Genomic DNA, 72089 nt, shown 5'->3' on the forward strand with positions numbered 1-72089 from the left:
AATATAGTACAGAGAGCATAGACATTATGCTAAAATTGGGAAAATGAAGTCATAATAAAAACACTAAGAATTCTTTCAGATTCTACAGAAAACTAAAGCCAGTGGGAATTACAAAGAGTACTAGATGCTGTGCTACCCTGGAAGTTAAGCGTTTAACCTTCTGAATTTCATATTTAGTCTCCTTCTAGAATTTTCATAGCAATCATTATATCATTGTCTACCCCTTTGTGAATCTATCTCTTTTTATTGGTAACAGTACATTTCCTTTGACTGTTTCAAGGAAAATATTCCAACTTAGCAATTGAAATTTTAGGTAATTTTTTAGGTAATTTATCAGAAAAATGACACCAGTAAAACTTTATAACAATATCTTCCCCCCCAAAAAATCTTTATCATCCAATAATTTTCCGAGTGTAACAGTATTACTGTGTAATTCTGCAGTAAAAAGATATTGTTAGTATTTCCAGTTTACATTTTTCCCCTTTCTTCTTGTAAATTATAGTAATGAGTCAAAGCGCAGATGGAAAAAAGACCTGTAAAATCCAATATAAAGACATCAGATATGATAGGATTCAGCGGATATATAATAGCAATCATAGTAACTTTCCTGAGCTTTATTGCCAATTTTGTACAGAAAAAAAAACATTAAAAATATAAACCCAAGAAATTTGTAGTAAAATGGATTCCTTAATGTATACCCAAAGGTTTAGTAGTGATATATTTTACTTGTGAATAAAATGGTATTTTATGTATATGTGTGAAAAAAAAAAAAAAAGGTGCTTAGAATTTTTCAAAGTGAAATGAGAGGCCATTAGAGAGTTTTAAGCAGGGGGTGGGATAACATAATTTGATTTATGCTTTTAAAAAATCAATCTGGCTGCTATATAATCAAAGGATATGAATATAGAAATAAGAAAAACAGCTAGAAAGTTATTACACTAGTCCAGATTTTTAAAAATATATCTGGTGGCTTGGATTGGGGTGGTAACGATGGAGTAGAAAACAAACAGACATATTTGGGATAAGATGTTTAGAAACAGAGTAGGGCAAACTTGCTGATGCATTGGACGAGGAAGGTTAAAGAGAAGGGTCAAGGACAATATCTGGGTGTTTGACTTAAGCTAGATGGATGGTGATGCTGTTGACTGAGATTGGAAAGATTTGGGGAAGAAAAGAAATGAAGGCAGATGACATTAAGAGCTCAGTTGTGGACCTTATGAGTTTGGGATTCCAATTAGACATATGAATAGACACATCAATTTGGCAGTTGGAATTTGAGCTTGGACTTCTGGGTTTAAGAAATTATGAATTTTAGGAGTAAAATTATGAATTTTAGAATCACCTAGGTATATTATTTTGAAGCTCTCAAACAAGATTTCCTAGGGAAAGAGTTGACGAAAAAGTGAAGGGAACCCTGAAGATGTCAAAGATTCGAGACTGAGCAAGGGAAGATCCAGCAAAAGCATCTACGAGGGAGTGCCCAGTAGAGCAGGATAAGGATCAGAAGAGTGTGACACCATGGAGTTAAAAGAAAAAAAGTGATGCAAGAGGAACAGTGATCAGTTGTGTCAAATTCTGCTGAGAGTGTGCCTAAGATGACACAGAATTGACTCTTGGCTTTGACAATATGGATGTCACTGGTGATGTGGGTAAGAGCACCCTCAGTGGAGTGGTAGGGATAAGTGATAGGGTAGTTCCTGGAGTGGGCCTGAGAAAAGCTGTGAGGAGAGAAAGTGGACTCAGAAAATATAGACAAATCCATGAAGATGTGTTGCTGTAAAGGTGAACAGTGACATGCAATAGTAGATGGAGTGATGCAGAGAAAGACAGAAATGGATATTGCAGGAGAGGAGAGGGAGGATAAATTGCAGGAAAATGGTTCAGGTACACTTACTTTTTCCACAAAATAAAAGAGATTTCATAGACTATGATATAAATTCAACGAAGTCAGTTTGTATTAATTAACAATTAATTAGTATTGGAAGGCAGAAACAGCTTCAGTCAGCTTCTGTTTCCTATGAGGAATGTGTCAAGCCCATCATTGAGAGTGTGGGAAGAGGAGGACAGATAGGAGGCTGGAGAAGAGACAGTGTAAAATAGTTGTTTTAGAGATAGAAAATATGTAAATGCTATGAAATCACTGTAGGAAAGCTTTAAAATTATTTTGGTGTCTCCCTGTGAAATTAAAATGACAAATTCTAAACCATATGTGAGGAAGTTCAACAATATTCTACAAAATAGTCAATGACAATTTTGAAATTTTTTGAAAAATCAAATATCAAATTATTTAATAGCCAAAACTTTATTGGGTGTCCCTACATTGCTTATGTTCTAAGCATTTTATTGTATCTTTATATAGGCCTTTCTAAAATAGAGAGACTGGAGAGAGCGTAACATGGTCAACCATATTGAAGGAAGAGGGTCATACAGGACAAGAGAGGGTATCGAAACAGAAGCCTGGGATTTTAAAGAATACCTTCTCCCACTCCTCATTTTGCTTAGGATCAATTTAGAGAATGCAGCTACAGCCATGCCATGTTTAACAGGCAAAAAGGAAGAAATGTTTGCTGCCATTCAATTAAAATAGAATAGATAGTACCCCTACAGCCAATGATTCCAGACACTGCCGTCAGCTGATTTGGGTGCCTCTTATGCAAGTACAGAGCAAGAGAGATAACTAGTAGGAAAAAATACAAGCAACTTATTTCTTTTAAAACAGAATTTTAACTATCAACAAATTCAATACATTGTAAAAGGAAAGTATGTTTAAAAATACAAGAAGACATTTTATTGAAACCATAGTTAGGTAAAGATTGGAGCTGTCTATCTAATTTATTTATGTCTGCATATGTATTACATACCTATTATGTGTCTAGCGCTGTGCTAGATACTAGGTTCATATGAAGCAGTACATTCAATTTTCTGGAACAAAGTTGTGCTTTCTCAATGCTAAAGTGAAAACGGACTATAAAATATGTTCTTTATGGTCAGAAGCAATCCAGGTGTATTAGCCTGTTTTCACATTGCTATGAAGACACTCTCCGAGACTGGGTAATTTATAAACGAAAGAGGTTTAATTGACTCACAGTTCCACATGGTTGGGGAGGCTTGAGGAAAGTTACAATCATGGCACAAGGGGATGTCTTACATAGCAGCAGGTGAGAGAGAGTGTATGAAGGAGGAACTTCCAAATGCTTACAAAACCATCAGATCTCAGGAGAACTCACTATCATGAGAACAGCATGGGGAAAACTGCCCCCCTGCCATGATCCAATCACCTACCACCAGGTCTCTCCTTCAGCACCTGGGGATTACAATTCAATATGAGATTTGGGTGGGGACACAAAGCCTATCCATATCTCCAGGGCATCTATACCACATGTGTCTGCTCAAAGAGACAGCTTACCTAATTAGTGGTTTGCCACCATTAGTGAGATTCAGGAAGCATGGAGGTCTGGGTCCCAGTTTTTCACATACAGACTGAGAGCTTTGAATGAGATAATCTTGAAAACTTCTAGACATTCTAGTGCAAAAAGGATGTATGGTTTTGGTCAGCTTCATTGAAGACCTCACCTGCAGCTCTGATACGATGGTAAGTCTCCCAAAGCCAGCCACTGCTCAGCTCTAATTATGGGTATATTCTAATTGTTATGTATATATACTATAACAGAGGTTAAGAATAGCAAGTACCATTTCACTGGAACTATTAATAATGTTTTCAGTTGTGTTTCTTCAAGATAACTTTGCAAGTTAAATTTTGTTAGCATTTCTATCTTAAAGGTAAAGGAAACTCAGCCTCACAGATACGACACAACCTGCTGAGTAAGAAGCACAGCCACAGTACAGACCCAGATCTTCTGGGTCAAAGTCCAGTGCTCTCAACTAAACCCAGTGTAGCAGGCTACATTATTCTGTTTAAACTATGTGAAACCATTGAGAAAAATCACTAACCTAGTCATGTGCTTTTAAAAAAAGTATTTATTTATTTGGCCCTGTAATTGTAAAAATTTATAAGGTACAATTTGATTTTTCAATACATAGCTATGGTGTGTAATGATCCAATCAATGTAGTTTGTCCATTACATCATGCATTTATCATTTTTTGTGTGGTGAGAACATTCAAAAGCCTCTCTTATAGCTGTTTTGCAATATGCAATGTTTTACTGTTAACCACCGTCTTCCTAGTGTGCAACAGAACACCAGAATTCATTGGTCCAATCTAACTGGGACTTTGAACCTGTTGACCAACCACTCCTCACCTTCCTACCCCTTTCTCCCCCTCAATCTCTGTTGACCACTGTTCTACTCTCTGCTCCTATTATGTCGACCTTTTTTTGAGATTCCACATATGAATGAGATCACATGGTATTTGTCTTTCTGTGTCTGGTTTATTTCATTTAACATGATGTCCTCCAGGTTCATCCATGTGGTCACTAATAGCAGGATTGCATTTTTTATGGCTGAATAATATTCCATTCTGTATATATACCACATTTTCTCTCTCCACTTGTTGTTAGACAGTTAGCTTGATTCTCTATCTTGACTTATGACAGCTATACAATAAACATGGGAGTGCAGATATTTGAAATACTGATTTCATTTCCTTAGGATATATACTCACAAGTGGAATTACTGGATCCTATGGTAGTTTTTTTTTTTTTTTAATTTTTTGAGGAATCTCCATACATTTTTCTATAGTAGCTATACCTAGTCAAGTGCTTTTGAAGCATTTTTAAATTAGAAATCCCAATTATGTGTAAGGGATAAAAAAAGAAAGATATTAAATTGTGCATTAGTAATTCTCTACCCTACCCAATCCCCACATTGGCCTTCTAAGAAGAATGGATTACTGCTCACCTCATAAGCCACAGAGATGTAGTTCTGCTTATTGCAGGAGAATGTAGATAGGTTAATTGAAAGATGCCAAAAGAATATCAATTGCTCTATATAAAAAAGGCGGCCTAAGGAAAATGAATTTTCAGAAAATTAAGAGATTTGGACAGGCTATGGAATAAAAAGGATTTTAAATCAACAGATATTATGATTTGGAGGATTTTGAGGAGAGAGATGAGTTATGAAGAATTTTAATAAATTTTTGCCAAAACTGGCCACAAAGCAGCTTCATTTTACGTAAAACAAATAAGAGTCAAGCTTTTTGACTGAGGTGTCCAAAGATATAGCCTGGCCTGACCAAATACACTTAAAGCAAACTGCTTCCATGGGAAACTATTTCCTTTTCATCTTTGCAGATAGATTAATTCTTTTAAAGTAAAGCAATTGGAATCAGGCTTAGCGCTGAGCACAGGCAGGTGCCTGCTTGAGGTGGTAATTGGGAAGTTAGGCGATGGCCTTCCCGCTGATGCCTTCTCCAACACTTTCTATGAGTTAAGACATCATCAACAGAGAATATAATCCTTTCTTTCACAGTTAAGGTAAAGAATTTAGTCTTCTACAATGAATTACCACCTCTACCAATATGTGTACTCAATCATAATATTTAAATACAGTTATATATGACAGTATAATGAAGGCAAACCATCTCCCTACCCCACTTAATTTTTAGCAGGGCTACAAATTTCATAATATTGGATTTAGGCTAAGTTTACAAAAAATTGGGTGTTTCTCTTAATATTGGAAACAGCAAAACATAAAAATAATTAAACAATATGCATCAACTTGCATCCTAAATGTCTACAAATACGAATTTATGTGTATATGTTTTACATATCTATATGTTTGAATATTCATTTATATACACATGTACTGTATATATATAAAACAATGCACTAAATAATTGAGATGTAACTAAACAAAAAAGGTAAATGTAATTACAACAGTAAAATATATTTAAAGGAAAATAATATAGGGATACCACAGAAAGATACCCATGCTATCAATTTGGCAAGTGAGTTAGTTACTCAGTAATTTGATTAAACCTAAATTCTGATGGGAAAATAATTTCAAATTTATTTGATGTTTTCAAAGGGCAGTGAAAACTGAAGACCCACAGCTCCCCAAAATGACGAGGAAAAGAAGAAAAGCCTGTAAAAAATGGGAAATCTTGAATATCACAGTATGTAAGTCTAATTCAGTGATTTTCTAAGTACGTATAAAATGAACTGCTTAGTTTATGTACTTTCTTCTTTATCACAGGACTGTCTATAAAACTAGGAAGATAAAAACATACAAAATGCTTTTGAAACTTGGCCTATAGTTATTATTTATATACTTCTGCATTATTAATGATATGTATTATAACTAATAAAAATCTAAATAAAAATATTTATCCAGATATAGATTATTAGGACCCATTATTCTTAGAATCTGTTACCAATGCATAATTACATAACTTTCTCTGCTCTATATCCCTTTTTGCAGAAATTAAAATGTAGTCAATTAAAAGCGTCTATAAAATTTAAAATTATAAAATTGAAAGGGGGTATAAACATAATGGCTCCTGGCATGAAGATGTTATTTTAAGAAGAAAGAATAAAGTCCCGTTCTGGAAGGCAGTCCATCAGTCTATAAACTGTTATTGTGTCCATGGTCTATTGTAAATGGCCTTTAGAGAGATAGGTCTCCATGTCTTTTCTCTTATGACCTCCACATTACAGATCTCAGATTGTGACCAAGCCCATTGGAAACTATTTCAGTACCTGCCAAGAGAGAAGACCTTCCTTCAGGCCAGAAGAGAGGCAAATGGGAATGGTTAGACTCCTCAAGTGACCTTAGTATGCTCGATGCTGTTCTTTTTCCTGTTGAAGAGAATTTTTTTCTCTATATATTTATATAATTATAAGCATTTTATGTAAAAATTTATAAGTACAAATAAAAATCATGTTTAAATTAAAAACATTTAAAATAAAGGTATAAATAATCCATTCCAATTTTAAACTTATTTAAAATGTCCTTTTTGATACCTTGTTCATCAATTTTTATGATATAAGTATTCACTTGTTGCCCATTCTTCTTTCTTAACAAATAATCTCAGATGTAGTTTAAAATAGAATTTGAGATATTTTTGTCCACTGTTTTTCACAAAAGCTCTGGTGCCTCATGTTCAGGTTCACAAGCTTCTCATAATAATATATTTTAATATTATAAAACAGAGGAGTGCAGGTTGCAAGCTGGGAGTTCTTGGGCAAAATCTGGTCCCTAAGTATGCTGGCCTCCACCTATAGAGGGTCATTTAAAAAAAAAAATTGAACTAATCCTTAGAAATTAAGAGATTTTACAGTATAGAAAAAAATCCAGATTCTAGTTCTCTTCTGGAAAAAAACGAGAGGATCCGGTAACACTAGGACACCTTTTCACATGGCTGGAGCTGACTAGCAGAGAATATGTACACCCAGCCTGCTTCATCTGCTTATGTTACTTGTTTAAATGCCACAGACTTTGAGTTTGTGAACCTAGTCTATAAAAAGCCCAGGGCAAAGGATACTACTGGACATGTTTGAAAGTCTGTCTAAAAGCATACTTATGTTTCTTCCATTCTTTTTACCCACATCTTCATTTGTTGTACCATCTCAAATTATATTGAGCTTGACTTAGCCTGTAGTATAATGCCATGTTCAAATACCTTATCATAGCAAGCTGTTGTTTATCAAGAGTTGCACTTAAAATTTAGTTGCATAGGTTTCTTGCGAAATTTTCATTTCACCCACTTTTGGAAGTTGCTGTTTTAGAGCAAAGCTTAATTAAATTCTTACTTTGTAAAACTACCAGGTGATATTGCTACACTCTAAGAGAATTGGTTGATTTAAAATGATGTATTTATTATAAATGAACTTTTGTGAAAAACATTTTGACATGCTATAAATGAATGAAAACTGATACCCAAAATACTTACAAAGGATTTGCATTGCATTTTATTCTGGAAATTGGAACATCTGTTCTCTAAGTGGACACGTAAACCTTTTTAATTTTTATTTTTTTGCTTCCTCTTTAGGTGTATCTCAGCCTGCTGGCTGAACATGCCAAGAAAATATAAAAGCTCTTGAAAAGGAAGTCAAAGGAGACACCTTGGAGCCTGTGTTTCATCAGCCTGGGGCATTAGGGAAATCTAAGGAAAATGGAGATGAGGGTATGTCTGCTTCTGTGAATGAAAAGCAGAATTCTTCTTTTCTCCCTAAAGATAAGAAACAGCATCCATCTGACAGCAAAATAGGTAGGAAGAAGGGAAATGATGATCCTCCTTTGGCTGTCTCTCATCAACTGGAAAAAGTCTTACCTATGATTGTATTTAATGACTATGGAGAATCATTATCAGAAAACATTATATTACAGAATCTCCCAGGCACAGTAGAAGCCTTTAAGCCAGCAAAAGGCAAATTTATTACAGAAGTGAAACTTGGGGCTTTCAATGTGCAAATAGAAATCAAGAAAAACTTTTTCTGTAAACCAGGAATACAGTTCCCAACAAAAAAGACACATCCAAAATGTTGACAGCATTTCTCTCTCAGACCCATTCAGAGATGCTACAGTTCTAGGAGCTGCTTTCCTAAATGTAAGAATATATTGGTGGAAGAACTAAAACCTGAGGTGCCATCTAAACAAGAAGGAGAAATCGCCAGAACTGACAGCCCATTGCTGAAAGTAACCATTGAAAGAAAAGAAATTAAAGTCAACTACATGAGTAAGACACAGAATATACTAATTAATATAACTCATCCTAAAAGAAAGGAAAACAGTAACTAAATACAGAAACATGTCCTCCAATCGCACTACTAAAGAACCTTTCACGTCTCCATCACAGTCTGGTATTAGGCACCCTGAAATGCGGTAGCTTGAAAACAAGCATCGGAGTTGAGATTGTTTGTGTGTCTCTCCTCCTGGCGTGTGTGGTGTCCAGAAGGAGAATAATTTTGATGCAGTGGTGATTTCTCTAACCTCAACTCTGGAGAGAAAGAAAAATAAGCCTGACACACTATCTACGGTCTTAGATGATTGTGAGGTAGAATCTGCTATCTCTCAGCAGAAGGTCTTTAAAATTAGTCAGAACACCCCCAGAAAGAAACATTTCTCTGAGTCTAAGACTCTTCTCAAAAAAATTCTTCCTACTTCACATAATACCCAAAAGACCACAAGTTTAAGTAATGCAGATTTAAGTAAAATGCCTTTTGAGGACTCTAAAGATGTGGAAAAAGAGAGAAAAATCAACTTTGATATCCCAGGAAATATCACATCAGACTCACACATACAGCAAAGCACAGAAGGAATAAATTGTTTGCCAAATACCATTACTGACATCTTTCCAGTTCAAGATGGCAAAGACTTCAACTTTAGTTCTTCATCTTCTGTGAGCATGCAGCTCATAGAAGCAAAGGCAGCCAACGTCTACTGCAAAGGAAGCAAGACTCCACCTGCAGAATGCTGTGAGAACTCAAATTCTGTATCTTTCCCTTCTAGTCAAACTTCTCTGCAGTCTTGCACCTCATTCAGTGCACCTCACTGGGCCACCAGACATTCAAAACCTAAGGAAAACCCAGAGAGTACATTTTCTTTTAATCATTGTGCTGACTGTGTGATAGATTCTGAGAAGGAGCAGATTAATGTGACTGACAGAGACTTTAACAAAGCTATTTTACATAGTGACTCTCATGCAAAAGCACAGAAACTACTGGAAAGGAAGATTACGCCGTGTCTTAATCTCAGGCCTGCCTCTGGCAGCAGCCTAGCAGCTAAGAGTCTGCTCAATGGTGTTAGCCACAGCACTGTGGAATGGAACCAGAGTCACAGCAAGTCATCCAGAGATAGCAGCCCTGAGCAAAACAAAAGTTCTAGTTATGACCTTCATAACTGATGAGTTAGAGCAAAAATTAGTTAAGATAAAGAAACTATAGTTTTTTTTCTAATTGTCCCATGGGAATGAAAAACCCTAAAGAGTGACCCAGCTCTCTGGAAAATGTTAAAAAAGACAAAAGCCAGACATTACCAGTGGTGAAGAATGTGTGCTACAGAGATTTTGAAGACCTTTCAAATGAAAATGATGACAAAGTCTGTTTTCAAATGCATTTTTCAGCAAACAGTGCTGAGTCCAACTGTGCAGTGTGTGCTTCAGATAATCTGTTTCTTATTGAGAAAACACCGACACAATGATGTCGACCTACATGGTAACCAAGATAAAGAAAACCTTGGACTAACCAGTTTTAAACAGGAGCCAGCATAGTGCTAAAGGATTGCATCAATGGGGCCAAATTCTAAAGAAGATGAGAACAAAAATGACTCAAAGGAAAATTACTGTCACCAAATACACATGTTGATGCCACCTCAGAAGCAAGCTTTGAAAGGTATGGTGGGCTATACAGAATTATTAACTTTCATTATTTTTACATATTTTAGCTTTGGAAAGTCTTAAGATGAGGGCTTTTTTAAAATTGCTTGGGATGTTTTCTTTATTGCTAAAGATATATATTTTAGAGTTAGATGAACACAGGCAAGCATATATCAGTCTGTTTCTTTACATTATCACCCACTCCACCCATAAATAGTGCATCTCCAAGCCTGCAGTTTAATGTAAAAAAAAAAAAATCAATTTCTCTTTAAAAGGTTGATATATTGCCAAATCAATTTTATAGGAAATGTTAGCCTTTGCCATTCTTAAATAATCCACCATTTCTTTCCCTCTTGCAAGCTAAGCATGTTCAGAAGAATAGGAAGAATATGTTTGTAATAAAATATATTTTTAAACCTTGCTGTGGTGTTACAGAGGCATTGTATGTATGTCTTGGGAGGCCATGTGGATTAGTAATTAAAACAAAGGACAAAAAACAGAAACGACCATGCCTAATCCTCACTGAGCCACCATGGGGCCTCTGACCTCCAGCAGACCTCTGACCTTCCTTGTGCATTACTTGGACCAAACTATTGATAGAACCCAGAAGCTCTCCAGACCTCAAGAAGGGCTAAGATGGAAGTTCGTTCCTAAGTACGTAATTCTGCCTGTCTGCTTTCAATCTCGAATCAGCACTATATCATTTTGGTCACTTCATAGAAAGCCCTTGTTTTTTCACATGAGTCCAAATTATTTTACATTTAATGTTTGCATTATTCCATATTGTAAATTAAAATACATTTTGAATGAGTAAAAACTCCTTCCAAACTGCTGGTAATAATCCTAATAGCCTCAGAAATTATATTTGGAATGATGAAACTTAAAGGAGAAGGTATATTTTCTTTGTAGTTCTGTCTGTAGATTTTTGAATGCAATTAGTAAAATTTAGAAGTAGAAATAAAATACAAAAAGCGTAATCAATTACGTAACTGTTAGAATAAAATGTGAATTTTGCTTTGTAGACAGTAAGTGCCCTAGAACAGTATGAAAACTCTATGGTCATCTGCTTGATATGAACACCCTAAAGCAAGGACCATTAGTCATGGGGACTGCTTCCTGGTGCCAATATCCAGAAATCAGGATCAATGACATTAATCCCAACACTGGCTTCAGTCTATAGTTATTTGGAACTGCAAGGGAACCTGCAGTAAGAACAATTGTGCCTCCCAAAGGAAACACATGCTCACCTGGATGAATATATCTCCCAAGTTGACTCTCCTTCTCCCAGAGGCATGTTCCTCCCTGTCCTGCCTCTCCCAGTGAGAAATATTTCTTATGAAAATCAATAATTCAAGTCAGAATTCTCTCAAAGCTGATATTATACATAGATTTTGAAACTGCCCCATTTGGTAAACAATTCCAGCTACTGGTTCCCTGTGTTACTGATTCATTAAAAGGCTGTTCCTACAACTCCCTCCCTTTACCCTTCTCCTTGATCACTCTTCCAGCCATATTGACTTACTTCCTGGAGTCTTCCAGCCCAGATCCACATCAGGCCCTCTGCATGGACTGCTCCCACTACTTGGACCAGTCTTCCCCTGTATGTCTACATAGTTCATTCTCATCTCCTCATCTCCTTTAGATTTTTGCTCGCACAGCATGTTCTCAGGAAGGTCTTCTCAGACCACTCCATTTAAAATTGCAATCTGAACCATCTTCATTACAGCCCAGGCAAACACTATCCTTTTTCCATTTATAAATAGCACTTTTTGCCTTCTAATCTGCTATATGTTTTACTGGTTTATTTTGGTTTTGTTCTGTCTTCTTTCACTAAGATATAAGTTCCAGGAGGGCATGGATTTTTCCTGTTTTGGTCATTGCTATATTCATAAAATTAGATAGTACTTGTCCTGTAGTATAGGTGCTCCAATATTTATTGAATAAAAAATCAAATGCAGGGAAGTCACATCAGGTTTCTTTGAATAGTTCACATACCAAAACAAATAACAACAACAACAAAAAAAAAAAACCAGGAAAATAGTTTAACAGTTATATTTATATATATACCCAAATATTTGAATCTATAAATGTTTGCATAGATTGAACTCTCCCAGAACTATGGATATCTTTAAACTTTATTCAACATTATTGTCTTTATACTACTGGCATCTCAGGCTAAACCTGGGTAATTTTTTCAGGGAGTATATTGCTTTGAGAAACTGGGACACTTTTGGGCTGTTTTACCAGAAAATTATAAAATTGATATAGGCATAAACTTATGCTTACATTTTGAAAAGGGGTCCTCTAACCGCTTAACATCTATGCATGTGCCTCAGATTCAGAGTCCCTGACATGAGTGTTCACTGTAATATTTGTGTAGTTTCTTCCACCGTGTGTGTGTGCTTAGAAATCAATTAGATTAGAAGTCACAATGTGAACTGTCTACAGGGGCCAGGCAGGTGATGTAAATGAGTAAAGCAGGCTGTATGTGAGCAAGTCTGGAGTGTTGGTGAACTAGCGTGTCCTTAGGGAAGGAAAACGCAGGTCCAGTACAGACAGGCCTTCTGACTTTTCCAAATAGCAGGAGACCTGCATTCTTTAAGGTATGAGTCTGCAGATCATGAGATTTGGGAGACACAGTACAAAGTAAACAATCTGTGACCTCTGAACTAGATAAACAAGAGAAGGTGGGTGTGGTATGGGGGTGTGGCTGGAAGTAACAGCCATCGTGTTATAAAAGAAAGATACCAGTCAAACCTTTAATAACTAAACACTGAGTTCTTCCTCTACCAGGTAAGGGCTATACATTGTTGGGTAAAAGAGTAGTTGCTCAAGCTTCATTTATTCAGCTGTTAATGGAGTGAATATATCTTTAAGAGCTCTGCCAAAGAACCAGAAATTCTATATCATAAAAAAATGTAATGAGGAAACCAAAAGTAGGCTAGCCTGAGAAAATTACAATGAGAAGGATTAGATATTTTATATGGCATAGAAATAGCCATAAACAGCCCTTTGTATGTAATGTAACACAAAACTTACATACAATGTGTAAAATGTTTTATTTCTCCTAAAGTAGGAGTGATTCTAAGAGTTCATATCAAGGCACAAAGGTATAGAGGACTGCAAATCTGAGAAAGTTTGTGGTCCCATGCTCTGCACCAAATACTGGGAATAAAAAGATGAATAAAAAATTATTTCATTTCTCATAGAATACAACTGTTGGGATAGTTTCCAGCAAACTGACTTCTGGTGAAATTAGGAGCTTTCAACACCCGTGCTCACTTCAACATATCTCAGCACACGCACATTCCAAGATCCCTGTTTCAGTGGCAATGCCTTTTCTCCAGCAGGGCTCCTCCCAGATCTGCTGCTTTTCTGTGGTCTTCCCATTCACTTCCTAGGCCCTGCCCTGGCTTTCAAGGTGGTAGTTTTCCACTTTCACACACTCAGGTTGGTATCTCAGTCCATTTGCGCTGTTGTAGCAACATACCAGAGACTGGGTAATTTATAAAGAACATAAATTTGTTTTTTACAGTTCTAGAGGCTGAGAAGTCGAAGGTCAAGGTGCCGGTGTTAAGGGTCTGGTGAGGTATTAAGTGTCTTGCTGCTACCAAGATGGCTCCCTGTTGCTGTGGTAGACATAGAAGGGCAAAAAGCCCTAACTAGTTAATTCTAGCCCTTCTAAAGAATACTGAGCCGGCCGGGCGCGGTGGCTCAAGCCTGTAATCCCAGCACTTTGGGAGGCCGAGACGGGTGGATCACGAGGTCAGGAGATCGAGACCATCCTGGCTAATACGGCAAAACCCCGTCTCTACTAAAAATACAAAAAACTAGCCGGGCGAGGTGGCGGGCGCCTGTAGTCCCAGCTACTCGGGAGGCTGAGGCAGGAGAATGGCGTGAACCCAGGAGGCGGAGCTTGCAGTGAGCTGAGATCTGGCCACTGCACTCCAGCCTGGGCGACAGAGCAAGACTCCATCTCAAAAAAAAAAAAAAAAAAAAAAAAAAAAAAAAAAAAAAAAAAAAAAAAGAATACTGAGCCAATTCATGAGAGCAGAGCCCTGAAGACTTAATCACCTCTAAAGGCCCCACCTCTTAATATCACATTGGATCTTAGGTTGCAACATACAAATTTTGGGGGGACACATATATTCAAACCATAGCAATTGGTAAAACATTTGTGTTTTTTAGTGGATTAATATATTGTTGCTACAAAGTGATAGTGTGTATTTTAACAGAGTCCCTCAAGAGATTTGAATGTCTTCATTTCAGTACAAATTGCCTGACTCCTTGAAAGGCTTGATAAATATCTACTGGGTATTCATGGAATAAAGGGGAGGCTCACATGTGAAGGAAGATTACTGAGCTATAGATTCAATGCATCACGTAAAAACTTTCTATCATATTGTAGTATACAAGGATTAGACTGACTCAATAGGGAATAAATTTGAGTCTGGGGTGTGTTCAAGCTTATACTGAATGATTACTTGGTAAAAATCACCTTCTATATTCTTTGCAAACCTAAGAGTTCACAAACACCAAACAGGACAGTGGAAATGATACTTTGTAGTTGGTGGGCATTTCAATGGTTTTCAGATCACATTTTAAAACACACTGTATCCTTTCCCCTACTTTGAAAAGATCAAAAGTATATGAAAAGATCCTGGAGGAAAAGTCTTACCACCATATCCCAGCGCCATACTATCACACATAGTTTCCTAGGTCCATACGATTTCTTTTGTACTCCACACTTTCAAAAAAGAATTGCTATTACATGTAAAATATTTGATATCAGAAAATTATCTTCCTGATGAATGCCTTCATAGTTAACCTAGACTGTCAATCTCAAAAAATAGTGGAAGTAGAACAAGCATTGGAGAAATGGCCAGAGATCAGTTCTATATTAGTTTTAAAAGTTCCACCACTCTGTTACATTCCAGCGAGCAAAAGTTATCTTGCTCATTGTGGCCACTCCAATAAACATTAGAAATTAGTATGTAGAAAGTGAACACTGAATATTATAGAACAAATGTTGTTTTCCTGTCACCTTCATAAGAGTAGGAGTCCACCGTAAAGTAATGGAAAATGAATTAGGCAATGATTCTTCCTCCTCACCTGTTTAACCTCAACAAGTGAATTGTATCTTATTTTTTTAGAAACCGGGTCTCACTGTGTCACACAGGCTGGAGTACACTGGTGTGATCATAGCTCACTGAAGCTTCAAACTCCTGGGCTCAAGCGATTCTCCCACCTCAGCCTCTCAAGTAGCTCAACAACACGTGCATGCCACCACACCCAGCTAATTTTAAAATTTATGGATAAGTCTTGCTATCTTGCCCAGGCTGTTCTCAAACCTCTGGCTTCAAGCAGTCCTCCCTCCTCAGCCTCCCAAAGTGCTGGGATTACAGGTGTGAGCCACCTTGCCAGTCCTCTGACAAGTGAATTTTAAGTTGTTACATAAATGGATATTAATAATTATATATATATATTAATAAATACACTTATTTCTTCATAGATATATCCCATTTGTTAAATAGTTCTGAAAATAAATTTTGATATTGATAAATTCGATTTTAATTTGCAAAAATCCAATTGTAAGTACTCATTTGCTGCTGGGAATAGAATAAAAGTAAAGGTCAAGAGTTGGCCTCTTTTAAAATGTATATTTCCTGCTTTTCATACAGTATCAAAAGGTAACAGCAAATAAAATATTAACTTTAACCCATTACATTACTTTCCAGGAATTATATGTTCTCCTGTTTTTGTTTTTTTACTTTTTCAGTTACTTTTTTTAAAGTTTGATTGTACTGCAGTAGTTTGGGGTTTCTTTCTTCTAATACACAGTTTCATGATGTCATGGTTTGTGATGACAGAAAGCAGCAGTTTGGAATGATATAAAGTATTTCAAGCTGTTATTGATTTAAATATGAAATTAACAAAGCCTTCATGCATTTTGGCATTTTTTGACTTTTCTTCATTTTTAGCCAGCATATGCAGCAAAAGTATTATGAAATGTGTATACTCCTGATTAATAAAAAGTCAAACCATAAGTACTTGAGTTTAATAGAAAACTCAATATCAAAGATTATAATTACACATGGTATTCAGGTAATAACATTTTATTTCTTTACTGAGAGTTTAGGGGACGTACTTAACAATTTACTTGCATTTCTCCACACTAACTAATATAGTAGCAAGCTAATACCCTAGGAATACCTGTTGAATTGAATCCACTGAGGCAATGCTTGGTGATCACCCTCCCCACCTTTTTCTCCATATAAGTCTATTTTTTTTAGAGATACATGACTCTTTTTGTTAAGTAATACAAGTTTGACAGTAAACCGTAAAAAATTTGAATGAAATTATCTAGTCCTAGTCTACTGTAATTATATGTTTCAATGACTGGACTATATTATATTTATGTCTTGATTTACCTATCTTGAAAATGTTGTCTCACTTTCATATTTAATGTGGTTTAATCTAGATTGGTATTTGGAAATAAAGAGTCTCTGAAAGTTACCCAGGAATTGGTCCCAAGAGGTGGAAGAGCTAGTGATGGTTCCCAGGAAGAAGCAATTAACCAGTGGGCCGGAAGGAGGGAGCAATACAAAGAAGGCAAAAGACCCAGTTCAGCAGTGGGGAGCTCATTTGCCAGCAACACCACAGAAGAATCCAGTGAGTAGACAGCTTCTTTTCCAAAACCATAGCAAATACAACGACTTACTGAAACATAACCAGTCTCCCTTTCCTTTATCTCCAGAACATAAACTCTTGCTTGAACATGGCAATATAGTGATTACAAGCTTTTATATAAAACATATTTTTGGAATCATCGACTATTATCCGCTAAGGAATTTCAACTTGGTAAATTACTTTCTTGAAAACACACGACTGCCTGCTAAGGGCTGCTTTTCTCTTGATACAAAAAAACTAGCTATAGGGTCCTTTATTGAATTAAATTTGTATCCTATTTCTAGAAATTTGAGCTGGTTTACAAAAATATGTATAATGTAAAAGAATAAGATAAATATGTTTAATTATAAGCAACATTTTTTCTTCTAATTTTAAAATTTCTGAAATGAGGGAGTCTGTTTAAATGGATGTGTTCTTGATAATGTTTCTCTTTCTATTGAGAGTCTAAATCTCAGTCCCACAGTCAGTGGCAACTGAGAGTGAAAGATAGCTTGCCAATTGGAAATCCAACTGAAGGGAAAACATGGGTTAAAGAAATAGAAGGGGGATTTGTACAGTTAGCACATACTACCACTAATCTGGCTCTAAGAGTCTAACAGCTAAAGTTGTTAAAAGATACTTATCCAACGAATAGACATTTGCTATTTGCATATTATTTACCAAAACAACCAAGTTGTTCAGGAAAACACTGATACTGAAATGAGCAACTTTTATTAAAGAGAGAAAAGCAAAGGACAGTATCATGATGCCAAGAAAAATGTCTTTATGAAAAGACAATAGTGATTGTCCTAGGTTGTGCCAATGACACAACTATAATTCATGAAGGCAGTGGTATAATTTATTCAGAGCAAGTTAGAAAGTTGGCACAGGTTAGGGATTGAATGTAACTGTAAATGTATGGACAAATATTATAAGGAACTTAAATAATTAAACACTGTACTATATTATCACCACCACAGCCTTCTTATATTCATATAAAGAGTGAAGAATCCAATTTAAATGCTCCGTTTTGTCCTGATAATTTTTATTCTTGTTCCTCAATCAATGTCTTAGTTTTCCAGTGGCTTCTATTTGGCAGCAACGACTGAAGATCTGGAATCCTACATTTTTATTTTAACATATACTACTTTATAGAGTTGTTTTTATTATCCCTTTACTGTTCATATGCCCTTGAAATACCTCCATGGAGAATATACTTCTTACATTAGACTTCCAATAAAATAATCCCAGTACTATACATTTGTTCTAATGTTTTGTTTTCTTCCACTTCTATTTCCCTTTCCCCTTATCAACTGATGCATTTATATATTCTAGAATTTAGTGTATATTTTTAAGAATTACTTTAACAATATTTAATGTATTTCAATAATTTTTCCTCACTTTTCCTTTTTTTTTTACCAATTATTTCTAACAGGACTTATTTTATTTTCCTTTTTAACTATAGTAATCTTCTAATATTTTTTTCAGATACATTCTGTGGGAGGTAAACTGAATTCTTTTATATTTAAAAATGTATTCATTTCTCTATTAATACTGAATGATAGTTTGGTATAGAGTTTTAGGTTCAAATTACTGAAGAAACTGATTGTCTTCCTGTAGCTAGTGGTATTGATCAGAAGTCTGAATCTGATTTGATTCTCACAAATTTTGTCACTAATCCAATGTTGTCTCTGGTATTGTTCAGGATTTTCTCCATATCCTTGGTTTTCTAAAATTTTCTTCTACTGGGACTCTCAGTGTTTATATTTTGAATATTTTTTCCTGTTTGGCTACTTAAGGTTGATTATTTCTTTCTTCAACTCTCATAAATTGTTAGTTTTTTTTTTTTCAACTATGAATTTCCCTTCTTTTTTGCCTTCTGGTGGCATGTTTTTCAGATAGACTTTGAAACTTTTGGATCTCTCTCCCATATGCCTTAACTTTCCCTTTTTTGCATCGCTTCGTGCTATATTCTGAGAAAACTCCCTAGTGCCATCTTCCAGCTCAGCAATTCATCCCTCATCTAAATCCTTTTTGCTCTCAGCTTGTTGTTTTTTAACTTTTTTATTTCAACAACTCTATTTTTAATTTCAAAAATCTCTAAGTGGCTCTTTTTTATCAAACTGTTCTTATTTTTTTATACTTCTGAGAACATTAAGCATATTATATAAAGTTTTAGTCAAATTGCTCTATCAACTGTTTCCTCAAATATGCATTTCACATTTTGCTGAGTTTGTTGTCTTTCTTTCACAGTGTTGGCTTTTCCCAAATACTCTGTGATTTTCACCTGGGTGCTCATTCTTTGGTTCCTTCTCTATCCACTTGATTGCTGTCTCTAATTGAGCAATCCACATGGGCAGGCAGCAAAGCATCCACAATGGTTTTTGCTATATTCAATGGTGTGAATAAGAATGCTTCAGGCTGCAACAACTGAGTTCTGCCACAGGATAGTCCATATCCCATCTCGGTGGCTTCGGACATCAATCTCTGACTTTTTTCACACACTCATTTGTTCTGGGCTAGAGACAGGTACAATCCTTATTGCTACTTGATCTGTGGTGGAGCTCAAAGTGGACAGTATGTAGGCATCAAACCACCTAGGTGTTTCTGCCATAATACCCTAATTAATTACCCTCTTGTCTGCACCTGAGACTTCTCTGGTCCCTGACCTCTCACTCTTTGGGCATGGTTCCTTCTTGATGCTCCCACTATTCTGCATCAAAACATGCTCACATATAATTTTTGCTGTGATTTCACTCCATGGTTGACAGGTTGATTCCGGATTTCAGGTATTTCCCAGTTTCTGACATAATGAGAATTACCTTCTTGTTTTCAAATACGTATCTGACATATACCACATGACATGCAGACACACCCTCTATATCCTTCCTCATAGTTCTCTGGATTTTGAAATGCCTCTTTTTTATTATGCATAAAAATTTAGCTGCAACTCTTGTTTCTAAATATGTGTAATTGAACTTGTCACAGTATATGTAAAATGAGAGACACTGCAGGAATAGGTCATAGGGAATGTGTGTTTTCCAGCATTTTTATGAAAATGGGAGACTGGTTCGTGCTTACTCCACTATCTTGAAACCATCTCTGAGAATAGCTTCCATTTGTCCCTCTAGAGTCTTCTTCCACCCTTCTCCACCTTTCTCTTTGCCCCAAGAGTCTCATTTATTTGGACTACATCAAGGGGCTAATTTACCTTTGGACATCCTGTTGGAGTTGACCAGTGAGGAGGATCAGGAGGAGCCTGGAAGGAGTAGAGTGAGGCCCTGTTATTATTGCCTCTGGTCTCTTGTGGTGTGCCAAGGGCTAGCTGTGTCCCTAAAGCCACACTCCTGTAAAGTGGCCCTCTCCATACTGTCTTCTGTGGCTGTGTGTTCTAGTAAATGGTACCTGCTCCATCATCCTGTTATCCTTTTAGTGTTGGATGGACTAGTCTTTATTCGACTCTATCGCACCTAATTTCATTAAATCCTGTCCACACTTTGTAAATAGTGATTTCTACTGAATTCTCAAACTACTCATTTGAGGGTGTCATATTTTTCATGTCACAGCTCTATGATATACCAGTGCTCTGTTCTCGTATTACAGCAATGATGCTGTTGAATGCCAGGTCATCAAATATCACCAATATAGCCCATTGATAAAACACAACTATTTATTGCTTTCAGAGATAAGAGATGATTTACTCTCAATAGAACTTTGATAGTATCTCAGAGGGGGAAAGGCAAAGTTGGATTTTATTAAGAATTAGGAATTTGGTTTAATGCAGATCTTTCAATGTGAGAACTTGTTTAGAATTGGAGAAGGATTATGATTTAATAGTTTAGGACTGATGGAAATGGCAAAGTAAGGATTTTGAGGCTTTCAAATAGTCTAAGATAATAATATGTTGGTGCTTCCTATTGAGGAATTGATGTTTTGGGGTGAAGTACTGAATAATAAAGTATTTATCTGGCCAAGGGTCTCCAAGAAGAAAGACTGTGCTAACAGCTGTGGAATGATGTCATGTTAATTTTGATGAAAAAATAATGCTGGTAGGTGGTTCTAATATTCAGTGTCCAAGCCACGAAAGGGGATAGAGGTATTTTGTTTCCTATGTACTATAATTTTCCCTAGTCTGGAGGTGAATAAATACCTGAAGTTTCACTAAGATGGATTCCTCAAACTGTATTTCCTAGACAGCAATATACTTGAACTGCCATTTATATTTTTCTTGGCCTTCTGTTTCACAGACTTGCAGTCTTTGAAAATGGTATTTATTTTCATGTAAGAATACAGCTCTTATTCATGTAAATTCAGTATCAGTTGTCTATGATTGGTTCTTTGCTTCCAGGTCCACCAAAGAATATACTCATACAAAAGCAATAGTGAGAAATACAGAATTTACTGAAGACATCATAGGAGACACAGAGGGAGTCTCTGTATTACACACCTCACAGTAAACAACTTGAAATCCCCTTCAGATATTGCTTTGCTTCAAAGGCCCCTGAGCTGCCTTGTAGCCAGTTAAAAAGGCCCTGTTATAGCACTGCTTCCCTCATATAATACTGATAGTCACTGGTTTTTATTTTTTTTTCTGAGTTTTTCATTTGATCCTTAAAATTCCTCTTTATTATAAGCAGAGAAATTCAACTGTAGTTTATACCTCTAAACCTGTGCACCAAAATGATCAAAGTGTTTAGCAATTAACCCCAACACTACAGTAATTACCATCTACCCATCTTAAGAACTAAGGATAAGGAAACTGAGGGATAAACAACTTTGTTATAAGAAAAACAAAATGTTGTATGTAGTCACAAAAACTTATTACATATAGTAATAGCTTCCGTATTACCTAGAACAATTTATGATTGATCTAAACTGATCTAAAGTAATACATCAGATTGAATAGAAACTTAGTTTAGTTTGATTAACTATAGACTCTCTTCATGTGTCACAGAGAATGGAATCCACTTGTCTAATTTTGATGTCCTTCTAGTTCATTCTAGTACAGAAGGACCAGTTTCTTCTAGTTCACCGTATCCTTCAGTTACCTGGACTCTTTCAGTTTAAGCCTGCTGTTTTATGGCCAGGGTCTTCATTACTGGTGCTCTTAGACATTCATGTCTGCTCTGCATTTCTTGAGCAAAAGAAACAACCACAGGTTTGCTAGAGGCAGCTCCAGTGGCCCACAGAGGCCAACTATGCACATTTTTCTAACCCTGCCATTCAGCAACAGCAGGTTTAGTAGCTGACATTGGCAATGGTGGGAGTGTTTATACAATGGAAACTGGCAAACACTGCAAATCAGGGAATTTTTTCCTTTTAGAAAGTCACTTAAATAATTTACCAGTGCCCCAGTTGAAATAACACAGAAATCAGCTGTATAACTTATACAAATTCTAATTTCATGCCAAAATAACACAATCATTTTAATTCAAATAATGATTCTGTTTTCTTTTGAGTCAATTCTGCTTTGAATGAAAGCTTATATGTAATAACAATTTGTTTCATCTTAGGCAGAAGAGAATTGAAATGTCTACCATTTCTATTTTTCATTTTATCCAAGCTACAACACACTGAAGGCATGTTGTATTTCTACAGAAACTTTTCAGTAGAGACTGCAATTCACTAAGAGCTGCTGGGGCTAGCATTGTTTAATGTGTGGTTTAAATTTTATCTCATTTATAGAGTCAGGATATGCTACTAACCCATGACTTAAAACCTGACAGCTTTATCGAGCATCATTACAGCTGGTGTTTTTCACTCTGTTAATCTCACTCATCTCTGACTTCCTACATAATAACTGGAAAAGACATTAGGAATGACATATTTATGTATGTGGACACAGTTGATCAATCCATCTAGGCTGTGGGGAATGCTGACTAAGGCACACCAGGTAAATAACTTGAAAGCTGTAAACTAAAGTCAGAAAGGCCTGCAAAATGGAGCTCTGATTTTTATAATCTCAAATGGTTCCTGTATCACAAACAGATGTGGAAAGAACTTGGGTCTAATCATGCAATGATACTTGATAGCAATTCCCTTATTTCATTCAGCTATTAAAATTATCATGAAAATGTATTTTCCAAATATTACTTTGCATGGAAATAGGAAGAATGAAAAAAGAGAGAGAGAGAGAGAGAGAGAGAGAGAGAGAGAGATAGAAACAGAGAAAGACAATAAAGAAAGGCAAAATAATTCTGGCTTCTAATTATAAGAGCTAACAGTTATCACGTGCTTGTTAAATGTCAGGCACTATTCTAAGTGCTTTCAATGTATTGGCTTATTAATTCTCCCAACAACACTAAGAGATAAATACTATATCTTTCTCCTCATTTTACTAAATGAGGAATCTGAGTCATGGAGAGGATAAATGACTTGTCCAAGTTCACTCAGCTGTGGTTAATGTTGGATCTGAGTTTCAAACCCACATGGCCTGAACAGAGTCTATGCACCTAAACCCTACGACACACTGCCTCCAGTTGAACTTTTATATCTAGCCCTGGTCTCCCTTTGGGAAAGTCCAGTTAGGGTTTCACTTTGTTATATACCACTTTTTCATTATCTTCAAATAATGCAATGAAATGAAAGAGGTATGAGAATGTCTAAAGACACCTGGAACTGGCCTAAGTATTTGATCTTTTTTATTCTAAAGTCAAAAAGTAATAATTAAGAGGAAGCCTAGTGTTTAAATTTTTCAAGGACAAAAACAAACACAATGTAAGTAATAAGCATGTTTAAGAGCCGATTTTGTCTTAAAGTTTCATTTATTAAAAGGTTCATCTAGCAAACCAAATTTTGGTTACAAAGGTATTGTGACAAAGATATATTTGGATTTGTTTTCTATTTGGCTCAGAGTTTCACAGGGACAGTTATTGAGAAATCTAGCAGCTCTAAGCTTGCAGCAGGTGTGTGGCTTGCTGCTCCATTGGATTTTAACACAAATTTTATGTCTCAGTTTATGTAAGAATATGTTCATTAGCTCTGTCTTGGTAACTGAATGAACAGAGAGCTGCTCATCCACATAATCAAATCTGTTCGTAAATAAGTGAGATGTATTAACAGTCTCATGCACGCTGATAAAAACGAAGATCACTATAATTTACAGACCCACCCTCAGACCTTTACATGATAGGAAGTTGATTACACATCCACCGTGGAGAACTATTGCTCATGGAAAAAAATATATAGATAAATCAGTAGGCCCAGAAAGCTGTGTAAGTTATATTCATAAAATATTTATGAATATTTTAATATAAAATGTAGCTGACTTTTTAAGGCCAAGGATATAGGACATAAATCAAACAAGGAGAGATACTTTAATACTTTAAAATCCTTTAGGGCTTCTGTACCTTTAGCAAATACTATTGTAACACAATGCTTTGATTTATCCTTAAAGCTCAGAAAGATCGGTTAATACATTACTATAATTTTTTTTGGTTTATTCCTCCTACCCTTCGAAGTCAAACATCACACTCAGACTTACTCAACAAATGAAAGCAAAAAATTCTTAAGGAGTTTTGAAATATGACATGTGGAGGAAGGCATCCTATATCCTGGTTTCAAGTATTCCATTACAAAGTTTTTATAATTTGTATTCCAATAAATAATATGTCCCATAAAATAATCATATAACATTCCAACTTTATCATTGCATAATATACCCATATGTCATCCCTCATTATTTTCATACACGCACAAACTTGTTTACTCCATCAGCATAGTCTATCTTGCCAGTACCTGCTTCTCTGTGCCCGGCCACTTGTCTAGACCATATTTATCCACCTCTCCCCCACCCCATAGAAAGATTATCTACTTCTCAATGTCTGTTCTTATAATATTCTTCTTTCCCACAGCCATAATCACTCTACTTCCTGTGAACTTTCTTACCTCAATTTGAGTCCCTTGTCTTACTCATCAGTCTATCCCAACTGTGCCTATAATTTCGGCTTACTCATGAGACAAAAATTATTCTAAATCAATTCAATTCAATAAATGAGTAATGAAGGTATCCGAAATTGCTTTAGCTTTCAGATGTATAGTGCAATCTCATTTGGTGCACAAAATAAAAAATGCAAGAGCCAACTTTACAGATATTTGGGGTTTGGAAAAAAAAGATATTTGGACTTTGTTCTTGAATGTCTGCAAGCAAATTGTGTTCTTGGATGCTTTGTCAATATACCACCCTTGGTCATTTTGACACAAGTTAAACAAAGGTTTGAGTTAGGAACCTATTGTTGCATTCATCTTTGTGTTGGGGCAATGACTAACACTTACTCTCTTCAGTCCAGTGCCAGGAAAGCAGAGGTGGAAATGTAGAGGCAAAAAAAACCAGAACCATTAGGAATGATTCTCTTGCTCTAGTGACAGCAAGAGAACCATTAGGAATGATTCTCTTGCTCTAGTGACAGCAAGAGAACCATTAGGAATGATTCTCTTGCTCTAGTGACAGCAAGAGAACCATTTCTTCCATGGGCTTTATATAGTTGACCTACAGCAGACAGGGTGAGGGGAAGAAGGAGAAATCTTTATCTAGAATTTTTTTAGGAAAAAAAGCACTGGAGCAACTGTGGTGTAAGAGAAGCAATGGAAAGACAGGAGAATAAGGACAGAATGTTTTGTTGTTCTTTAAAAAGCGTTGCTGTGGTTTTCAAAGCCCACCATCTTCATGGTATTTGAGAAATACAAGTAAGTGATATACATTTTTTTTGAAAGTATATTTTGGTTATTCAATAGTGCTTCTTTATTCTGCCCCCTTGAAAGACTGAAAGGCTTGGGACATGACTTTATTCGGGTTTTAACCTCCTCAACAGAGCCACAAAGAAACACTGGGAAAGTAATATAGAAATTCAGTCTCATTTTCCTTTCTGCCACAGCCTTCCACGCTATCCAAAACACTCTCGAATACACAGAAAACCCTAAGTGCCATGAAAGAAACTGTTAAATACAGCTGTACATGCCTCCCTGTGTGCTTTACTCTACATATAAGACCACAATGAGTGTTTTAGGAATGAACATTTTGCATTGTCTTCTTTGGGGCACAGAGAAAAAAAATAGTGATTTTTTTTTTTCACTTGATAATCCTTTCTCATGTACTTGGAACTTTGAAAGGGACTCTAAAGCTAATTTTTTTATGTGATTTCATCTTGACCCTTAAATACTAATATATGGATCTTGCCAATTACTTTTTGTGTATTTTTTCTTCACAAAAGGATATAGTGCTTCCACTAATGAACAGGCTTCCACACCTTAGGCCTTGAAGCGATACCTGTCTTGATTTGCAATATTTTGACATTATATAAGTTCTTCCCAGGAGAACTATTTTGCAAAGTTAGCGACTTATTTTTGAAGAGGACACTCTTCATTAATCCAGACTTCACCCCTGCATGCATTCAACTACTTTCCCACCTTAACCATCAGAGCGTGGATCTTCTTACCATAATGTAATTGATGTTATCAACTTTTCTGCTTGCTCCTCAGTCACTTCAGAAGAGGGCCATTCTTTGGCTTTCGAATTGATATTGAGGAGAAAGGATTCTACACAGAGAATTTTCATCAGCAGCCTGGGTTTTCTGAGGGGATGATGTGAATCCTGAGGATGGTCCCAGATGTCTTAGTAAAAAACCTCACCCAGTAGCCTGAAACGACTCTACCATTATGGTAAAATGAATATGTCTTAGAGAACATGTAGCCAGCCTCCAGTCTCTCTGAAGTCAGCGAACATAGACACCGGATGGAGTGTTTGGGGAGCTGAAATACATATGGTTCCATCTGACTATACATGTACCATGTGTTTCTTAACATCATGAAAGAATCTGAAGCTATTAAAATAAAAGCTGTATTAATAGCTCATTCAAACATAGAAGGGTAATTCCAAAGTTGGAATAAAGATTAAAGATTAACAGAGTCAAGAGTCTGGGTTCATCCTGTGAATAAAAAATACTTATTAGTTTGATAAAATGTACCAGACAGTATAAAGAAGTAACAAATTACCACTTAGTATTCCAGTTCTACAGTGTAACTGTTTTATTGTTTCTGTATTGTCTTGTTAATACAATTGGGTCTAGTCTGGTTTGTAAACATACATGAAATATGCATTTGGTATTATAATGCATTTATTTTAATGTACTGTATATGATTTTATGGCCTTTTTACATTTGATAATATATTTAATAACTATACCTTTATTTAATAAGTATTTATGTATTTTTACACACTTCATTGATATTCTAATAATTCCATGATATTCTTATAAGATTAATTTAGTGAACTAAAAATTAATAGCTATGTATATTTTCCTAAGACAATACTGGTTTATAATTAAGAGGCAAACTTATGCTTCAATTACAAGCTTCAGCATGTGAAATTATTATTTCAGCCCAATCTTTACTACAAAATTTGAACTTTTGTGAATTTCTGTTTTATTGGTGTAAATAGCCTTCATAAATAGTAAACGACTTGTTTATTTTTTAAATACATATTTTATTGCAGTAGCTTTTGTGGTACAAGTCATTTTTGGTTACATGAATGAATTGTGTAGCGCTGAAATCTGAGATTGCACATCCATCACCCGAGTAGTGTACATTGTACCCAATATGTAGCTTTTTATCCCGCGATCCCTTCCCAACATCCTGCTTCTGAGTCTCTAAAGTCCATTATGCCACTAGGTCTGCCTCTGGGTACCCACAGTCTAGCTCCCACTTACAAGTGAGAATATGCAATAACAGAAATAATAAACAATTTACCTCAAGCAAGCGTGGATTCAGATTGAAAAGAATACTTTAAATTATACAATCACGAATTTAACAAACACTATGCCTAATATGTTCCAAGCACTAAGGGGAGTTGCTAAAGATGATTGAGAATACCACAGGCTCTGTGAAGAGGTACGTAACACTTTCAGTACAAGCATCGGTATGTGCTTAGTTTCATCTTAACCTCACTTGTACTGCTAAGATGTAACCATTGTTATATATAATATCATTTTGTTTTAACTGTAGAGTAAAATATAACCTTTCTTAGTTTTTTATTATAAGTATGAAATTCAACAGTGGAGGATTTTATCAAGGAAAAGTTGTAAATCTGAATTTTTCTACGCATACATAAGAGAATACAAGGTTTGTATTTTGCATGTTTAGAATACTTAAGTATAGTCACATAATAATATGAATGAGTTAACCTTAGCCATTCATTGAAAAATAAGCATGGGATTTTAAATCTAAAACTTGAAGTATTCAGCAAAAAGATGAGCACTGGCTGAAGGCTCAGATGATTGTTATGTTCGCATTTTTTAGCCATAAAATATTTCTAAATTAAGGTATGTACATTGTGCTTTTTTAGACATAACGCTATTACACACTTAATAGACTACATAGGTGTAAACCTAACTTTTACATGCAGTGGGAAACCAAATAATTTATGGATATGAAAGCAGATTCTTAATGGAATCACAGGGCATGCAACAGAGGAACCCTGAAGCTGACAACAAAGGAAAATGAAATGCGACCCTGGATAACAATGAGACCAGATAAGGCATTAGGGCATAAGGGCAACGCAGGAAGGCTTGTAATCCTCCTGAGGTCATACTCCTCCCTCCGTCTGCCCCATGCTGTCCCAACCTTCAGGTACACAGGGCTCTCGTAGTCATTCAACAAGCATTTTTAGGGTATCTACTCTGTTGCCTCTGGTATCCTGCATGAGGATAAAATGATGGATAAGATACAGTTTCTGGCTGGGAACTCACAGTCCAGATTAGTTGATAGACACACAAATAACTAACTATAATGTAATTCAGAAACCCCCTGGTTGCCCTGGGTTCTCTCTGTTATAACCTTGTTATGTCTCCCCTGTGGCACCATGGTGGGTGTGGATATTTTTATCTTATATTTCTACCAACCTAACCATTCTAGCTCCAATTTTTTGAAAGCACTGATCTCAGATTCTTCTTCTGCATATGGATATCCAGTTTTTCCAGCACCATTTATTGAAGATACTGTCCTTTCTACAATGTATGTTTTTGGCACCTTCGTCAAAAATGAGTTTGCTGTAAATGTATTGATTTATCTCTGGGTTCTCTATTCTGTTCCACTGATCTATATGTCTGTTTCTATGCCAGGACCTTGCCATTTGGGGAACTATAGCTCTCTAGTATAATTTAAACTCAGGTAATGTGATTCTTCCAGCTTTGTCCTTTTTGCTTAGGATAGCTTTGGCTGTTCTGGGTCTTTTGTGGTTCCATGTAAATTTTAGGATTTTTTGCTATTTCTATGAAGAATGTCATTAGTATTTTGATAGGGATTGCATTAAATCTGTAGATTGCTTTGAGAAGTATGGGTATTTTAACAATACGGATTCTTCCAATCCATGAATATAAAGTATCTTTTCATTTTTTTGTGTCCTCCTTGATTTCTTTCATCAGTATTTTATAGTTTTCATGGTAGAGATCTTTCACTTCTTTGGTTAATTTCTAGATATTTTGTTGTATTTGTAGCTATTGAAAATTGGATTATTTTCTAGATTTCATTTTTTCAGATTGCTTGCTGTTGGCATACAGAAATGCTACTGATTTCTGTATGTTGATTTTGTATCCTGCAACTTTACTGAATTTGTTCATTGTTCTAATAGTTTTCTGGTTGAGTTTTTAGGTTTTTCCAAATATAAGACCATATCATCTGCAAACAAGGATAATTTGGATGCCCTTTATTTCTTTGTCTTCTCTGACTGCTCTAGCTACGACTTCCAGTACTATGTTGAATACCATTGGTGAAAATGGGCGTCCTTGTCATGTTCCTGTTCTTAGAGGAAAAGCTTTCAGGTTTTCCCCATTCAGTATGATATGAGCTCTGTGTCTGCCATGTATGGCTTTTATCATGTTGATGTATGCTCTATACCCAGTGTTTTAAGGGTTTTTATATTGAAGGGATGTTGAATTTCATCAAATGCTTTTCCAGCATCAATTGAAATGATCGTATGGTTTTTGTCCTTCATTCTGTTGATATGATGTATTACATTGATTGATTTTTATATGTTGAACCATCCTTGAATTCCTAGGATAAATCCCACTTGGTCATGATGAATGATCTTTTTAACGTATTGTTGAATTTGGTTTGCTAGTACTTTGTTGAGGATTTTTGCATCAATGTTCATCAGTGATATTGACCTATAGTTTTCTTTTTTTGATGTCTTTTTGTCTGCATTTAAAATCAGGGTAATACTGGCCTTGTAGAATGAGTTTGGAAGTATTCCCTCCTCTTCTATTTTTTGGAATAGTTTGAGTAGGATTTGGTCCATGTAATTTATACAACAGAATTTGAAACTTGACATTATCACTTCCATTTAACAGATGAATATATTAAGCCACTAAGTAATTAAACTAGCCTATGGTTATATAGCTATAATCATGGGAAAAGCAGGATTCAGATCTCAGAATTTTTACTCTAGAACTAGTTATTTTGCTATGATTTATATCAGTTAGGATTTTCTGTTGCAACTAACAGTAAAACTGACTCACAGTATGTTAAGCAATGAAGGGGATGAATTGAATCACAAAAGTTGAAGGCTTGGAAATAGCACAGGTGTTTTATTTGTTTTGGTGGCTCAAAGTTTTCATCAAAAGCATAATTTCTTTCACCTCCTTCCTTGGTGTTGCAGACTTTCCATTTGGATTTAAAACAATCTCAGCAGTTTGACCCTTCACATTGCAAATCATAGAGTCAGAAAGAGTGGAGACAGGCTTCAAAACTAAAATGTCATCATTTTGCCATGTCCCTTGGGGACCACTGTGAGCTATTTCACTTAGGCTAAATGCAAGGGGAATGGAATTGTCCTGATTGGGTTACCAGAAAACCGGGGCCCACCCTGGACCTGAGGGTGGAGTGACGCTTCTGTACCTTCCATGAGTTAGTACATAATGGAGAAGAAAAGAGGGTATTGGGAGAAGACCTCTGACCTCTCAGCCTCAAACTATACTGACACAGTAACACTCTGCACCAAATGAGTAAACGAACAACTCACCACCTAGTGTCCACAAATGAGGTGTTTTGCCTCTTCTTGGTACTTGAAAGCTAATCACTTTATTTAAAACTCCTGTCATTCCTATCAAAGAATTGCCTTTGAATTTTTATGACTTGATTCTGACCTAGTTTATTCTCCACTATTAAGAAAAATATTAAATACATTAAATAGAATATGAGCTCTTCTTAACTACACACCTGAAGTAACATTGTCTCAAATATTTAACTGTTTATGGAATGATCAAGGTTCAGCTGGTGTATTACATAAAATAACTTATTCTCAAAGCTCTCCATTTAACTTGCCTTGCTAATCCATTCCTCCCTGTCTCTGTGAGTTCTGGGATGAATCCTCATTTTTGTAGTCTCTCTTAGACAATAAAGGCATCATCCTTTGTTTTGTCATTAGAAGTCCAATCCAGTCTAATAATCATAGAACTACAGGTCAGTCTAGTATAATAATCAACATTTCTGAATTCTTATCCAATGTAAAGCTTATTTTCTTCCCCAGCTTCAGCCTGCCTCAGACTTGCAAGCTTGTATTATCTTCTTAACTATTTCCTGTCTCTATTTTCTATTTATCAGAAATCCCACCTGTACACCTTCAAATGTACTTGAATTTGTACTTGTGTCCCTCGTTTCTCTTTCTCCTATTGAAAGTCAATCCTTCCTCATGTTTTGTTGATCCCTTTTGCTCTTACCTTCTCATGACTTACAAAAATACTGGGAAATTAGAAACAGATAGAAACTTCCTTAAAGTAACAAAGGGAGTTACTTTTTCTTATTTCTGTCATCTGAAAAATGGACATCCAGATGAAAATAGATGCACAAGAGATTGGAGGAAATCACTGTGCCCAGCAAAGTGATTGTGAGTGGGCAGAACAACCTTCAGACCCTGATGCAGGTCATTTTGGCACCTGCAAAAGAGGACGAGAAAGGAAACAGGGTTGGGTAAGAGCCTATAACTACAGTGTAGCCCTGAGAAATTCTGAGACAGACCTATAGGGAGTCCCAGAATAGAGGGTCCTTTAGAGACTGGAGCAAAAGTCTTAACTCTAACAGCCCTTCCAACTTCAGTCACTGGCTGGAAGTAGCCCAGGAAGAACATGGCCTCAGTGTGAGGCGAGATGGATAAGGGTGGCAGTTGAAGGCTTTGAGTCAATTTTAACCCTCACAGCAGGTAGAGCTGGATGGTGACATGTAAGATTTCCAAAAAAGGTATGGAATAGAAAGCCCTGGAGGTAGGCGGGTAAGGGGGAAGCAAATTGATAGGAACAATTCTAATTAAGATGTGAAGAATACTACTGTGAAAATAAAACAATATAGAAATAAATTTTAAAATAAAATACCTAAATTAACAGCAGGAAAAATACATTCATTGTTCTTAAATCTTAATATTTAAAGATGTCAATTCTTCAAATTTCAATCTGTATTCTAGGAGAGTAGTTGTTTCGTTTAAGCTTTTGGGTTTTTCATTTTTAAAAAATTATCAATTTGATTCTAAAATATTTATAGGAAAGCAAAGGGCCAAGTTACTAAGCTGATAATTATTTTATCCAGATAAACAGCCTTTTACTCTATAATTAGATGATAAAATGCAAGTGCATGGGCATATTTTTACTTTGAGGTGAATGAATTTCAATTAAAGTTTTATCAATTAATCAAATATATAGATGACTATTTAGCAAATAATTTCTTAAATGGTTAGGGCAGTCAGTGAAACTTCCCAAATGATGAAATTTAGGAGTAGAAGTGTAGACCACAGACAAATGGGGAAGGAGGGCTGAAGAGAAACTTGGTAACAGGACTTAGATGACAGAAGATAAAGATTGCAAATTTTGTCCAAGGTCAACCTTAGTTGGCCCCTTAATACCTTCTGAGTGAACATGAACAAAAAACAATTGTGTGTGATATTATTTCTCTTTAAAGACACAAAGGCAGGCAAATTTTTAAAACCATATGGCTTCTGAAGTTTTAAAACAAGTCTGGCTTTAGCAAAATAAATGTTTATTCATGGAGGCTTTATTAATGTATGTTTCACACTTCCCCACTCCCTTCTTCTCTTCTGTTTTTTTTCTTTCTCCTTTCCCATTTCTCTACATTTACCTCTTCTCTCCTTTCCTCTCTCAACTTCTGACTTCACAAGATCAGTCTTAAAGAAACGAGGAAATTTAGAAGGAATATAAATAATGATTACCCTTTAAAAGTCATACAGGTCTGACTTAATAAACTCCCTGGATTTTTTCAAAATATCCAAAATCTTGACACACCTTTTTGTGCCTGTCTTTCTAGATAAAATAAATGCAGTTTAATAAAATGTTATGACTTATTTAATTGCTGATACCTTTGCAGCTGTTCAACTGATATAGTTAACTGTATCTCATACATTCAATGTGAAACAAATAAAAATATTTGCATTGCAGATGACTTCATATTTAGGAGGCCCTGAGGCTTTGTAATAGGAAAAGCTGAGGCAACTTTACTATAGAAGAAATGGTACAATACATAGTTAACCTAGGATTTTATTCAACATAGAAAATTCTGCTCTGGCAGGGATTCATGTGGCTGCTGAGTCTACTTCTCTTTTTAAAAAATGTATTCCTCTGTGCTGAAGAGCACCCTCTGAAATCCATTGTCTAGTCACATCTACTAAATGAGGGGTTGAGGGACTTTAAAATTACACATATTTTCAGCACTTCTGAGAATCTTATTCACACCACAAAACATTGTTCTCGATGCACTAGAGAGGCTTAATTACACACTGAAGAGAAAAAGATAAAGCAAGGAGACCTGTAGGTGGGATGGAAATGATTATCCGTAAGTATACAGAGACTGAGCTTGCTAGTAACTTGCATAACAAATTGCCCACACCCGGATGGCATTTGCATGAACATTTTCTATGAAAGCCTAAATGCTTCTGAGATCTGTTGGCATAAACAAAAGAAACAGATGTTCCAACTTTGATACTAAGTAAACTTGAAAAGAAAACTATACATTTAGAGAAGAGCAAACCATAGAGGAAATTATGGATAGACCCATCTTTCTGAAAGCTCTAGAATTTAAAATGCTGCTGTTATAATACAATTTTTAAAAAGAAAATACAAGCCCCCTTTGAAATTAGAAGGTTTTTGGATTCTGTGTTATATGTAAATATGCATAAAAGGATGAAGTAACTCAGCATTTAGCTCTTTATAATAAATACAGAACTGTGTAGTAAGGTATTCTATTGGAGGGAGATATAAATTTAGAAAATCACAGTCTCATTTTCCCACCACCTCATGTTATTCCTTCCTGTGCAATGTTGGCTGAATACTTCCATCTGCTGCCAGACCAGAATCAAATAGGGCAAATATGTGTGTAATATATTACAGGGTCACCTTAAAATATCTCCCTCTTTGAAGAAGACCTAATGCCCCAAACTCCCACCATGATTAGTACATAAAGGGGAAATTTGTAAGTTACACTACAAAATAAAGGAATATAGTCTGCACCCTTTATAATTAAAGATAAAAACAATAAAATGAACTATTCAAAAGGGTTATACTCTAGAAATAAGTCCTCTACAAACAAGAATCATTTTTACTGTCATAGCTGAATAATACAAAGATAACACAAATTTTAAAATGAGCAAAGGATTTGAATAGACATTTCTCCAAAGATATACAAATAGTCAATAAGCACATGATAAAACATTCAACATCAGTAGTCATCAGGGAAATTCAAACCAAAGCTACGATGAGATGCCACTTTATACACTAGACCACTTCATACTTTTTTAAAGTCAGATAATAACAAATATTGGAAAGAATGTACAGAAATCCAAAATACTCATACAGTGCTAGTGGGAATGTAAAATTGTGCAGCCTCTTTGGAAAACAGTTTGGCAGTTTCTCAAGAAGTTACACGTAGAGTTACCTTTTAATCTAACAATTCCACTCCTAGGCATATACTCAAGACAAATGAAAACATATGTCCACAGAAAAATTTGTACCTACATTTCCATAGCAGCTTTATTTTTAAAAAACGTAAAGTGCCCATCAATTGATGAATGAATGAACAAGATGTGCTGTGTTCTTACATGGAATATTCACCAATTAAAAGGAATATAGTGCAGGTTATGACATAGCTGAATCTTGAAAACATTATGCGAAGTGAATAGAGCCAGACACAAAAAACCACATATTATATGATTCAGTTTATATGAAATGTCCACAATGGGCAAGTCAATAGAGATAGAAAGCAGATTGGTGGTTGTCTGAGGCTGAGGGGTTAGCAGGACTAGAGAGTGACTGCTATTGGTTATGGAGTTTCTTTCTAGAGTGACAAAAAACTGTTTTAAAATAGATAGTGTTGATGATTGCACAACTCCCTGAATATACTAAAAACCATTTAATTGTACACTTTAAGTGGGTGAAGTATATGGTATGTGCATTATATCTCAATAAAGGTTTTTATTTAAAAAATATTACTTTTATATTGATAGATTCCTTAAGTAAAAGACTATTGTTTGAAAACACATTTAGGAGAGACACTTTGTTATTAGATACATACCTTTAATTATAGTAGTTTATCTACTAGAAAGGCAATCTAGTCAATCATTTAACATATATTCATCAGCACAAATGGCTCATACATTTTCCTTCTGCTTCCATAATCCTTCTTGAAGTTCTTTATCATTCACTCTACCACCTCAGATTTAATCACCTTTCCTCAGTCCTCATTCTTCTTGACTTCTTGAATGAACTAGTATTAAAAATGCTATGCTATGGTTACTTTTATGACATTGCGATAGAAATGTTGACTATTCCCTATATCTTGAAATGCTTCTTGTGCCTTCTGTTGATTTTATACTCTTGAGTCTATGCTCTGTAAGGTCCGTCTGCTCCTTCTTTGTGTTGCTTTTTGTCTCCTCTTTTCCCCTCTCTCCCTAAAGGTAATTATTCTTCAAGATTTTTCCTTCAGTGCTCTGCATTTCTCTTTTCACATTTGACCCTTTGGTTATGAATCTGGAATCTATTTCTATTTTTTTTTTTTTTTTTTGAGATCAGGTCTCACTTCTGTTGCCCAGGCTGGAGTACAGTGGTACAATCATGGCTCACTGCAGCCTCAACCACTCTGGGCTAACATGATCCTCCTACCTCAGCCTCCCGAGTAGCTAAGACTACAGGCACATGTGCCACCATACCAGGTTAATTTTTATATTTTTTTAGACACTGGATTTCACCATGTTGCCCACGCTGGTCTCAAACTCCTGGGCTCTCCAGTGATCTGGCAGTCTCGACCTCCGGAAGTGCTAGGATTAAGGCAGGAGGATCCCTTGAGTCTAGGAATTTGAGACCAGCCTGGGTAACATGGTGAAACCTCATCTCTAAAAAACACTATGAAGGAATATATTCAAATGATCAACCATGTCATGAGATTTTAATTCATTATGAGGATTATATTATGAATGAAAATGTCACTCATAATATTTATTACTTTTTATCTACCCTCCTACATTGATGGGCCATTGCTTATCCAAGCAGACGACTCCTACTATGGATAGATTTAGATAAACTATAGTCATTACTGTAAACATTCTAAGTCATCATCTGTTAATTCATACTTTGAAAATAAAATTCTTTAATAAGGCTTATGACATTCTAAATACTAAAAACCTGATATTACTGCATAGTATTCTTCAAGTCCATGAATAGTACATATATACCCAGCACTGAGTCCTAAGAAAGAGGAAATGGGTTTAAACTAAAGCAAAACATAAAAATAGATTTACACTGCAGCAGGAAGAATTTTGGTTAAAGATATGGCAGACCTTATTAAAAATGAGTTAACCTTGAAATGGCTTATTATATCCTTTTTTAGCCCTAAAGAATATTAGGTATTTTGCAGTAAGTGCAGGTGCTAGAAAACTATGGGATAAAATAAATAACCTCTGGAAAGGTCCCTCCCATCTTCCAAAGCCTAAGTCCTTAGGCTTAGGCTATTTTTGGTTTCCTTTCTGAGAGGGCTCAGAAAGGAGCCTATACAATGAAAGTAAAAGCAGCTCTTGATTTCTTTTTTCCCCTCACTACTCCAGGATCTGTTTTTGCCACAACTTCATAAGTATTTCAATTACTTGTTCTCTCAACAATCCTGCAGAGAAGCTCTGCCCCCACCCCGCTTTTTATAGATGGAGATATTGAGGTTAAATGATTTTCTCAGGGTTACAAAGAAAGCTAGCAGCAATGAGGGAATGAGAACTAGCAGTTCAACCTTCTGCTGGATGAATAGATTGAGTTTCTGAGCAGCTTTGCTATTATATTGCAAAGAGGCCATGCAGCAGCCTGGCTGAATGTGTGAGGAAACCGCGTCCTGGAAATGAAAGGGAGGCTGCAAGGAGAGCATTTTCCTCCTTATTAATGACATCGGCAATTGTCTAAAGTTGGAAAGAAAGGCGCTTCAGAGAAAGAGGCTTTTAAAAAGAAGACAAATAGCAGGGTACTCCATTTGGGACCCTCCCTCAATGAGACTGTTGTTGTCTGTCTACTCACAGACAGTGCCGCCAAGGAAGCCGGGCTCCAGATTGGAGATGTGGTACTGGCTGTCAATGGCACTGAGGTCACCAGTGTCGAGCTTGCAGAAGCTGTGAACCTTGCAATGAAAGGTAGGTGGGCCAGTTGCAGAATCCAGAGTTAATCTGAAGGAGCAGAAAGCGGTCATACAGAGTTCCAATGTGGGAGGGGACACCTACAGGTGTAAGTGCACTTCTCTCCCAAAGTGCCCTTTAATGCCTTGTCATCAACATGAGTTTTCATAGGAATTAAATCACATTTCCCTCCCATTTTCCCTCTGTATTGATGGCTAGCCACTAAACTGAAGCCAGAAAATGGCAGTAAGTAAAACATACCCTATTATTATCAAATACTTACTTAAACTCCTTGCACATGCACAGAAAAATTCTCATACAAGAATTCATTTACTATTACCGTCCTTTGTCCCACTTTCCTTCCTTCCTCCCTCCCTTCCTTTTCCCTTTCCTTTCTTTCCATCGGTTTTTAGAGTTAACAACCTCAGGATTTTAATGTAAGAAAAAGAGAGAGAGAGAGAGAAATGAAGAAATCACAGATCTAAAGCTTCTACAGATTTTCCCAGGCCCTTAAAGCAATTGTGTAGCAGATGTAATCAGCACAAGAACAGTGAGGATACATGCCCCATACCCTTGCATCCTCTCACATTTCACTTTGTGGAAAGGTAACACCATCTTCCTCTCTGCAAAATGACTTACTTTTTTGGCATGGTGTTACAAACCCTATCTCCCTGCAGACCTAAAAATATCCAGCTGGTAAATGCTGTGTTCCCTCATGGAGTTATTTGGTGCGGTTTCCTGTTCCGGGCTTCCTGAAGGTTGCATGAGTACTTCAGTGCCTCTGAAGGTTATTTAGAAGGCAATGAGATATTAAAAATGTGTGCATTTGGGATAGTTCACATGTACCAATTAGTAAGTGTAACTGGCTGAGCAGTAAGTATCATTTGCCCTTTTCTCATGATGAAATCATGCTTGATGATTAGCAACATCGAGACTTCTCTAGTGTAGACAAGCAGCAAAAACAAAACAAAACAAAACATCACTAACAAATGCTGTGTCTTCAAAAGTGATTCTGAAACTTGTTGTGGGATTTGGCTTGGTGTTTTGCAGCTCTGTGGGACTTGGAATAGCTGCACCGGGAATCCAAGGTCATTGTCAGTTAGCATGTGCAACAGCTATTTATATGTCTTGCACAAATATTTATCCTGTGTGGAGTACAGATGAGAAATGGAGATAATGTAATGATTATATTAATGAATTGATAGTACTCCATACAATAAGGAAATCTTACCCATCTGGATTTAGCTGTTCCTAGGTTCTTCCTCACAGATAATTACATTTCCAATTTTCTGAGTTAAATAAAACCTACTTTTAGAAATTTTGCTACTTTTAGTACTTCTTTTATTTTCCCCCAAGAGGCCTAATGTTCTTTACAGCACTAAACCATTCAGCCTCACTACAGTAGTTAATGGAAACAAATAGAAATCATCTCTAAAACTTGAATGGAGAGGTTTCTGATTTCTGACAAGATAAGGAACTAACACTGACACTGGGAGAAAAGCTATATTCAACATCCTAGCCATTCCTGGAAGTTACCTGGGTGGATGGACTTATCTGCTGATGTAATCTGGGCTCAACCACTCCTTGGTTGCCACCTTCACTTTTCTCCCCAAAGGAAACCTTAATTCTGTGTCTGTTCCAATTCTTCTCAAACTCAACATCAGAGATACATCAAAAACATAAAAGTGAATTATAGATCTGAGATGCTAAAAGTAAAGACAAGATGATTTGGTACAGGTGCGTATTAGAAAAAGTGAGAATTACAGCCAGTATCAGATGAGAGCTGAACACTTCATGTAAGGAACAGGCTGAGGAACTGCTTCTTAATGCTTTTTCTATTCCATATGGACCTGGGTGACCAGTTCTCCACCACATCACCTGAAAGCCAGAGAAACAGCAGCACCTATAATGGAGTCAATGGGGTAGTATCAGGGTGGCCCATCATTCCTTACCCAGATATAATCTCCTGCACATCCTAAGACTAAGTAATTATAGCACAGCTTTTTGTTGAGGAAGAGTAGAGCTTATGGCAAAGGCAAAGGGAGAGTGCCTGAGATTCAGGATCATCTTGTAAGGAAGCAAATGAGGCAAACAGAGTAATTGAGCCAAGATAGTAACCCAAGAGGCTTACCGCCCTGAGGAGTACCCTGTCTCCACCACCACACTCACCAGGAGGGATGTCAGCTATGTCATGGACTTTAAACTTTCTCCCAGTACATACTTTCAGCCAAAGTACTTAATAATCCCAGAGCAGTAAGAGTTGTCTAGTAAAAATAACAAGACATCTGAGAAACATAACTGCAATAAGAGAAAGATAATATATAGTACAATCTATAACAACCAAACCAAAATAAATTAATAGACCTGAGAAAACAAGCATTTAAAGTAAGATCAATAAATATAAAAGTGGTGAAAAAGGCATTTGTAGGATATTGAATATAAGGCAGATAAAGCAGACATCAGGGAAAACCAATGTTCAGCACCAGGTATAAAGAAAATAATTGTTGAAATAAAAAGTGCAGTAGGTGAGCTGAATAACAGAAAAAAAAATACAGTAGAAAAATTTTAAAGATCCAAAATATTTAATGTAAGAGCTTTCATAGAAAGCAGCAGGTGAGTTTTTTAAAAAGAAAATATATAGGAAGAGTTAGGAAATACATAGGATACAATTAGAGAAGCCAATATGATATTTTAATCAAGAGTTCTTAAAGGAAAAAAGTAAATAAGTACATGCAAGGAGAAATATTTTTGAAGAAAAAAAATTAGACTTTTCTAGAATTAAAGAAGAGAGAACTCAGGAAACACTTATAGATCACCACACAGATAGGAATAAAACCCTCATGTTGGCATATTGTAGTGAAATTTAAGAACATCATCAAAGATAAGGAAATTTTTTTAAAGTTTCAAGACAGAAAACCACTGAAATCTGATTGATATCAGACTTTTTAACAGCATTGGATACTGGTATGCAATGCAATAATATTTTCAAAATGTTAAAGAAAATTAGCATAATAACTCAGATGTGATATTGAGCTAAACTATTACTTAAATGTAAGTGTACGGTAAAGACATATGTGAGCATTTAGCTTTATAAAAGATTGTCTGAAATACTCTTAAATGAAACACTGTAGCAAAAAGAAATACAAATCCAAAATGATTTTATAGTAATCATGGGAAATAAAGGTGATGAAATAACTTAGTAAAGTTTCCTATGGTCTATATGAACCCCTCTTCTCCAGTACAAACAATTTTATCTAATTCAGAACTTACCAATCTCATAAAGTGGTAAAACAACCAAAAAAAATTAAGCATCAGTAGGAAATAATATCAGCAAGGTCCCAGAGTAGGAAGACCCTTTTCCCCCTTACAAACATATGAATTTATCAACAATTCATAGACAAATTCTCTTTGTAAGAAATCCAGAAACTTACTGAAAGGCTCCACATCCCAGGCAAACACTAAACTAGACTCACCAAAGTCAGTAGGGAGATTTGGGACACACTCTTGACAGAATCCTTACACCGAGCACAGCACTGTACAATCAAGAAGGGAACCCCTAAGCTACAACCTTTTCTAAGGGCAGGGAGAGAGTGTAGTGTGTACACCCAGCACCCCAACTTTTCCAAGGGACCTCAGCAGGGACTAGCTTCTGTTTTGCTGTTCGTGGAGCTCTGATAGAGAACAGAGACAGCAGCTTGGGCTGTTAAGTACCATAGATTCTTCCTGTTGCTCAGCGTAGAGCAAGGACAAAAAATTCCCAGCACTCTGCTACCCTTAGGGAGGGAGAAGGTTTATCTGTGTATCCATTTCACTGCCTTCTCCAGGGATGTCCAAAAAAGTGTCTTGGTAATGTTGGAGCTCTGGCAAGTTCCACAAATTCATATCAGAAAGAAAGAAGTTAAATTAGCCCTGTTTGCAGACAACACAGTCTTATAAATAGAAAACCCTAAAGATGCCAAAAACAAACTGTTAGAACTAATAATTGAATTCAGTATAATTGCAGGATAGGAAATCAACAAACAAAATTCAATTGTGTTTCTATACACTAACGGCAAACTAGTTGAAAAGGAAATTAGGAAAACAATCCCCTTTACCATAGTAACCAAAAAATGAAAATACTTAGGCATAAACCTAACTAAGAAGTGAGAGATTTGTATATTAAAAACTAGAAAACAGTGATGAAAGAAATTAAGACACGAATAATTGAAAGATATCCTGTGTTTATAGATTGGAAAACATCATACTATTTAAATATTCATACTACCCAAAGCAACCTATAGATTCAATGTCATCCCTATCAAAACCTCAATAGGATTTTACAAAGAAATAAAAAAAAAATTTTAAATTTACATGGAATCACAGAAAGCCACAAATAGCCAAGTCAATCTTGAGAAAGAACAGCAAAGATAGAGGCATCACATTTTCCAATTTCAAAATATATTATAAAACTATAGTAGTCAAAGCAGTATGGTACTGGCATAAAGAGAGACAGGTCAATGGAACCGAATAGACAGCCCAGAAATAAATCTATGCATATATGGCCAACTGATCTTGACAAGGTTGCCAAGAATATGCAATGGGGAGAAGATTGCGTATTCTTCCATCTCTTCAACAGATGGTGCTGAGAAAACTGGATATTAAAACGCAAAATAAAGAAATTGGATCCTTACATTCTACACAAAAATCAACTCAAAATGGATTAAGAACTTAAATGTAAGATCTGAAACCTTACAATTCCTAGAAGAAAGCATAGGAGAAATGTTTCTTGATATTGGTCTTGGCAATGATGTTTTGGATATGACACCAAAAGCACAGGCAACAAAATCAAAAATAAAGAAGTTGGACTACATCAAACTAAAAAAGCTTCTGATGAGGGGGTTAATCTCCAAAATATAGAAGAAATACATACAAATTAATAGCAAAAACACACTAACAACCTGATTCAAAAATAGGCTAGGGAATTTCTCCCAAGAAGACATATACATGACCAAAACGTATATGAAAAATACTCAATGTTACTAGTTATCATGGAAATGCAAATCCAAATCTGAATGAGATATCACCACACACCTATCAGAATGGCTACTATAAAAAAAAAAAAAAAGACAACAAATATTGGTGAGGATGTGGGGAAATTGGAACATTTGCACACAGATGGTGGGAATGCAAAATGTTGTAGTCACTATGGAAAACAGCATAAAAGGTCCTCAAAAATTTAAAAAGAGAACTACCATATGATGCAGGAATCTCACTTCTAGGTATTTATGCAAAGGAAATAAAATCACTATCTCAAAGAGATATCTGCATTCCCATGTTCACTGTGGTACTATTTATAATAGCCAAGATGTGGAAACCACAGTGTCCATCAACATAGATTAAAAAAGTATGCATACATATAAACTAATACCATATAGCCCTAAAAAGAAGTAAATTCTGCAGTATGTGACAGTATGGATGAAACTTGAGGACATCATGTTAAGTGAAATTAGCCAATCGCAAAAGGACAAATACTGCATAATTCAACTTATGTATGGCATTTCCAACAGTCAAAATCATAGAGGCAAAAAATAGGAAGGTGCTTGCCAGGCACAGGGGGAACGTGGGATAGGTGATTTGCTAATTAACCAGTAAGAAATTTTAGTTATGTAAATGAATACGTTGTAGAGATCCATTCTACAATGCTGTACCTTTAGTCAACAATAGTGTATTGTACAGTTAGACATTTATTAACAGGGTAGATATGTTAAATGTTCCTATTACAATAAAATAAAACTTTTTAAAAAGTATCAGTATATAAAACTTGAAAAAAACATTAATAAGTTTGAACTTGGAGAGAATAACTAGATTCCACATCCCACAAAGCATATTTTTTTTCTGAGTAAAATGGAATATTCATAAAAGATGACAAAATATCAGGCCATGAATGAAACCTCAATAAATTCCAAAGACTCAATATTGTACAGATTATATTCTTTATCCATATGCAATTAAATTAAAATTAAATAATAAAAGAATAACTTTCTTTAAAGTTACATGGCTTAAATTTTTGTTAATGCTTCTGAGTATTATACCACTTAAAACAGGGTAACAATGAAAACAATACAGGTTAAATTTATAGAATACAACTGAATAGTAGTTAAAGGGAATTCATACTTAAAATATCTTTATTTTAAGTTAGAGGGAGGGAGGGAAGGAAGGAGGGAGGGAAGGGAGGGAGGGAGGGAAGGAGGGAGGGAGAGAGGGAAGGAGGGAGGGAGAGAAGGAAGGAGGGAGGGAGGGAGAGAAGGAAGGAGGGAAGGAGGGAGGGAAGGAGGGAGGGAAGGAAGGAGGGAGTAAGGGAAGTAAGGAGGAAGGAAGGAAGGAGGGAGGTAAGGAAGGAAGGAGGGAGGGAAGGAAGGAGGGAGGGAAAGAAGGAGAGAAGGAAGGAGGGAGGGAAGGAAGGAGGGAGGGAAGGAAGGAAGGAGGGAAGGAAGGAGGGAGGGAAGGAGGGAGGCAAGGAAGGAGGGAGGGAAGGAAGGAGGGAAGGAAGGAGGGAGGGAGGGAAGGAGGGAGGGAGGAAAGGTAGGAGGGAGGAAGGGAAGGAGAGAAGAAAGGAGGGAAGGAAGGAAGGAGAGAAAGAAGGAGGGAGGGAGGGAAGGAGGGAAGGAAGGAAGGAGGGAGGAAGGGAGGGAAGGAAGGAGGGAGGGAGGGAGGGAAGGAGGGAAGGAAGGAGGGAGGAAGGGAAGGAGGGAAGGAAGCAGGGAGGGAAGAAGGGAGAGAGGAAGGGAGGGAGGGAAGGAAGGAGGGAGGGAGGGAGGGAAGGAAGGAAGGTGGGAGGAAGGGAGGGAGGGAAGGAAGGAGGGAGGGAGGGAAGGAAGGAAGGTGGGAGGAAGGGAGGGAGGGAAGGAGGAAGGGAGGGAAAGAGGGTGGGAGGGAAGGAAGGGGGGAGGTCAGTCTTAGCATGATACCATGCACATAAAAGTAAAAGATACACAAAATAGTGTGCCACATTCCTACATCAAATACATTTTGTGAGTGCCTATTATGGGAGAAAAAACATGTGAGGAGAAAATAAAGTAAAACAAAGCAAAAAGGGAGAATTGTACTCTAAAGACTATCCTGTGCCAAGCCCCCAGTGTTATGATTCACTCAATGATCTGCATCTGAGTCCAAAGCAGCAAATGAATGCCTCCAGGAATGGGGACTCATCCTACATGATTTTAGCTTTCTCCATCTTCTAACATTTATAGGCAGTAACGGTGAAAAAAAGGAAAAATATCGCAGGATTACTGAGAAGCACTGGGCCTCTGAGAAGAATATACGTGACTATGAAACTAAGGAGGAAAAGAAAAGGAAGAAATAATAGGAATAATTAAAATTTCATGTAGTGCTTTCTTTACATATTTAATTTTGTTAACAATTCTATAAATGGTCAGGGTATTTTCTGGAATATACAGAATTTGAAACAAACTTTTGAGGGTTCTCTTTGGGAAGGAAAGCTATCAGCTTGTCTGAAGAAAGCAATAATCAAGACACAATGAATAGAATCTTTTGTTAAATTCATGTATCATATGGAGGTCTTGGAATACATATTTATGAAGTATTTATTAAGAGCTTATTTAGAAATCTAAAGATTTACAACTGCCTCTCATTTCTGTTTGCATAAACGTCCTGAAAGTCTAACTGATATCTTTTTGACCACAATGTATTTTTGTACAGACTCATTCCCATATATTTAAAACTTCGGTAAAATCCTATCCCACTACTGGTGGCTACTTTACTAATTTAGATTTATGAACAGTAAATCACTTTTCCCAGGACATTGAATCCTAAATCCAGCTGTATGTCAGACTCGCCTGGAAACTCTTTTAAACGCAGAATTCCTGGTGGTGACTGCACATTTGTAATTTTAATCAACTCTCCCTGGCGATTCTTTCACACCCAACCCAGCATCAGTGCACAGCTCCACCTCTTAGAGGCATGGCCAAAAGGTTACAGACTTAAGATTAGAAATCTGTTTTGTTAGCCTCTGAGGCAAGTGTTATCTTATCTCCCTAGCCTCACATTAAAAAGGGGATTTACTATATATGTTTAAAGTCTAATTTTATAATTAAAAATACTATTCACAAATACTAGTCACACATACCTGTACAAATTACCTTTGTTTTGCAGATGGGAAAAGCTAAACTGGAGACTTTAAAAAGCACTTGGTGTCACATTGTGAATGACACATTCTCCATGTGAATTTTTATTTTAATTAGGTCTCTTTTACTTTCTGGTTTTGGCTTTTTTTTTTTTTTTTTTCCCCTGAGATAGAGTCTCGCTTTGTTGCCCAGGCTGAAGTGCAGTGGTGTGATCTCGGCTCACTGCAGCCTCCGCCTCCCAGGTTCAAGCGATTCTCCTGCCTCAGCCTCCTAAGTAGGTGGGATTACAGGTGCCCACCACTGCACCCAGCTAAATTTTTGTATTTTTAGTAGTGACGGGTTTTCACCGTGTTGGCCAGGCTGGTCTTGAACACCTGACCTCAAATGATCCACGTTTTGGCTTTTATAAGGACTGGTTATTTTCAGAATCAAATGGAAGATTTAATCACCAATAAGAGAGTAATGGTAAAGAGTGAGGTTTAATCAACCTGGAAGTTCTTTGCTTCCATAGGGCTTCCTTGTTTCACTAAGTGCAGGCTTTACTAAAAGCAAATATAGAAGCACCCCAGGAGTGCAGGTCCTCAGCTACGGAGCACAACGCAAGCCCTTGGGAAAGTACACGTCTTGTACATTTCTCACCTGCACCTACGAGGCTGGTGGATTTTGCCTGACAGCAGAGGTACGACTGTGACAGAGTTTAAGATTGGTGACATAAGAAGAAGACTGTGATCCAATGAGAAAGTGTGAATTAGAAAAAGAAATAATTTTTCTCTTTCCTGTAGCTGTAAATAATCTCACCCACAATTGTTTGCTTTCAAAACTCTAGACCAAAGTGCTAGGGAAGAAGTTTGCTGCATAGCTTTTATTTTTAAAGGACACCATCACCAAATAACTGGATTCTCTAAAAATGTGGGTTTTCAAACTCTTTCATCTCATGAAACTAATAGTCCTCTTGACGCTTTCACCTCAGACTGTAGACATTTACCTACCCACATCCTCCCATGCTCCCCCTAAAAAGCAAGCAAGATGTTGGGGATGTCCAGAAGAGAAAGGCAATGGTTATGTGTTTCCTTTCTCCAAAGTAGGGAGGTACTTAGAGAAAAAAGTAGGGGTTGGGGAAAACCTAATAATTCTGTTGCTGAAAAATACTGCAACTGAAAATGAAAGCAGATGGGAAACTAAATCACAGTTAAGGCAAAGAAGAAATACGGTTGGTGCAAAGACTGTGCTAATGAGCAGAGGCTCTCAGAAACAGGGATGCCTAGGGACATGGGACTGAAACTGTGGTCTGACATCACCTGAGAACTCATTACAACACAGATTCTCAGGCCTCATGCCAGGCCTACAGAATGAGGATATGCAGTTATGCAGTTCAACAGACCCATCAGCTAACTGGCATCTACACTTAGTTTGAGAAACAGTAAACTAAGGCACTTCCATATTTTAGGGTCCCAGTAAGTTAATAAATAGTAACAAAACCATGAGGTTTTAAACATTTGTACTTGACAGTTTGGTTAACACACAGAAATTACAATGACTGTACAAATAACCTAATTTGAAGACAATTATCAGAAGCCTAAAGTCTCAAATCAAACTTCTCTGTGAATGTCAGGCCCAAGTGCCCTGGGCCCCCGACAGGACCTGGTTATGAGTATAAAACCACTATTCCCGACAGCTGTTTAGAAGCCAGCAAGTCGCCATGCATCAGGACCATGTCCTAACTCTGAATGTGAAAACCTTTCCTCTAATATGATGACACCATGCTTCAGCAGGGCCATCTGTATCCCTGCCCCACAGAGAACTTTTTGTGGTGCACCAAGTTATGTTTATGGCTGGGCTGAAACACAAGCTTAGCCTGATCAGTATCAGAGAAACCCATAGGCAGTCTTTGTAAGCAAAAGGAAAATGACCTCAAGGGGCAGCCCACTGCAGCAGTACATAAATAAATTGGCAGATGTGTCAACTATGCATATTAGTCCAGGAGTGCAGTTCTTTGGGGACCCAAGTCCAAAGACAAAGACATTTGTGGGTTGCCGGTCAATCTGGAGCATTTTTTCTCATTTTTCTGCATGTGTTTTTGACAGGAGCTTAAGGGCAGTTCAATAAATTAAAATGTATTTACATGGCAATGAAGAATTATCTTGACACACAGAGAGTTATTTAATTACGAAGGTGCTTTGCGTGCTGCTAAAGTTAAGACTATGTCAGCCTTTCTGGGACAAATCTTTATTTTCAGGGCCATGTGGCTCAGCCAGGAATGATTCCCTGGGTTGGAGCTTGTCATTTATGGGAGAGGAGTCTCCTTGCTGACCCCCATTTCCATAGACAGCTCTAAACAGATCGGTAATCTCAATGTCAGACATCGTGATGAAGTCAGTGCTGCCAAGGCCAACTGTCCTCCTTCAGGGATGTGGGCTTCCTCTCAGAGGAATTGTAAATGAAGTCATATCCCATTTGCAGTCTTCAAAGCATGTCAGGGTTGCTATCTGTCTGAGTGACATTCAGAGAATTTTCTAGAAGCATCAAGAAGTAGGTGTACAATAAAAGCCTGTGTCCACGCTGCAGCATCAACGTATAGTGGGTAAACAGTGACCTCATATTAACAGGGATAGGGACAATTTTCCCCCCAGCTATACCATGACAATCCTTTGGGAAAGGGGTGCTACTAGTGTCCAGGCACCAAATAAGGCATTCTATAAAACAAAAGACAGGAATCCGGAAGCTCAGGGTTTAACCCTCGGCACTATGTTGAATAGGCAAGAAAAAGAGGGAGAAAAGGAAAAAGAAACATTTTTAGCTCGCCCTGCCTAGAACTTCTATTTGCAAGTTCAAAGGTTTGTCATTGATTTTTATCAGGGACAATATTGGCAATAGTTGTAAGCAGTGACTTAGATCCTGCCTTTGGCTAACCTGAGTCAAAAGTAAGGTAGAAAGGTAGCTAAGCATCACTCATTCTCCTCCTTAGGAAGTAAATAAAAGTCTGTTTAAAGATTTAGCTTGATTATTATAAACAGTGAAAATGAACAGACTTGAGGAGCTCATGACCAGAACAAATATGGTTGGGTGGTTGAATAGAAAGAGGTCTGCACTAGAAGTCAGGGAACCTGGGTCCCACATTTCATTCATCACCTTATGGGCTATGGGTCCTCGGTGAGGTCACTTTACCTCTCTAGTTTTCATTTTCCTCAAACATCAGTGTTTTAATTACCGAGGAACTCTGGTTCATTCCAACTGTAGGATTCTATTTCACTCCACTTAGAAAAAAATCACAACTTTTTTCTCATCCATTCTTACTAAATAGTAAGACTTTCCAGTTGATTCTAAGATTTTCAGCCACTAAACTATTCCAAATGCATGCCTCTAGGTACAGACATCTTGACCCTGGTGGTAGGATCTGATATCAGCCACTGCCCCAGTACCCCTTGGCCCACCTGCTGCGGCTACCTATGTAAGAGGACTCACTCTATCGTGAAGGGTTGGAGAAAGAGGTGGTCTATGCTGAAGTATGATGGATGACTCTACTATTACAAACATAAAAAGGTAAACTGAGGGGAGGGCTGAGGGCTGACAGAGTAGGAACAAGAAATCTCAGAAAGTACTGGTCACAGAGACCATTCCACGACCAAAGTATTGTCTTGTAAGGTACCATATTCTAGGATTCTGAAAGCAGTGTTCTCTCCTGTGACTTCTCAGGAACTTTTTCTTCTTTAGAAGCTCAGAGAATTGTAATCTATTTTCTCTGCTGCTGCATAAATCAAGGCTGGCATATAAGTTTCTATCTTGTTTATTCTTACTTTCAGACCCTCTGTGAAAACTTCCTTATCAAAGCCCAAATCTAAGAACTGAACTGCATATCTAGTACCCTAGAGAAATCAAAGCAGGGCACAATCAGTGCCTGGGCCCTGCTGTCCAAGTGACAGGGCTTGGATGTCATTACAGCTTCTGAAGCAGAGTACCAGAGAAGCGGCCTGAAATACTTTTTATCATTTCCCAGATTTCATTAAAGCAGTGATTTCTAATTATAGGTAAAGGTTGGAATCTCCTAGAGAACTTTCTCAAGATATGCAGACTCAGTTCTCCTCCCAGATATTTCTAATTCAGCAAGTCTAGGGTGGGGCTGAGGGCTGAGTATTCGGAAAAAGTACTTCAAGTGATTCTAATGCGCAGTTCAAACTATCAAACTCCAAGCCACATCTTGTCAGCACAACTGTTTTCTCAGCTCTATGCAATACAGCGTCTTATTTATTTATGTATGTATTTATGTATTTATTTATTTATCTGAGACGGAGTTTTGCTCTGTTGCCTAGGCTGGAGTGCAATGGCACGATATTGGCTCACTGCAACCTCCGCCTCCCAGTTTCAAGCAATTCTCCTGCCTCAGCCTCCCAAGTAGCTGTGATTACAGGCACCTGCCACCACACCCAGCTAATTTTTGTATTTTTAGTAGAGATAGAGTTTCACCATGTTGACCAGGCTGGTCTTGAACTCCTGACCTCAGGTGATCTGCCCGTCTTGGCCTACCAAAGTGCTGGGATTAATTAGATGCAAACATTATATAAAACAGAGCTTTCACATAGAAATCTCAGTTTCTAATTATTCTTGAAAAATTCCCTAGCAACAGTTGATGGGAGCTGAGTAGACTCCCTCCTCTAGGACCTCCTCCTCTCTCATCTAACAACTCTGGGTCACATTTGTGAACCACCTCTAATGAGTGTTCATAGCAGGAGTTTTTATTGTTTGCCTCATTCATGATACAATTTTATTTTTATTTTTGCCTTTATTTTGCACTGCCCTAGTTTCTTAATTTTAAGTTGCAGATATAATAAAGATATAGATATATAAATACACACACACACACACACACACGTATATAAATAACCTTAATTCCTTTCTGGCACAAAGGAAGGAATACATCAATAAAGTAATTGATACTTCTTTAAAATGAGGAATAATTTTGCATATTGAATTATTGTGAAAACTTTCTACTTCTGGATTATGGATTACTCGTGACATAGACCATGAAGTGTTCTCCAGCTACTTTGGAAAACTTTGTCTCCCTCCAGTGCAGGAGAATAGGATTCTCTCTAATCAGGATGAGAAAGGATGGTCTGTCCTTGATCTCTGTGTTCGGAGTATTAAAGTGAACAGACCAGAAGTTTTCCACCTGGGTAGGCTTTCAGTATCCTCCTGAGGAGTTTTCCAAAGTACACATGCAAGCTGTTTGCTTCTCCCTTACTTGCTGAATCTCCAAGAGTGGGGTCCTGGAAATTATAGACTCTTTTTCAAGCTTTCAAAGTAATTCGTATCTGTAAATTGGGTGAGTACCATAACCAAGTTTATTCCCATTTATAGTCAAAAGATAAAACTAAAAATAACTAACATAATCTTGCCAATAGTTCTTCTTGGAATGGGTTTTTCTTTATTCTGAGATTACGTCCTTCCTAACTTGTGGTGATAATTTGTGTTTCCTCTTGTGAAATGGTGATAATAGTAGATGCCGGCCAGGGCTTGGTGGCTCACATCTGTAATCCCAGCACTGTGGGAGGCTGAGGCAGGTGGATCACTTGAGGTCAGGAGTTTGAGACCAGCCTGGCCAACATGGTGAAGCCCCTTCTGTACTAAAATTACAAAGATTAGCCAAGTACAGTGGCACATACCTGTAATCCCAAGTACTTGGGAGGCTGAGGCACAAGAATTGGTTGAACCAGGGAGGTGGAGGTTGCAGTTGGCCAAGACCACGCCACTGCACTCTAGCCTGGGCAACAGAGCAAGACTGTCTCAAAACAAAAACAAAAACAAAAAAAAACACACAAAAAAAAACCCTTTGAGAGAGAGAGATATCTGATATACATATATATGCCATATATACACACATATATATATGGCAACTTTATGTCAAGCACCCCATGTTGTAAGATTCCTGGTTCTTGAAACTCAGAAGGGTTCCTGGAACAGTGTTTTAGGTCTGCAATTGCCAGGTGGCGGTCACAAAACGGGTGCTGTCTGCAGATGTTATGTTTGGCTAGCACAGTGTTTTTATACATTTTTTAATTAAATGCACTCAGGTGAAGCATGTGCTCTCTAATTTGCCATAATCCCTACTATTCCTCATTTCCTTACACTGAGCCCAGTCATTTAAATTACCCACCAGGCCCTGTAGGGATTTGAGTGGATGAATCCCGGGGTGGAATTTATGTGAAAAATTAGAACTGTAGTGGTATTAGTAGTTGGAGTTAAAATGTATAGTTTTTAGCTGCTAGTCTTTTTTTGGAAAAGAGATATAGACCTTATGATTTGAACACAGCTAAGAAAAAAACGATTGTGAGTAACTGCAGTTAAGACCATCATTGCCACAATAAGGTGGTTGTGGTGGTGGTGGTGGTGGTGGTGATTTCTATTTTATTTTTTTAAGATAGTCTTTCTCTGTCACCCAGATTGGAGTACAGTGGCACGATCTCAGCTCACTGCAACCTCCACAGCCTGGGTTCAAGCAATTCTACCCTCTCAGCCTCCTGAGTAGCTAGGACTACAGACACACGCCACCACGCCCGGCTAGTTTTTGTATTTTTAATAGAGATGGGGTTTCACCATATTGGTCAGGCTGGTCTCGAACTCCTGACCTTAGGTGATCCATCCACCTCAGCCTCCCAAAGTGTTGGGATTACAGGTGTGAGCCACCACGCCTGGCCCTTTATTTTTATTTAAAGTCCTCGTTATGACTCAGAAATACAAGAGGTTTTAATGTGGAGATGGGAGAATATAAAAATACAGCTTTATTTTGTTTATAAAGAGCCAAAATCAGACACCCTGTAGGGCTACAGGTTTCAGAATATATAATGTCTGATCATCAGAATAGATAGCAATGACTGAGAGTAGTTAATGGGGCATAGGAAGAAGATAACAGAATAAATGAGCAGAAAATGAGCTCAACCATACAGTATTCAGTCATGCAACAAATATTTATTGAGTACTTTTAAAAAGCCAGGCATTATGTTAAGCGCTGGGAAGGCAACAAAACAGACACAGTGCCTGCCCTGTTTGTGCTTATAATTCCATGGAAGAGACTGATATTAAGGAACAGATTCACAAAATACGCAGTTGTGATTAGTACTATAAGTAAAATTAAAGGGAGGGAAAAGAATTGTAGCAAACTAGATCTAATCAAGAACTAGAATCACTCAGTGCTTTAAACAGGGAGAGTTTAATATAAAGACTTATTAAACTATAATAAAAGAATAACCGTAGGATATAAAAGAAACTACATATGGTACCAAGGGAGCACATACCCAAAGGAGAACAGACCTAGAAGGGAGATACTTCTCAGAGGCTGGGAATTCAGATCTCATTGGAGAGATGTCCTTGAATCCACTGGATGGCAGGGCAGCAGATTTTCCAGGCCAGGGTTAGTCTACAGTCACAGGGCAAACAAGAAGCAATCCTTAAGGGCACAGGTGGGTCAGGCAAACCTCAGTTGCCAAGATCATGCCACTGCACTCTAGCCTGGGCAGCAGAGCAAGACTATCTCTAAACAACAACGACGACGACGACGACGACAACAACAACAAAAAAGCCCTTCCTGAGAGAGGTATCTCTGATATACATATATATACACACACAAACATATATAATGGCATATATACACACGTATATATATGGCATATATACACACATGAATATATATGGCATAGATATACACATGAATATATATGGCATAGATATACACACACATATATATGGCATATATACATATGTGTATATATATGGCAACTTTATGTCAAGCACCCCATGTTTTAAGATTCCTGGTTCTTGAAACTCAGAAAAAAAAAAAGCCCTTCCTATCTCTGATATATATATACATATATATACACATGTATATATACACATATATATGTATATATGGCATATACACACACATATATATGGCACATATATATACACACACATATATGGCATATATACACACACATATATATGGCATATATATACACACACACGTATATATGGCATATATATGACAACTTTCTGTCAAGCACCCCATGTGCTGGTGGCTGGTGCATGGGTTTGCAATGATAATGAGGATGTCCGTGTGACAAGAGGCCTGGAGGATGAGGTGTTCCTGTTAGAAAGGCCCCATTGGGAGGTGGTAGTATAGGAAGGACTGCAAGAGAAAAACCTAGGAGAGACAGGAGATGAGCAGAGAGAATCACTCCACCTGGGCTGGCAGGCAGGAGACTTGGAGTATAGAATGCCTATACTGAGAGGGTCACAGAAAGATGATTACCAGACCATGTGAGAGGTGCAAGGTCTCAGAGAGAGGGCATTCTGGGTGCATGGTTGGGACAAAGCACCCCTTAATGTCCACACATCCACCCTGCAGCAGATGGAAAGAGCAGGAGCACCCCTCCCACTTGCAATGTTCCTCTAGCCTCCTCTGCTAAGAAATCTTAGCATTATGCTTTCTATAAAGAACTATGTAAAATAACTCTGCCTATTATTGCAGAGTATATATCGAGGGGTGAATTTGGAGCTGAGAAGCAGTAAGTTGACAACTGGTCGTAAAGCAAAATGAAGAGTCTGGTATAAATCAGGAGGAGGAAGAGATATAATGAATCCCTTTTTAAGGATGTAAGAGGCCTGAGGGGAGGGTTGAGGAGAAGTTAGCCAGACAGAAAACTGGGATGAGAACTCCCCAGGCAGAAGAAACAACATGTGTGAAATCCCTCAGCAAGAAAAAGCATGGTATGTTTGAGGAACTTGGAAAAAGTCAATGTGGCTAAAGCCAGAGTGCAAGGGGGAGGCCAGAGAAGGAAGATGATTAGGCTAAAGAGGTAGGTGGGAGGCCAACTACTCAGAGCCTTGAGGCAATAATAGGGACATTTGGGTGTTCTTCCAACTATGATCAAAAGCCACCAAAATGGTTTAGGCAAGGGAATTTTCAAAAGATCATTCCATTATGTAGAGGACCAATCGAAGCGAGACAAGAGTGGAATGGAAATACTCCTTAGAAAGCTAGTACCAGTATGGGCAAGAGATGATAGCAGTCAGGACCCAAGTGAGAGAATAAACAAAGTAGATAGATGTCCAGATATACTTAAGAGCTAGAATCAATAGAATTTGGTGATGGATTAAATGTGGAGGCATGGCTTAGTTTGTTCAGGCTGCTATAACAAAACACCATTAACTAGATGGTGTATAAACAACAGAAATTTATTTCTCACAGTTCTGAAGGCTGAGAAGTCCAAGATTAAGGCACTGTCAGATCCAGTGTCTAGCTAGAGCCCACTTCCTCGTTCGTAGATGGCTGTCTTTTCACTGTGTCTTCACATGGTGGAAAGGTCAAGGGAGTATCTGGAATTTCTTTTTATAAAGGCCATAAACTCATTTATGACGGCTTCACCCTTATGACTTAAGCACCAAAGGCCTCACCTCCAAATGTACTCCCTTTGGCAATTAGGTTTCAACAAATGAAATTGGGGGAGGTTGGAGCAGGGAGAAACTTTCCATTTATAGCACAGTTAAAGGGTAAACAAGAAGGAAGTTTCTGAGTAATTGATTGGGTAATGTATTATTTACTGAAATAGGAGGGGTGTAGAGTGAGCAGTAAGATCCACAGTTCAGTTTGAACTATTGTAATACTGTGATTGACAATGTGATTGGTATTCTTATATAGGTACCTGGCTATTCTATATTATACACACCATGTGCAGTATATGTTACAGGATGGTATGTAGAGAATATATAGAGTGTTCAAAGCTCCAGAAATTGATAAGATTGCTAAGGGAGAGAATATAAAGTGAGATTAAAAGAGAGTCCTTAAGTCCTAAGGGTGCACAGAAAAGGAGACAAAAAACGCTGACTGAGAGGAGTGGCCAGAGGATATAAGCAAAACTCCAAAACCTGTGTCATAGAGCCAAGGGCAAAAAACAAAACAAAAAAATAAAAGGTTTCAAGCAGGAGGGTGATTGATGTTTCCCAGTGCCACGGAGAGACCATATTATGACAAGGACTGGAAAGCATTCATTGGGTCTTGTATCATGGAAGTCATTGATAACTTTGGCAAGAGCAGTCTTAGTTATCGATAGTGAGTTCAGAAAGAGCCAATTCATTAATGTCAATTGAAAGTTGAAAACAGCATTTGAAGACTCGTCTTTTGAAAAGCTCGATTGTGAGAGAGAGTAGAGAAATAGGAAAACTGAATAACATTTAGCTCATTTACAGTGAATGTAATTAATGATATAATGAGTTTAAATCTGTTATTAATTTTGCTTTCAATTTTTCCCTTCTGTTCTATGTTTATTTTCCTCACCATTCCTTTCAGTTAAGTAAATTGTTTTATTACTTTATGTATCTTGGTAGTTACTAATTTTTGCTATAATTTTAATTGCTATTCAAGATTACCATATCCACTGTGACTTCTTATTGTATAAATTAGTACTTATTTTATGGACATTATAGCATCTAATTAACCATATCTTAAGTAATGTATTTGTGTTATGTATTTGAATTCTGTGCAGTTTACAAATCCTATATTAGAATTCTTGTACACAATCAACATTCCTTTATATGTACCCACATATTTACCTCCTATTGATATTCACCTGTTACCACATATTCAGAATTTAAACCTGAGATTACATTCCCTCTTCTAGTAGAAAATTATTTAGTCAGAGGTCTGCTGGTGATTAGTTTTCAGTTATCCTTGTACATATCTTTATACCTCTTTAATGCTTTCAGAATTGATTTATTGGATATAGAGGTCTAGATTTGGTAGTTGTTTCCATTCAGAACTTTGAATGTTGCCTTTCCAGTTTTTTTCTTTTGGTAGGAGGGGGCTCTCATTGTAATAAGATCATTAGCTGACTTCTCAATAGAACAATGAAAGCCAAAATAACACTATTTTTGTCTCTCTGTGCTTTATTCTGCATATATTCTTCTGACATACTTCCAACTCTATAGTTTAATAGCAGATTAACTCCATAGTCATTAATTTCAATACTTATATTTTCATTTATAGTTTCTTTATAGTTTTCTGTTTATGCTGAAATTTTCAAACTTGATTTCCTTGAACATATTAATCATAACCATGTTAAAGTCCATGTCTAATGGTTTCTTTATCTGGATCCCCCATAAGTCTGTCTCTATCATCTACCATTTCTGCAACTTTCTGTTAGGAAAATAAGAATATTCATAATCCAAGGTCATTTTAAATGTAATCAGTGCTAAAATGATTGTGAGTCAACCTTCAGTCCCTGCAACAGTTAGTCTTTTTCCCATTTGCCCTAATTTCCAGTATTATTTTTCAAGGTTTTAACTCAGTCTTGTATATCAGGACCACCTCTCTGATGAGGTCTTGACTACATGAATCTGTTGAAAGCTCTGCTCAGCTTCTCAGCCTTTTTAGATGGAAGTGACTCCAATGTTGGGCTCATCTTTTGCTGGACTTCAGCCCCATTGGTCTTCACTCTCTTACTAGTTCTGATATATTCGAAGAAACATATACTTCAACTTCTAAATTTTTTTCAGCAATAGAGTTGATACTCTAACCAGTCTGCCATTACCAACAGGAGAACTCCAACGACAGCTGAAAGGGAAGGTAGTATGAGGGAAGAATTGGTTTTGTCATAGTTTTTAAGATGTGAAGTACCAATTTAAATGTGAATGCCTGATGGAGGTAGTATCAAGTAGAGAGAAAATTTGAAGGTACAAAAAATTGATACATAATGGAATAAATGATGAAAACATGTACCGTATAGACCATCTATCCCCATATCACATATATCTAGCCCATAGGTTCCGGCAAAAGAATTTAACTTTATATAAGACTGAATGTTCGGCCAGGTTAAAAACAAAAGGCGGTATCCCCTGTACATTGCAACAGAACAAGCCAGTTTGTGTTCTGTTCTATGAATCTGTATATATGCAAGAACCCAAATGTGGGAGTGTGGGGGGACTAGGAGGCACTTCACACACTGGGCTTTATGCATGCTCAAAGAAAAATACAGTGTTGTGTTTGGAATGCTTGTCTCTATTTCAGGAATTCTGATAATCGCAGCATATTTACTCTGCTATGCTGGGTGAGGAGTCCAGGGGATGGCATGGCACACAATAGTGAGAGGAGACTTCATTTTGAACAAAGAATAAAATTTGGAGAATGAAATAAGATTAAATATTTTATTCATGTATTCTGAATGTCTTTTGTAGCTAAGGCCTGTTAATCTTTATTTCCTTTTATCAAAGAAAAGTGAGCGATATTCCCTTCTAAAATTGCCAAGAGGCTAATAATTCACTTTTAAAAGCTGTAAAGTTCTAAAAGTAAATGGAGATAGGGTGGAGAATAGAGTGTGAGCTTTGAAGGTCAGTTTGGCTCTGCAGCCCAAAACCTTAGATTAATCATTTTATGCTATGACTTTTAGTTAACTAAAAATTACCAGAAAAATGGGTAACTCTTGGGACTTACCCTGGAATTAAACCAAGAGGCAGAAAAGAAACAGGCCCAAAGAATAGGTTTGAATGGATGGTGAAAGGAAACAATATTGTTTATTTCTGATGGCACCTTATGGTCCCGTTGTAACCCAAATGGTCCCATGTCTGTTAAATATTTAGGTGACTATATGGTAGAGACAGAATGTTGGAGCTCTGGGGAGAAACCTGAAAAGAGATTCAGCTATGTTAATCATTTGCATTTAGAGATGGTATTATATGCCATGAGGTCACCTAGGAAGAATGTCAATTACAAGAGAAGAGAGCTGAAGACAAAGCCCTTGGGTAGAGGACAGAGCCTGTCAGAAGTCTGGCGCAGGAGGATGATCCCGCAATAAAGCCTGAGCAGGAACTGGGCAAGAGGAAAACAAAGGGAGTCTTTTGTTCCCAGAGCCCAAAGAGGAATGTGTTTCAAGAAGATGGAAGTGGTCAGTAGAGTCAAATGGTGCTTTGAAATACTTGTCTGCTAGACAAAAGCATCTTAGTGGGAGAGTGGACCTGTCTTGCTGTGGCTTGCCTTGTCTAGACTTGACTTGCCTATGTCTTTGATCTCACTTTTTCTCAACCTAAAAACACGTTTGTCTCTGCCATCCTGGGGAAAAGGGTGCTGGAGGGAGCTACCTTGAATGCACATTTCTTGTAACTTTCCATATTTCTCCTCCCCTTCTAATGCAAAATCTTTGAAAAAGCCATCAAATGTTATCATTCTCCACTTTCTTGTCTAACCTGCAACAATCAAGTATCTGCTAGAGCCATATAGGTTGTTGTTGAAATTATGAGCATGGCCAGATTATCCAGGAAGATTATGTGGGATAAGAAAAGCAATGAGTCACCTATATTTAATACAAAATTGTGTTTATGTACTACCTGATAAGGTTTTTATGAGGATTAAATTAAGTAATGTATGTAAACCAATGATTATAGGGCCTGGTACATAGTTTCAGATACTAGATTTCATCCCCTTGACATATTTTTACCCCATTCTCAGTAAACTGCCTGTGGTCGTGTAGCCAAGTAGTACAGATTTAAACTCAGGTCTGCTTGGCTAAAAAGATGATGTTCTTTCTTTCCACTACATTGAGTTTCCTTCCTGTTTGTATCCCTAGTTTTGTGCCTAACTGCAAACCACCTGCTCCAGGAGACTACACCCCAGGCTCAACTCCTAGGTTTACACCTTGGGTCTTGACCTCTCCCTGACAATCTGCTTCTACTCTAGATCTCACCTGTTCCCACATCCTAACTGTTTCAGACCCTAGAGAAAGGTGTAAGACTACAGAGAGGCAAATACGTGAACTATTAAGTAGGATTTATGAGCATTGTTTGCTGAGATCACAGGAGTAAAGCAGAGAAATGCCCAATTAATAGAAGAATGCTTTCAGCATTTAGAAAGAAGAGAATAAGTCACTATATGTATGTGGTTAATATAATTGAGATCTTAAGGTCATCTCCAAGTTCCCATACCTCACTGGAATCTTATTTGTAATTTAAGAGATGCCCAGTAGATGGAGTAGCTTACTCATGCATGATTATTTTCAGAGCCCATGGATAGTTTGAATCATAAAATTCCTGTTAATGCTGGAAGAGACACAAAAAATAATTTAGACCCTCTCTTCCAAAAAAAAAACAAGGACTAAAAAATTATGCAATTTACAATAGATTTACAGCCTGTAAGCCAGGTAGCTGATGTTCATCTGAAGTCCTCCTGTTGACACTGGTCACCAGCCTCTGACTTTGGATAACTTTCCCTAAAAAAGGAATGGCACTAAGCAGCTAGTTCTGGGTTAGGAGGATGTTAGGGTATGTGGGGGAATGTTGTCTGTTATAGGATGCCCACATTTCTTACGATAATACTGTTGGAGCTATCTGTCCAGTATTAAGAAGCCCCCACCACCACCCCACCACCCCTGAAAAAAGCACATTTTAGAATGGGAAGAAATCCACTCCTTTGCTTCTCTGACTTTCTCTCATCACCTTCTGCTTTCCCCCCGAAAACTAAATCCCACTTGTCAAGGGTATGTTCAGGTTGTAAATTAGAAGGCCAGTATCCAAAAATAGCTTCCCTTCCAGGCTGCCCAGTACCTGAAATTCCCAGGGATAAAAGCAAAACCATAATTCCATGTCCACTTTTAAAATATATTCCTGGGAGAAATCCATATCCATTTAGTTACTTACCAAATGCTTATTGAGAACTTATTATATGCCAGGGATAGAGCTGCAAAAATGGTAGACAAAGCCTACGGTTCTCATGAAGTTATGCTTTCCTATGGGAAAAGACAGAAAAGAAAGAAGACAGTTTTAGATACCAGTAAGTAATTGGATTTGAGAGTTACTAAAAGGGTGGGATGAGGTTGGGAGACTATTTTCAAGGTATAGTCAGGGAAGTCTGTCTCAGAAGATATGATGTAAGATAAAACAAAGATCTGGGAGAAGGAAATAGCTAAAACAAAGGACCTGAAGAGGGAGCCTTAAACTGTTTTCAATCATTATATTCTTAACAAGCATTAGATAGTTTATCAGGCTGCTTCTTAAGTGCTGCTACCTGGTATAAAGAAAACTACCAAAAGAAATAAAGCTCAAGTGAGGAATGGGAGAGGGGTCTTTCTGGGCCACATCAGATGTGTCGCCTTTCCCTAGGGTGAAGGGGTAGACAATTGAGAGCAGCAGCGTGGCACTGGTAGGTTGGCGGGTGCTGGAGGGGGAGGTGGATGTCACAAGACACAGAAAGACTCACTAAGGACAAACTGAGGTTGCCACATGCAAACTGTAGGTCCATAAAAGTAGTTCTTGAAAGAGCACTTAAAATAATCAGCCTATTCCTACCTTTCTGTCTCAGTGCTTCTCAAATTGAACCACCTAGGCTTTTGTCAGACACTCCAGGCATCACATTGGGTCTACCAAATTGGTATTTATGCAGTGGGGCTCAGGAATATAGATTTTAATAAACACACACATCATGAATGTCATGCACACTCAAGTTGAGAACTGATGCCCTGTAAATTCGTATTTGTATCAGTGCATCTGCTCTTCAGCATGGCCCTCTTTCTCCTTGCACAGGGTCAATTGTTCAAAGCAGAAAGAGGCTAAAACATCTCAGAGAAAAGAGAAGATTAATGCATCATAAAAACCCTGCAAAATACTAGAGAGTTTTTAATGAGATCTTTAATATTGCTGTCTATAAAAAATGACATAGGCCTTTGGTAATTTGTGATTTTTAATCTGTAATACATAGAGGAGCATGTTTCCTTCTAAATTTGAATTGTAAAAGGACATTGGCCATCCTTCAAAGATACAATATTGTTTTTCCTATGGATGGTGTAATTCTGTGGGCAGTAATGTGTTCTCTCTAAATCTCAAGAGCATTGAGCCCTCATCTCATCCTGTTGTTGAGACACAAAGGAGCAGCAGTTCTGCTGGTGAAATTGTGGGTTGGGAGGATGCCATTTCAACTCCTGCAGCAAACAATGATGACATGGCAAATGCATTTTTAGTGGTGAAGAAAATCAGTATGTTCTTCATATCCACTGGTATCTTTGTATTCAATTTAGAAAACTGTACCCAAAACAGTAAGAGTAAATCTGGGCTCCTTACCTACCTTCCATCCTTAATTAGGTATTGGGTTTTCACATAACCCTTCCACTAACCCAACTCCAATCACCAAACAGAATAGCAGGATTATCTAGCTGCCTGATATATTATAGCCAGATAAATGTTTGATTATTTATATTTTATGCTCAAAAATTTGAAAAGACAGCATATGATCTCTTTCTTCCACAGATTTTTCCAGTAGGCCATAATGCCTAACGTTAGCAACAGCAGCAGCAGTTATAGCAGCAGAGCCTTTGGAAAAGGTGTTCCAGAAACGTGACAACGCTTGCACAAAGACTGTTAAACCACTATTCACACTTCTTTTAAGTATTTCAACCAAAATGTCAGAGGCTTCAGTAAGGTGGAAACTATTTTATGGTTCCCTAGTACGTTACCTTTTCTTTCTGAATTACCTTATTTGAGTAAATCATCTGCTAAAGCAACAAAGGGAGAATCAGTCAATGAAAATTTGTGTCTTTGTTCTTCACAAGGAATTCTTGGGGTATAATTCCAAGAATGGACAATTAAGACAAATTATTCATGAAGTACATATGTCATTTGCATTTTTCCCTTTGGGGTAAGGTTGTCATCATTGTTTACATAAAAGGTATTTCCTTGCAGAGCTGCCCTTTTACCTCAGAACTAAGATAATGTTTCCATTTAAACTGAGTCATCCTTGTCCTAAATATTGCATAATGGCACAGACTGCTATCTCCTGTTTCCTTGGGCCAAACACAATGACAAGGCAAGCTAGGCTGTGGTCATTGAATCTCTTTATAATCACTGCCATTTTGTGTGGTAGTCTGATGCATTTGTTATATCATGGGAATTATAATACTGAATAAGTTGCATAAAATTCTACCTAAGAAATCTTAAAAAGCTTGCAAATGGAGTGCCTTCTCTAGCTATGAAAAATGTGTTCTGAAAGCACAGGAGGAACATTTGCAACTTGAAACTTTTCATCAGAAATTGAGAGAGCTCAAGGTCAGTTTAATATTAATTCTCCCCAGTTCTTTAATCTAACAGATATCAAGTTGCATTTGAATCTAGCAAAGAGGTATGAATATAGGTCAGTTTAGCCTTCAAAGGACAAATTTCTTGTGAAATATTCTGTATCCCTCTATTTACTCTTGAGCATCATTAGGTTATTTTAAGGTGAAAACGACTAAAACTTGTCTTTTTCATAGAAAGGGAAATTCATTTCTGGTAAGCTGAAATTGCTTTTGAATAATTTATAGAGAACAGAGAATTCATCAGATCTGATATCATCAGCAGCCTTGAGATTGCATTGTTCTGTAATGGGTACTATGGGAACTGGAAAGCTGGAGTTGGTTAGCATGAGAATTTCTATCCAGAATCTCATGTAAGTTAAAGGCAGGCAACATTTAAGAAAGGGAACGTCTGAATTTATGTGGGAAGGAACCTTTAAAAATAAATACCCTCACTGTAAAGGATATTCTATAGACCTCCCATCTGACTACTGATATTCTTTTTCTTTGTATGATTTCATTTATTTTACTGCATTTTACTTTAAGTTCTGGAATACATGTGCAGAACATGCAGGTTTATTACATGGCTATATGTGAGGGGAGGGGATGGAAGGGGAGGGGAAGGAACGTAGAGGGCGGGTCAATAGATGCAGCAAACCACCGTGGCACACGTAGGACTGCTGATATTCATACCACCATGGTGGAATCGGCTGCCACCAATATGCAGTGCCCCTTTCTTATAGCATCACCACCTTCTCCTCCTTTATCATCGTTGAGAAGATATTGAGAATAAAAACAAGATAAAGAAATAAAGTCAGATAAAATAATATATCCAAATAAAATGATACAAGAGCTCCAATTCATTACTAACTCCCTGTTCTTCTAAATGGTAGAACTCCTTTTTCCAGTCTTTCACACATGCTGCTGAAACATGCTACCTTGAATTCCATCTTAAATTCACCAATTTCTAATTCTGAGATTTCCCCAAGATCCCATGTTTAACTTTCTTGTTCACTCATTTAAAATGCTCTTATTGACCATCTTTTATATGTAAGGGATGTAACTAATCATTATTCTAGAAACCAAGTTGAATGAAACAAAATTTCTGTTCTCATAGTGAGTGGCTGTTGAACTTAAACTTTTAACAGGGGTAGGATTTCTGCACGTGTAGTGTGGGGAAGAGAATTCCAGATGGAAGCAAAAGCCTGAGGAAAGGCTACACAGGCGTGTGTCGGAATCCAATCAGGGAGCCATAAGTGGGCCAGTTTGATTGCATCATGGTTTATGTGGAAAAGACTAATGGAGACTTAGACTTGAAAGATAGATCAAAGCCAAATAATAAAGAACTCTACGTTCAGACTTAAGAGTTGTACTTAATTTGGGGGACAATGAAGACTCACTGAGTGGTTTTTGAACACAGAAGCATAACTGGAACATAAATAGAGCTATTCTTTAGGACTGCATGGTGGTGCTGGGGGCTTGGCTTGTAAGATCAGTCAGTAGGCATTGTATTAATTCAGACAAGAGAGAAGAGGCTGAATTTGGGTGATGATGCTAAGAATTAAGGAAAGAAAATTCATCTCAGAAATATCTTAGTTATGAATCTCCTAATCTAAACATCTTCCTGCTATCCTATGCTCCTTTTACCAGTCTTGAATCCTCATACCACTGTAGACACCCTCCTTTACAATTTTTCACCAAACACTTCAGCCTGTAGAAATGGAGATTCTTAACCTGGGGTCCAAATACCCCTTAGGTTATAGTATTAAAAGTTTCTTTCAGTTGATTAGGGAGAAATATTATCTCTTTATCACTAATATTCAACTGAAACCTAAAATTTTCTTTAATTATAAAATAGGCAGTAAACCACCATAAAATTGGCAGTTCTGCTAAATGTTTAATAACAAATTGCAGATATTTTATATTACAGTTATTCATATACTGCAACAACATAGTTTATATTCATCACTATTGCAAAATTAAGGTAGCACCCAGTTCCATTACTCGATCCTATTGTTTAATATGTTATTAAAGAAGCAGATGTGGCTGGGCATGGTGGCTCACGCCTGTAATCCCAGCACTTCGGGAGGCTGAGGTAGGTGGATCACAAGGTCAGGAGATCAAGACCAGCCTGGCCAATATGGTGAAACCCCGCCTCTACCAAAAAAAAAAAAAAAAATACAAAAATTAGCCAGGCAGGGTGGTGGGTGCCTGTAGTCCCAGCTACTTGGGAGACTGAGGCAGGAGAACCACTTGAATCCAGGAAGTGGAGGTTATAGTGAGCCGAGATTGCACCACCGCACTCCAGCTTAGGTGACAGAGTGAGACTCTGTCTCAAAAAAAAAAAAAAAAAAAAAAAAGCAGATGCTACCATGTCACAATGTCACAAAATTTTCCTTAATGTTTGGTAATGGTATTTTAATATAATTGGTTTGCTTTATAATCCTGAAATCTTTAGACTACCAACCACCAAGAAGCCTTGTAGAAGTCCAGGTCATCATTTGAGACAGCGGCTGAGCTCATAATTTTCTGACCACCTCTAAGTCTAGGTCTATGCCAGGAGAGATAACACCCCCATCACTCACTCCTTCTGAAGACAGCCTTGCCTTTGTTCATCACCTGAAGACCCAGGAAGGAAAAGTATCCCCTCACTTGCCACCTCATTGCTGGTTTCACTTCTTCCCTTGTTTTTTCTTTTCTTTTTTTTTTAAAAAAAATTTCTATTGAATGAACCCTCTTTGTAATACCTTCAGAATATCATTGCTTCTGTAACTAAGCATAATCTCAATATCCATTTTGATCTATTTTTTTTTTTTCCTGGGGAGTTCCATGACAAATAAAATGCTGTACTCTTCCTGGATCTAAGTCCATTTGTTGTTGCTGTCTACTAGAAGGCAATAACTTTCAAAGGTGAATGCCAACTCTCCATCAATTCACTTCCTTATAGGTGGGAGGAGGAGGTAAAAGAGGAATTTCCTGATAAGAACTAATACTGTGTGTGGCACCTGGACCATCTAGTGACGTGGGGAGAGATACATGAAAGAAATAGTTGACTTAAAAAATGGAAATATAGTATTTTGGGGAACAGGGAGTGCACCAAGCATGAACTCTGTCTAGAGTTAACCCTAACTGCTCCACTGTTGAGAATCTTGACACATGTGCATACAAGGATAACCTATGTTATGTAACTTTTCAAAGGGCACAGACTTAGGCCATACACTGAAAATGAAAGCACAATACATGTTCTCTTCGTTGACAGTGTGAGGAAAACTAGAAACATTTTGTTTTCATGAAGGTTCCTTCCGATTCACTTCATTTCCTGTGACTAAGAGATGGCTTTGGTGATTAAGAAAAAATACTATGCAACTATGAGTACTGCAGAACTTTGCGGAGATTTCAATGTGGTTTTGTTTTTTTAGGTCTTTTTTTCTTTTAACATAGACATCAAATGACTAATGAACAAATAATTAGCTAAGAAAATGTACACAAAATTTTCTATCAATATTCTTTCACATTAATGTAAACAGATACATCATCAGTGAGGTTTTGAGGCATTATTTCTGAAAACCTGTAACTTGATCATTAAGATTAATCAAGATTAATCAATTGAAGTTTGATCATTAAGATTACAGCCACAGATGCAAGGATATTTAGTATCACAAAAGGTAGGCTTAGAATTCAAATGACTTTCATAATTTGAAAAAGTAGTTGTGTCGGGGGACAAATATATACGAGGGAAGAGGAGTCAAATGGATATTTGTGTATGACACAAAATGTCAAAGGGTTAGAGTGGGCCATAAGCATCCAGGAAGCAAAAGTAAAATGGGATATGAGGAAATGCTCACTGTCTGTCAACCATGAAGTCACTGTTTCAATAGCAATAGTATCAGAGGGGCTTTGGGGTGAGAGGTGCGGGGGTCAGGATCAGGAAGGGAGAGGGAGGTTTATGGTGCCCTGTGCCCAGGGAGGTGGAGCATAACTGTCATAGAATAGGTCCCAATGCATACAGTATTAGGAAACTAATGGCAGAGTAAAAAGGAAAGAAAAGAAAAGGAACGTGATTTATTAAATTTGGAAAAGAGAAAATAGAATTAAGGTGTGCAGATCAATACTCTTCCATGATGATATTCAAAGAATCCACAGCAAAAATAAAAATAAAAATAATTAAGGACATTGTTTTAAGTTGTTCATAAGCATATTATTTTCAATTCAATAGTGTATTCTTTCTTTTGCAATTACATCTTTCCTAATTTTCTGGGATCAAATTGTCTTTTCTTTTTTAAATACAAATAATAAATAGTAGTAGTTTTCTAAATATTCCTTTTTTGGAAAAAAATGTTTAAGAGAATTGAAACGTGTGTCCAGTCTCACCAATTTATTTTAATTGTTTAATAATGGGGAGTCCAGTTCAGTGATCCCTGAGGTTGTTTATTACATATATATCTTTCAGAAAATTTTTAGCGTACATCCCCAGTATATGGCACTTTATTTATAAATTACATTCATATGCTAGTCTAATATATATTGATATTACTAAATTTACACAAAAATGTAAATTTTAAAAGATGAAATAAAGCTTTTAAAACTTTATTAGAAGTTCAAAAACCTCTTCATCTTGTCTCTCATTCTAAAAATATTGTAATTCAAACCAACTGATTAAACATCTCATTACTTTTTACATCTTTAACATTTTGCCAGGCAGGAATTCAAAGGCTTGGTTCAGAATTTAGTTTATTTTCCTACATAGTTTCAATAGCTATCATAGCTAAACAAACAGTTTCCAAAGATACAGGCAGCCACATGGAATGCTTTATTGGCTACACTTCCTAAATCGTGGTACTCATTTTGTAATACCATCCACCAATTAAACACATTTTTGTCATTTAAATTTGACTGGTAAATTTCCATTTTCTCTGATGTCATTCATTCAAGCAAACTAACCAAGCAGTGGTGCATTTTACTATTTCTAAAAAATGGATTCAGAATATGTTATTTGAAAGATTTGAAAATTCCAAGTTCCTTAAGTGTGTAGATATACGTTTTTATAGGTGAAACCCACTATTTATGCCAACTAAATTATTAATGATTGAAATATTCCCAAAATACTTTTTTAATAACATGAATTTCTTTCAAAAGCAGTTCCTTTCTCATCCATTATTAAAATGTGACCTTTACCTGGAAGGGGCATATCAAGTCTCCTTATTTTTTCAGCTGTCTGTTCTGTAGCATACTATGGATAGCTACTTGTCATCACAGAAAAAGGTCAGCAAACTTGGTGGGCGAGGTTTGGTTGTTTATTATTATTATTAAGGAAAGCAATGTATGATTCATCTTTAAATTTGACATTCCTGTAACATAACCATCAGACCAAAAATGCAAAACATTTTTGTGATCACTGCCCCATATCAGTAGAAAGTATTGTAGGAATTTTGAAAACATAAGGTAATATAATTTCTTAATCCACTTAACAAGGCACTAACATTGCAATCATGCTGAAAGTCAACATGTGACTGTATAGACAATACCTTCATATTGTGAGACTCACACTGTCCTTCAGCAGATGGAGGCCTCAGGTACAGGTTCCTAACTTGTGACTCTCTGAAATACAAACTACATGACAATGCCAGGGACATGCTATATATGAAATACTCATAAAGCTTAATTTATTATATTTGAGACAAAGATCTAAAAATAGAAGTTCTATAATTGCCCTTATATCTCAGTCTCTGAAGTGTGCATGCCATAAATATCGACGTTTTAATCAATTTAGATAATGTGCTTTTTATTTCTAATTGATTGTCAAAGGCCAATAGGTTAAATGGCAATGTTTACTCAATAGCGTTTTCACTTGTTTTTATGAACTGTTATATAGACTGTGTACACAAATTCTTTAATTTTTCAAAGAACAAATTAAAAATAAAATGACAAAAAGTCTAGAAAATAACTGAATTTAAATAAGGATTTTTTTAAAAATTCAAAAAGAAATTATGAAAAAATCTTCCTCTAGACATCTTTTTCTAAAGTATTAAGCTGCCTGAGATGAAAGGAAATCCATATTACAACATGGGATTGGAGCCAAAATTTCCTGATTCATAGAACACACAGCCCTTGGCATTGTGCATCTTGAGTTTTCACAAGAAGAACCTAGGCAAAGCTTTTTCTGGTTCACTAAGAAGGTCCTAAATGGCATTCTCCCTATAATTAAAAAAAAAAGGGATCCATTTGATTGCTGTTAATATCACTATTATCAAACTGCTCTCATTACTCAAAAGCTCAATTGAATTTAGATAAAAAACTAAAATTAATTAAGTATTACTAAGACAAGTAGCCTGAAACAAACATCTAAGGACTAAAATAATGAAAACACTAGCCTTTAACATTCAGGATATTAATTGATTTTTATAAAGCTGATAGTATAAAATTAGGGGACTATAACAAAGAGCTATAAAAGTAGCCCTTTTGTAATATAGTATATGTAAATGAAATTGGTATAATTGGGCCACACAAAATTACTAAGAAATAACAAGGTGTCAAAAAAACAGTATTTTCATGTGTTCAAGGGTACATACTCCTATAGTGTGTGCACTTGGTGTCATATAACCTGTATTCAGAGTCTACTCTACTATTTGCTGGCCCTGTAAATCTAAGAAGTTACTTAACACAAGCCCTAGTATATTCCAGTAAGTGGGAGTTGGAATGCTTGATTCACCAGGGCATTTGAAAATGAAGTAATAAAAGGTTCTAGCCCAATTACCAGCAGTCACACAATTAATGTTGGATTCCTTCTTTGCAAAAACCTGTGGATTCTATAACTGGAAACTCCTGCCAATTCGACCCAATTATGATTCTTATGGCCAAGTTTGGATGGAGAAACCAATGACATGTAAAGCAGAGAGGGATGCTTTATGCTGACCTCCCTAAGATCCTCATGCTATCTTTTTCAATGCATAGATATTTGGTGGATGCCAAATATTTGTGAGGTATCGTGACTAGCATTGGGAATACTGTTGATAAACAGAACAAAATGATGCCTGCTCTCATCGGGCTTATATTTTAATGAGAGATACAATAAACACATAGATAATCCACTACAGAGTATGATATGTGCTATGAAGTGCTAGAATGTAAGTGGCCAAGTTAAGGGTTCCTTCAGACAGAGGTTGAAGCAATGAGGGTGATGAGCCTAGGCAATGGGGCAGCCTCTAGAGCTGGGAAGGGTAAGGAAATGGATTGTCTCTTAGAGTCTCCAAAAGGAATGCACCCCTGTCACCACCTTGGTTTTAGCCCAGTGAAACTACTTGCAGACTTCTGACTTTCAGAACTATATGAGAATGCATTTCTGTTGTTTTAAGTCACTAAATTGGTGGCAAATTTAATACAGCAGTGATAGGAAAGAGATACAATGCCTTTGACTGCCGAGCAGAGAATAACTTGGAGGAGGACCAAGGGTGGAACTAGGAGGCCAGTAGAGATGCAGTCACAGCAATCCAGACACAGTTGGCCTGTTCAATCATAGCAGTGACTGCATAGACCCGAAATAAGGAGACATACTGGAGATGAATTTTGGAGGTAGGGCTGATCGGACTTGCCAGATTCCCTTTACTCCTAAACTATTCTTTGTTTTGGCAGGAGCTGGAACCCCTGGATACTATTTGGCACACTGGAGTTATCAGTCTTAGAAAGCAAGTGCTACTTTACTAGGTGACTGATGTGACAAACAATTTACTCACTAGCCGGAAACATCTAGCCAATGGAAAAACCCAGCTCAGATTCCCAACTGAACTAGTCTAAAGGCAGAGTGCTCTGCACTGCCATAGAGTGGAGAAGCAAGGCCAAAGATGGCAGTAAGCACAAAAGTGGATGCCTTTGAAAGGAAAAAATGTGCATGGGAGGTAATTCCAGGCTACACAGAATTTCCTCTCTACAAGAAATAAGAATGATTTTCTTCATAGTGGAAGAGAGAGGAAAAGTAATAGCTTTCTCACCCAGCACTATTTGTCAGACTGCTCAGAACACTACTGCCCCCCTCTTTCATGCCTCGTGCAGGTTAGGGGGCATGATTACAATTCCAGGCATTTCTATATGCAAGATTTCAGGCTCTGGCCTCTGCTCATGTTCCTGTCACTGCAGCCCAAAGCTGTCCAAAATATCAGTTGGAAGACTGAAGAGAAACAAGGCCAGGAGGAGGAGGGAAAGACCATAAAAGCCCAGCAATGCTGCCCCTATTACATAATGGATATGTCTTTCCTGGAGAGAAGACTACACATCAGCCATCCAGGACCTTTCCTGCAAGGATGTCCTAAAACGACTTGCTCTACGCATTCTTCACCACCCCGCATCACACGTTTCTCTGTCAGCACCTGCAGCCCGCCTGGGCTTCCCGTGGAAGTATCTGACCCCAGCAGACATGTCTTAGCATCTGTGGCATGACTCATTTCTGTCAGTTTGCACAGTTGTGTTTTTGTGTGTGTGCCACACGCTGCCTTTCCCTCTCAACAAGCCCTCTCTGAATCCACTAACTCCCAAGAATGAAACCAGTGGTCTCATCACTGAGGCTTCCCATCACAAAAGTTCTGTGTGGTTAAGGGAAGAGAGGAGCCACCCATGTTCTCAGTGCAGTAGGGATGCGCATGGGAAGCCATGAAACTCAGAGTCTACCAGTGAGAAGCTCTTTTCTAGGGTAAGGGAAGAGGGAGTTGTGCAAAGAAGTTTCAGAACATTCACTTCCCCTCTCTGACCTCCAAATCTCCTGGCCTTGTGCATAGCTGCTGTCTTCTCCAGTGCCTGTGTGGTCTTTTGTGACTCCAGGCTCTATCAAAACACTGAAGAAGCCTCATCTCAACCCAGTTGAGCTGGTCAACAAGTCTCATGTTCTCCTTGCCCAGAATAACCAGAACAGATCACTCTTCTATTTTTTTAATGTACTCTATTTTGATTTAATGAGCTCATTTGTGCCTGAAACCTGCCACTCCTACATGAATGCCTCACTTTATCTTCTTCATACCTCCTAGATACCCAAAATGATTTGTAGGTGTGTGTATCCATTTTATTAACATATATATAATGAAAAACAAATTACTTTGCTAAAAAAATAACAGATACTCAATGCTTATAAAAAAGGTGCCTTTTCTCTCTGATCTCCCCCATAAGAACTAAACCTCATCCCTGGTCTCTATTTTGGGAAATTTTTCATCTCACAGGCCACAAAGGCAACCAATTGCCTGAACAGAATGGCACTGTGATGAGCACAGAGGTCACGCTGAATACTGCATGCCGTTAGTTAATTACACACTTTTCCAAGGCCGTCCTTGGTACAGATGCAGTGAATTCTAATGGCAT

General features: G+C 37.1%; 1 long non-coding RNA gene across 1 annotated transcript; it reads left to right on the forward strand.

The window, feature by feature from the left end:
- Positions 1–9248: 9248 nt before the first annotated feature.
- LOC140709926 (uncharacterized) lies at positions 9249–17455 on the forward strand. Its single transcript, XR_012090710.1, has 2 exons — positions 9249–10289; positions 16755–17455. It is a non-coding gene; the product is annotated as an uncharacterized lncRNA (long non-coding RNA).
- The last annotated feature ends 54634 nt before the right edge of the window (positions 17456–72089 follow it).

The sequence above is a fragment of the Chlorocebus sabaeus genome, chromosome 23 (genome assembly GCF_047675955.1).
Source record: "Chlorocebus sabaeus isolate Y175 chromosome 23, mChlSab1.0.hap1, whole genome shotgun sequence".
In the NCBI taxonomy this organism is placed as follows: domain Eukaryota; kingdom Metazoa; phylum Chordata; class Mammalia; order Primates; family Cercopithecidae; genus Chlorocebus; species Chlorocebus sabaeus.